General features: G+C 45.9%; 1 protein-coding gene and 1 long non-coding RNA gene across 4 annotated transcripts; one reads left to right on the top strand and one right to left on the bottom strand.

Annotated features, from left to right (window-relative positions):
- Positions 1-23241: 23241 nt before the first annotated feature.
- IFT43 (intraflagellar transport 43) lies at positions 23242-66693 on the bottom strand. Of its 3 annotated transcripts, XM_027672062.1 has the most exons (10): positions 66606-66693; positions 66142-66231; positions 60281-60310; positions 50893-50960; positions 38585-38617; positions 38038-38084; positions 26101-26173; positions 24679-24754; positions 24266-24328; positions 23242-23486 (listed from the first exon to the last, which is right to left on the bottom strand). In XM_027672062.1, the coding sequence occupies exons 1-10, from the start codon at positions 66663-66665 to the stop codon at positions 23376-23378; spliced, it is 651 nt and encodes a 216-aa protein (XP_027527863.1). In that variant the 5' UTR covers positions 66666-66693; the 3' UTR covers positions 23242-23375. The 3 variants fall into 3 exon arrangements, with proteins under 3 accessions (XP_027527863.1, XP_027527871.1, XP_027527878.1); XM_027672070.1 differs by lacking the exon at positions 60281-60310; XM_027672077.1 differs by lacking the exons at positions 60281-60310; positions 66142-66231 and having other exon boundaries at positions 66606-66684.
- Positions 66694-66714: 21 nt separating this feature from the next.
- LOC113961630 lies at positions 66715-67307 on the top strand. The gene is made up of 2 exons (XR_003532355.1): positions 66715-66857; positions 67083-67307. It is a non-coding gene; the product is annotated as an uncharacterized LOC113961630 (long non-coding RNA).
- Positions 67308-71729: the final 4422 nt, after the last annotated feature.

Here is a 71729-nt window from a genome sequence, read left to right as displayed (position 1 = left end):
AACACCTGCTATGATGGGTATGGTAGTGGACAAAGGGCACCAGAAAGATCCATCTGGATCATCAAGTCCATTCTATGACAGTCACTACACAGGGTGTCTGCAGGTCATCTTGTTCCCCTCATCCATATATTTCTCAGGAGGGAGAGTGGCAAAGAAGAGCTGATGTCCCCAGTAGTGCTGTAACTCCCCTAGTACTTCATCTTCAGAGAAGAGAAGTCAGGAACTTTAACCCAGAAGGAGTAGAAAGGAGAAGGAAGCTCAGAGAGAAGAACTGTGGGCTTTTGAATATACTGGAGGAGAAATTAGGGAGAGGGCAACACCTGGGAGGAAGACAGGGAAATTTTAAGAATATTTTCTTTCATTTGTTTGAAAACTGAAAGTAGTATCTGAAACTGTAGCTCTTCAGCTGAAAGCCAACAACTTTGATGGCTTTCCCTTGTGCATCAGGGAATAAAGTAATGAAGTCCCTTTCCAGGTGTGAGGGTAGTTGTTCCTGACTGAACACAAGAAAGGTGAATCCTAGTAACCAGGAGGGATTTGGCTCCATAAACATCTATATCTGGGAACCACCATGTCTCAGGTGCTCAGAAATGTGAAAGTACTGGGGGTAGAGCGGGAAGGCACTGTGCAGACCTTTTACACTGGTGCTGTGTTCCCATCCTGTCCTGCACCGACAGTGGCTCCTCTAGACTTCAGGTCTCATTTGCACAGTGAAACATCAACAAAGCCAGCTCCTAATGTTGGCTGTTCACGCTGTGCGTAAGCATCACCTCTTGACTATGTCCTGCTACACTTTCCTGAGACCTACAAACTCACAGCACTGTGGCAGGGTATCTTCTCATTTATAAGACATGCCATTTGCTAAAATGAGAGGTGTGCCTAGACAGTGATGGGTGAAGGTCGGCTTATGCCTTTCCCTGAGCAAGGCCTGCTCTTGTACACCAAGATGTCCCTGCACATGTCCAAGAAGGACAGGGTTGTACAAGCCATACTGCTCAGTGCTGCTGCCACCACTAAATGAGAGGGAGAAGTGCTGAGACCTGCTCTTGGACCAAGCAGCCACACCAGCATCCTATGCATATCCTGTACCCTCCTCCTCCAGCAAGTGCCCACTGTTGCTACCCTCCTCAGGTTGCCCACCTCTGCCTGAAGCCCCCAGCCCCTGCACAACAGGAGGCAGAGATGGTTGCCTCTCACACAGAACAGACTTCATCTAGGCTGGGACCTGGAGATGAGAGTGACCAGGGCCAGACACTTCATCCTTCCTGAAGGCTTTTTCTCCACTGGCAACTTACCTCTGGGCCAAGGGGGAAGCCCTGAAGCCCCCAGCCTCCTCACCAGCAGGGTCTTACACTCTGAGACAGGAGCACACCACTCCCTACCCTCCTCCCCCACATCTGCCTTTTAACGATGATGGAAGCTGCTGTCAGCGTGCAGCGACAGTAATAAACACTCTTCTTAATAACCCAGGGTGTCCCTCTTATTAAAATGAATAGACTTCAGTGGTGAAGCCAGGCTGTCTGCCTTGCAGTCTGGTGTGGACAGCAACCCTCAAGCAGAGCAGTTCATCTGCTGTAATTACTACAGCAGCTTTGACTCCAGGACATTCCTGGCTATGGCACTGTACTGTACCCACAGGCAGAGACACGGGTGCATGGACAGACTGAGGTACCTACCAACACACAAGCACACAGAGAAATGAAGGCAGATAATTGCCTGTGTGCCTGCAAACATGTACAGTAATCTCTAAGATGCAAGGACACAGCAGAGTAGGGTTAAATGTATCCACAGCCAGGCTTTTAGACACACTAAATCCCACTGAAACCAGCAGCAGCAGCTGGTGTCACTCTTTCTGCTTCTTTCATGCATAGCAGGTATATTAACACATCTGTGCATAAACCACACTGCACTGAAAGCAGGTAAAGGAAGGCAAATGCTTGGTCTGTGGGTGAGAATCCTCTCCTCCACCAGCTCCCAATGTATCTGCTCAATTTTTCCAGTTCCCTGATGGATGAGAGGTCACAGCATAAATCTATTTCAAGTTTTACATACCAGTGCAACATCTTGAAAAGAACTGAGATGGCACATCGCTCATGTCCACCCCTTCTGGGTTTTGGATCTCAGTTAATGTACTGGTTTCTCCCCCTCGGGGAAGCTGTCCATTTCCCAAGCACCAAATTCAGAGGATCTCTGTATCCCAAACACTGACTCTCTTTCACCATGCATACTTATAGCCAAACACTGAGTTCAGGATTCACAGGACAGTGAAGGATACCATCTGACATGACTGACGTGCCAGTGGTTCTTTCATGTTTGAACTGGCTATTACACAGTGGCCTCTGTGCACACTTCCTGGCCTGGTAAAACAAAGCATCCCCCTTCTCTGCTGATGTAGTTTATGTTCTTAGCCTTTACTAAGCTGACTGGTTCTGCAAATGTGCCCAACGCTGACCTGACTGAGGCTATATGTATGTGGAAGAAAAGTTGCCCGGGAAGCATTTTCCTCCTTTTGAGCTCCCTCAAACTGAGATTATCCAAGGGAAAAATCTATCAGAAGGACAAATGAGAGTAGCACTGCTGAATCACTGCCACCAAGGTGCTACAGGTCAGTTTGGGGGTTGCCAGCAAGGCTGCTAGTCTGGGCTTTCAGAGCTGCAAGCCTGTGTCAGTGAAGAGGGCTAAGCCAGTGGACAACAGGTCAGAGGAGACTGTGGGAGCACTGATAGAGCTCTGAGGGACAGCCTGGCTTTGCAGTCTACCTCATCCTGCCAGGGCCTTATTTAAGCACAAACATTTCATCTATTTCTCACCTTAAAAAAAAGTCAGAAGAGAAGAAAATAAAGAAGAACCTTCACAAGAAGCTGAGCAAAAGAGCTGGGCAGAGCTAGGAAAAGTTGCAGCACACCCTTCACCCCTGCTACTAGTGATTTTACTCAAGGGACATGCAAGCTCAACACACAGCAGGGTTGAGATGGAAGCCACATGAAGTCCATTTGTCCACTCCCATGGCGCTTCTGGTGTGTCCCTGGTATCAGCCTGGTTACTCCTGGCCTGTACAAAACCACCCTTCAGAATGGCTGGAGGGGTCCTAATGCTGATGTATTGGCTGCACCGTGGTGATGGCTGCTGCACACCGCTACATATGGAAGAGAAAACACAGTATAGAAGCAAACTTTCCTTCCTGTGTTGAGAAAACAACTGAAGCTTCATTCACCACAGTGCTGGGCCCAGGCCGTCACATCAAAGGGAAGTGCTGGTGTCTGGAGTCACCAGGTTGTGGCTCATTGCCTGTCACCAAACAGCACATGGAAAACAAGCCACAGTGTTCAGAACAAAGTGTTTGCCATAAATGTGGATACTCCGGCCCCTTGAGGAGGTCTTGTGCTCCAGGTAGCCTGCAAATGCTACCTTGAGGATGCGGTTCACCAGTGCTGCAATGAAGTGAGATGTGGGAGAGTGGACAACCAATCATCCAAAAATCTTAGCACCAGTCGCACAATTTCCCTCCTTCCACTGCTCGCAGCATCAATATTTTGCTGCTGATGCTTTTTGCTGGAGGATTTTGCAGCATCCATCAAGCACACAGGAATTGGAGAGGCATGGGCATACAGGGGCAAGCTGAGACCCATTGCATGAGACCCATCTGTACAGCCTGTCCAGAGCATGAGGAGTCAGGAGAGGACCAGCTCTTCACCAGATCCTAGAAAGCTCAGACTATGGTCCTGGCAAATCACTTCTTGAGCCTGCCGAGGCTTGCCGAGGCTTACGGAGGGCAAAGGGCTTTTGATGCCGCCCAGCTGCAGAGCCTTGAAGTGCTGACAAGGGTGCTGGGAAGAGATGGGAGCTTGGAAGAGCTGAACAGCAGAAAGCTGATCCCAGACAGAGACGTTCTCAATCAGTTGACATCCAGAGAAACTGAGCCAGAGAGAATTCAGCCCTATGACTTTCCTGGGCTTGCATGCTCTACAGGGCTGTGACATGTCAAGAAGTAGATGAAGAAATTATTCTGAGCAAGTGTATTTTTCTCCTATTACCCTGCAGACAAGCACATACAGATAAAGAGAGACCTCTAGTGATGCTGGAGGGACTCTGCCTGGCCTCCCCCTCCGAGCATCCCTCACAGCCAGAAACAATTGCTCTGACTCGTGCAGTAATGGCCTTTCTCCTGAGTGGGAGAAAAACACGTGTTGATCACAAGAATATCTGCTCATCCATGGAGGAGGTGAAGGGATGGTATTCAGAACAGGGGAACGATTATGCCAGACTGGAGGGGTTCAGAAAAACTGACAAACGAAAGTGAAATGGGCTCAGGTCTTGCCCACAACCTGCCTCTCTAGTTGCAGCTGTCTGAGCTCCAGGGTGGTCCTGGGATCAGGTATATGATTCAGCATGTGGAAAGTGGGTAATTGGCAGTGCTAGGAAATGATGTGCAGTTTGGCTGCAATTTGGAACATGTACCTGAAATTTACATTCAGGCAGAGAGTTCAGCAGCTGCCAGCTCAGTGTGGCGAGAGGAAGGCACAAGGAACAGCAGCGTCCTAGCTGAGCCCAGCCATACCAGGAGATGCCTCTGGTATCCCCCTTGCACAACCCTGACAGTTGCAGTATCTTGCACTCAGCTGCAGGAAGGAGTAGTTTTGGCTCTTGCTGAATTCAGCCTCAAAACCCCCCAGTGTCCAGGTGTGAACAGAAAGGATGATGGACCGGGCATAAGGGCATGCTCATGACAAGCATCCAACACCCTGCACAGAGAGAAGGCAGGCTGTTCACCTTCCCAACTCTTTGTACCAGGGGCTGGACACAGAGCCAAGAAAAGTTTTTCTACTCAGACACAATAGTAGTACATTAAATTTTCCATGTATGAAAAGAGTTTGAAGAGAAACATGAGGAGAAGAGGCAAACACAGGGGCAGACTTGGCTATGGCAGAGGCACAGCGATTGTGCTGTGCGATGTCAAAAACCAGACACATATACCTGTCCTGTTGTTCTCAAACCCATGGTGAGAAAAGAACTCCTGCCAGCCAGAAGAGAAGGCCTCCCTTCCCTGCTCCTGCCACCTTCTCTGCAGCTCTGAGCTGCGATTACTCAATTAGCAGCTCCTGTAGTACCTTCCTTCCACTCAGCAGTCTCTCCATTTGCCCAGCCAGCATGTAAATCAAAAAGCAGCAGCTCTTTCCCTGGGCTTTCTTTTTCTTGTGCTATCCCAAACCTTGCTGACCTCCTAGTGGGTGAGGGGCAGTCATATTTTGCTGGAATGTTTTATTTTCTGTGCTGCATGAAGAGTAATCGTGGAGGGGAGGGAGAGCACGAGAAAGCATGTACACTGCCAGCCAGGCCAATGTCCTTGTCCCACAAGGTTATGGATCCATTTTAGCTCAAATAATAATAATAGAGCCTCACAGAAGCAAGGGATTCATAAAACAAAACACGAGCCAGGCATTTGGCAGCAGCTGCCCACAGAGTGGGAAACACACATTCAAGTTTGGAGGTACACAAACACAGGGATTTCAAGGAGGTGTCAGGGTTAGTGTGTGCATGCATGTGTACACACATGTATTATGCAGAGATACCTGCCACAAGCCCGCTTTCTCTTCCCCTGCATAATTCATTGATAGTATTTCAGATACTCAGTGCATCAGAATGCAGAGGTGCATTCAGACTGAAGAGCACATCTGACCCAAACGAGAGCAAGTGGCAGGTGAGAACAGCCTATATGGTGACCTCCCCCTCCACCCTGCTGCATCCCACTATGCTTCCCAGCACAGCACAAATGCAGCTTTCTGATAGCTGCATGGGATGTTTGCACTGAACATTTCTCTTCCCTGCTTAGAGGACAAACATGAGCACAGAACAACAAACCAGCTTACACCTGAAACAGAAGAGCCTCCTCTGCGAGAATTCAGGAAACTTTGGGGATTTGCAAGCGTTCTGATGAAATCCCAATAGGCATGTGAATATTTCCAAGTGATAAATAAGGCCCTGAGGACCAAATTCAAAACTTTTCAAGAAAAACAACACTGGTACACTTCCTTTTGCTTCACATATAGTGAGCTCTAATAACAATTACTACTTCTTTCTTGTAACAGGCATGCATGACACTTTCCTGACTGCAGAGGACATCTCACTTGCTCATTTCTAATATATCTGAACAGACACATTTAGATCAAATGCAAAGAGAGCTGGGCTGAGTTAAGACTACCTGGTTCTTTCAAGGAGTCAATTACTTAACATACTATGGGTTAGTCAAAAAAAGTACTGAATAGGTTAGAAATCCAGCCACTGTTGTTGAAAGATAAGATCTGTTTCTTCCTGATAGGTGTTCTTGCATTAAAAAGCCCTAGAGTTAACTGAGGAAGCTGAAGGCAAGATCTGAGCAGTCAGGGGGGATTTCTGTGTTTACTGGTCAGAGTGAAAAGCACTACTGACCAATGTCCACAGCAGCCTAGACTGTAAGTGACTTCTGCCAATCAGCACCTCCAGGCTAGAGGTAACAAACTGGAAGAGCAAAAAGGAATGGAAACCAAGGACAAGTCCAAAATTCTTTTTAAAAAGAAAGCCAGCCATCCTTAGCTGACTAGAAGCCTCTGAATAAAATTGTGAGTCCATTACTTGGCCTTCCAAAAAAAAAAAAATTCATCATCTTGTAGAGGTTGCTGCTGAAGCTAAGCCGTGACAAGTTCTGGCACCGGATCACAGCCAAGGGTGATCCCAGCTGAGGCAGTGTCTTCACTGGCCAAGGCACAGTCCTAAGCAAGCACCTAAGCAAAGGTGCAGACATGGCAAAGTAGTGAACCAGGCCCAGGGTACATACAGGGAGTCCCATCAGGAGTGACAAGAGACAGGCCTGGACACTGCTGCGGTATAGGCCTGAGGTCAGGAGATGAGGCCAGAGACAGGATTAGAGAGAAACAGACCCACAGCACAGCTCAGGAAGGCAAGGAGTAGCCCAGGCTGAGCTTAAATGGAGCCCCTGGGCAGAGGGTGTGGGTGGGGTTCCTAGATGAGATCCGGGCAATTAAGGCCTGTCAGGACCCTGACAGTTTTGATTAATGTACAGATCCCCTCCACATGGGGCAGGATCATCCACACAAGGAGTTTATGTGCAATTGCCCTGCTGCTCTAGCTGGCCCTGAGTGCCAGCCTTCCTTACACGCTCCTGTAACATCTGTCTGCCTGCACACATGATGGGGAACATGTGTTCAACATTCCTCAGGAGAGGATTTAGCACCATCTAGGCAACAGCATTAGGAGAAAAAAAAAAAGCAACCGCCCCCCCCAAAAAGTAAACCCCACCAATTCCCTCAAACTGAATTAAAAATAATGCAAATACATTTCTATTTCTCCTGAAGAATAAAAACAAAAGGGGTTTGTAATGGGAATACCTCTTACTGTAGTGCATAACTAGCCTGTAGGAGTTGCCAATTGTATGTGGAGGATGTAAGCCCAGAAGAGGCTCCGACACTCATGAGGCTTAGGGAAACACTCACAGTTACAGCAGGCAGGATTTTAAAGACAATATGTAATTTGTGAACCTTCCTGTTCAAGGACATATGGCAACTGCTATACACCTTGGAAGGAGGAAAACAGTAACCTCTGGGTGGCTTAGACCCTAATTGTCCATTATAGCATTTCTTGGCCTTTTTTTTCCTAAGTCTCTTCAATTTTGGCCATCCTGAGCACTTAGGACAAAAGTTCGTTCTCTCTGTCTGGGCAATTCCGATGCTAAGGGAGTGCTTTTTTCCCCAGCACTCCAAAAGGTGCTGCAGGATCAAGAAATAAAGTGTATTTTCTGTCCTGAGGAATGAGCTGTGCAAACAGAAGAGAGCATGAAAGCAGGCAGGCAGCTGGGTACAGTGATCAGCAGAGAGGGCAAGGGCAGCACAGGGGCTTGTAAATATGTTTTGCTGTTACTTTGGAATGGCAAAGACACATCCTTGTAGGAGCAAAACCCTACAGATTGCTTTATTACTTTCAGTCCAATGAAATTAGCTGGGGTGGAGGGAAAAGTGGGGCAAACAGCAGGCAGGAACAGCAGGGATGGAGGGTCCATACCATGAGGTTGTCCTGTGCTTAAGACTGCACAGACCTCTATCCCAAACCTACCAAGCTGGGTGATGCCTTGGAAGCTCAGTGTGGCCAGACAAACAGGCGGTCTGTCCTCCCAGCTGCAGCAGTCCTGCTGGTGCCTGGATGGAGACCCAGCAGCAGGGCCTCTTTGGCTCAATGCAGGAAGCTGCATGGAGCCTCCAGCTCCTGCTGCTGCTTCACAGCATTGAGACCCCACAGAGCCCCATGCCTCTCCCTGCTCTTCCCTGGTCCATCCTGCTCCCTTCCCTGGCGTCGAGAGCAATGAGAGCCTGTGCTTGCCCCATCCATATGCCCCATGGGATTGGAAGGAAGCAGCAAGGTGACTGCCATGCCCATAGGCACATTGGTCACTTATTCTCATACTGCATTTAGTGATTTATATATTTGATGTAGGAGCCTTTGCATGCTCCCCCCACCCCTTGTCTCCTTTCACCATCTGTCTGTTCGTTGAGAAATCTGTTCCAGCTGACCTCAAGCTGACCAGCGCTTCCCTCTTCCCTGTATCCTGCCATGGGCTCCTCCAGACGTTCCCAGCTCAGCTTATGGGCTTTTAGCTGACTATGCAAATGTCACCCAGCCAGCTGGTGTCTGCCTCCCAGAAACACATGTTCAAAGGCCCCCTGGACAGCCAGGGGGGAGATGGGGCAGGTCCCTGTGCCCCGGCCCGAGGGCTGTGCAGAGAAAGTTACTTAGGCAGGAATTATTCAACAAACAGATGGGAGAAGGGAAGGAAGGTTGGGGAACACAGAAAAAAAGAGCATGGTGCATCTGTGTCAGCGTGTGTAGGTGTGAGTGCATGGGAGTCCCAGGCAAGTGTGTGGGAAGTGCAAATGAAATCCCTGTGTGAGGATGGGTGGTGATGGAAGGGGTGTGTAGGAGAGATGTACAGATCAGGGGAGGATGTTGCTGATAGTTTTACGGCCTTCTCCTCCTAATGATATTTACTGCAGCATGCAAAAGGAGCTCTAACAGAACAGCATAAAGGAGACGCAGCTGTCAGAGGGCCAAACAGCAGGTCCATGAAAACAGCCCCCCAAGAGCATTACTAAAGCAAGGCAAGGCCTGGAGGGCTCATTTCTTCTTCAAGATCTCTGACTTCCCTCTTTGCCTAACACATGACTATTCACCTAAGCTCTATAGGTCTCCACTGAGGAAGAGTGTGAAGATGCCAAAACTGGAGCTGAGGATTTGGGGAGGGATTTGGGACTGAACCAAGGAGAGAAGAGAGTAGCAGAGTATTGCCACAGCACCCTACTATGGCTGATAACACTTTAGGACATACATTTCCAGCCAAAAGGCCATGCATATGCAACAGTGCAGCTCACCTGGGTGTCTTTGCAGGGCACAGGCTGTGGCACAGTCATTTTCTGAAGTGCTGGCAAGGAACAGGATTAACATGGTGATGCCTGCTAGGTTTTTGCCATGCATGAGGTGAGAGGAAGGCTTGGAGAGAAAAGGCAAAAGCATCCACAGTTCCCTTTATGAACCACCTCAGCCAATTATTGACATCTTCAGCAGCTCTGCTGCTGCACCCAAAGGCTAGCACAGCCTTAGTTTTCAGGCAGAAAGGAAAGGTTGGGTGGCTCCACATAGTTACACGAGGCTTGGACACTCTTTCCACCAAGCTGAGAATTTCCTTTCCTTTACCTCTTTCAGATGCTCTCCCTCATCTGACCTCAGGTGTCTAGGTAGTTATTTCTGGGTACTTACTGATAACATTTGAACAGGGGGACACCAAGTCACATTTAGCTTTCTGTAGGCTAAATAAAAATAAGGATATTTGCACTTAAAATTTAACAAGATTCTTCCCTGTAATAGCAATTAAAACTAGAAGAAGCAAGGTACTTCTCCCTAACCTAAATTTCTCCTGTCACAACTACTGCTCTAGCCCTCTGATAAGGACCCCTTGGGCTCCCTGGGAGAAGGCAGGATGGCAGATCCAGATGTAGCTGACAGATGATGCTCTTCCTGGCCATAGGCAAGAACTGTGAAATGGTGAGCTGCCAGGAGCAGCTGAAGGAAGAAAGGCAGAGTGCATGTACAAGGAAAACCATGAGGTTACAGCATCAATACAGAGCATAGTGGGGCTGCTGGACATTGGAGACATCTCCTTTGTATCCTGACCACAGGTGACAATGAAGCCTGTCCCTGAGTCAAGCAGTAACATGTGCTCCTTTGCACTGAGATTAACAGGACACCAATAAAGGTAAACACAGCTGATTTTGTTCCCCAAAATGGACTTGAAATCTAGGGTAAAGAGACCAGCTATTCAAGGATGGAATTGACTGTTTCTACTTGTGTTCATCTCATCTCATCTGGATTTAGAGTAGCTCCCAGGTTGTCATTGGATTTTCAAAAGACCAAAGTGGAATATGTAAATGGAAATTGACATGCCTTAGGTGTGTGTTTGATGTGGTTGGGTTCGGCACAAGAAATAAAAGTGGTGCTGGGTTTTTTTCCTGAAGAAGAAATCTGGGTTATATTTGCCCTATGGCAAGGCTCAACAGAAGCAAAGCTAGGGGAAATCACAGGGCAGATCAGCAGCCTATATGATCAAAGAACCAGATCTTCTTGTTTCACATATGCTAGATGCTGTGTCATAGGTCACATAGGTCACTATAATCCTAGAGATTATAGTGGAGATACCTGACAGGCTTAGTTCCTTCAGGATCAGGGGTTTGGGCTAAAGGGAACAAGGCAGTCCTTTATTATTATTGCCTGATGCAGTTTTCAGAGCAGAGACTTGTGAGTGCACGCTTTGGGCACTGTAAGCTAATGTCCCTGGAGAGTTTGAAGCTGAGAGAGAAGATCATCACCAACCTGCTGTGGCCTCTCTGAGGCCTTCAACCCAACCTCCATGGCAAGCACAGCAGAAGCACACCATGACAAGATGCTAGGAACATGAGATAAACAGGCATACCAGCTTGGTCCGAAGGGCCATGCAACCCACTAGCCTGCTCTAACAGGGCGACTGGGAGCAGCACTGACTGCAGGGCAAGCAATGTTGTATTTAACGTGAATAAAGGAGAGACTGCATCCCACTTCTTCCAGGGTCAAACAAGCAACAGCTAAGCGCAGCACGAAGCCAAAAAGAGCAGAAGTTACCTGCATTCAGTGTGCACCTACATTTTGCTCACAGTCTTTGATAGGATCTTTGTGCCTTGTACTGCAGCCCCCTCCTGAGCATCTCTGCAACACTGTTGTTGCTACATGGCTTTTCCCCAGTAACTCCAATATCCTGAGTTCAGAAGTCACCCATCAAACAGGTCAAGAAGGAGACCACAAGGCTGTATCTACACCAGTGAATTTACTAGGGCACAGGCTTTAGCACTGGGCACACTGAATATGGGCACACTCCTGGCAGAGTGCTGGTCCCCACCAGCTTGTGCTCTCTCAGGCACAGCCTGGCTGCAGTTTTTGTGGGGGCAGCACAGGCAACACTCCATTCCCCAGAGGAGAACACAGAAGGCCTTGTTGTGCTGTGGTAGGACATTTGGGATGTTTCAGCATGAGCCATGCCCTACAGCTTGCATTTGCTTGAATATACCTATATCAGCCTAACTGCAGAAGCCCACTGAAGGATACCAAAGGGAGCCCATTTCAATGGGAAACTCAGAAATTGTAAACCAGTGGAATGCCCTCTGATGCCCAGGGCTGAACCAGACCCACTAGGCAAGAGCCAGCACCTGGTGCCATAAATCCTCAGCCTAACCTTAAGACCAGAACTTGAGCATCCAGTTTATCACGAACCCAGGGAGCCGTTCTCTCTTTCTGGCTGCCAGCAAGCAGTACCGGATTGGCCTCACGAGCAGCTCTGAGCTGTAGTGTGAGGGAGCCAGCAGCCCTCCCACCACCCAGCCCAGGTGAACGGGGTGCGGGGTTCCCACCAGGCTCCCCCATCTCTGTGGGAAGGCTGCGAGGCAGAGCAGACGAGGAGGGGGAGTGGGCTGCGTCTCATCTCTCCTCTTCCTTTGTATGTACCTCCTGGTACGATTATTAAACGCAAATTACAAAAGATGTGACCCAAACGATCTTTATTTCTTCTTTCACCGAGTGGTGCCTGCAGGGTCCTGATTCTGAATTCCGTTTCAATTACTGATGCCATTTTAACACAAAGCGGCTTCTGTCTGCAATTACCGGCACTGACGGCGGCGCAGAGGCAGCTCCAGTGGCAGAACACAAAGAGTGGCATCTTTCGCTGCTTAGAAACTTTCATTTGCCGTGATTAAAGGCAGCAGACGCGGGAGTTGTCTGTCTGCAGACGCACGCGGTGCGGCACGCTCCTTCCCGGCACAGTCCCCAAGAAACCAGCCCTCAGCACTCACCTCCACGAATCACTCAGGAGCACTTTAACTGATGTTCCAGCCGATATTAAGTAGGCAAACTGACTGAGTTAACCCATCATGCTTTAGCTTAGCAAGCAAACTCTGTGCTTTTACCGCTGGTAAAACCGAGCAGCCTGAGCTGCAGAGCAGAGACGCCAGTACAGGCTGGGGCACAGGGCGATGCTAAGATGAGTGTCTTCCTGTTACACTGGCAAGCTAAAGCACTGGTAAAAAATTTACAAAATACACTCTCTTCACTCATAGCTGAAATGTAGACTCCTGTAAATATGAAGCTAGGAAGTCCTACGTATATTACTACCACAAATTAACAGAGGGATAGATGAATCCCAGAGCCAAATGAAACTGGTAACAGGATACACGCACATCTGCTGGAGTTGGTAATTACCTAAGACAAGAAGGGTTGACATCTGAAATCCATGGGGCTTGGACAATACCTTGCACCTTGTTGCAAAACCGTCAGCTCCATCCACACAGTTCTCAAGCAAAATTCACAGCAACTGCAGTTTGACAGCTGAAGTCGGGCACGACGGAATCCAAAGAGTACATTTCTGTGCAGCAGCTGCACGTCGCTCCCTGTGGCTGTATCTGAAAGCCCCTGCTCTGCCTCAGGCTGGGCAGCGCCTGCATACTGACCCACCGACAGCCACACGTATGCCCCCAGATCACCCAGGCCCACGGTCAGGCAGGCAGACCCCATCTCTCCTTTGCCTCATCATCCAGGTTATTTTTTGCTGCTGCTTCTTCAGTATATGCAGCTGTGCCTCTTTGTCCTTCAGCCTTCTCCACAAGCTCATCTTGCTTGTGCATGAGCCTCAAGCTTATTCTCATCTTTTAGACCCTTTCCTTCCTTTCTGTCCAGCCTCCACCAATGACACCTGCTTTGTGTCCCTTTGCTCCCATTCCCCACACCATCCATAACGTACCAAGCATTTTCCATGTTTCCATGTGCTCTTTAATGCCACTGCTCTTGATGGAGCTTCCACAGACCCAGGAAGAAACTGATGGCAGGTACTGCTGGCTGGTGAGACCTGTTGTTCACAGTTATTTTGTTACACAGTTTGCCCTTTCCTATTCCTTGACAAGTGGTTTATTTTTTTCAGGTGTACATTGTTTGCACATCAGTGTACAGCACCAAGCCCACGTGAGCATGGCAGCAACATGTGCAGTGTGAGTGGACAGCAGGGGCAATGCTGCTTCCCAGGGAAGGCCATGCTGTGGCTCAGCAGTAAGGGGTCTGAGGCGTCTGAGGTGCCTCAGCTGGGTTGGTGCAGACATGGGGGAACACCAGCCAAGGGGGCCCCAGCTTTCAGAGGTGACACAGCGCTCGGCCAGAGCTGCCAGCTCAGGAACAAGGGGACCCTCAGGAAGACACTGTCATCCTTCCCCTTTAAAGCCCTCCTTGAGCTTGCATGAATGCAATAGCTTTTGAGACTCTTGGCCACAAAATATGACTTAAATAGGTGGTGTGTCAGTCAGGCAGGTGGTCCATACCCCTTTGTTGCACAACCCCCATTTTCCAACAAGTCCCTGGGGCCCCTTGGGCTGCATAGCCCCATGGGGAGTGAAACAAGGACATTAAATCCCACAACCCCAACTGACAGCACTGGAAAGGTCTTTACCCCAGCAGTGGCTGGTGTCCAACTCTGGCTGGATTTCCCAATCCCACCCTCTGGCAGGGCAGCCCATTTTGTGTGTGCTTGGACAAGCCACTGTCCCCAGAAGGCAGCAGAGAGTGAGGAGAGCTCAATTTACAGCCATGGTTATTGAGTGGTGTGTGAGTCGTTTGTCACGCTGAGCCCTGGCACCTTGTTCTACCTGTGTTGTGCGTGTTTTATTGGTGTTGAGCAGAGGGAGGCCGGAGCAGAGGGGAGTCTGGGAGGAAAGGCACTCAAGTGAAAAATGAACTGAGCCAAACAGGATTGAGAGAGAGAGAGAGAGACATGTAGGGGAAGGGGGTGAAGGGGCCAGATTATAAAACACAAGACAAATGTCCCCACTGGTAGCAGCGTTAGGGAGAGAGGGAGAGGAAAGAAATGAGGGGGAGCAGGGGAGGAGAAAGAAAGAGAGAATAAAGAAACTGTCTTGTGGCCACTACTGTCCTAGTGGGATCAGGGATGCACATGTAGTCAGAAAAATTATTCTCAGTTTAACAAAGCAAGAAGAGGGGGCGGGAATGGAGGAAAGCTACAGATCCAAATAGAAAGTGCCCCGGGGTCTCCAATCTGCTGGGTTTAAAGAAAAAAATCATTTTCCTTCATCCCCCTCCTTCCTCCACTGGGGAGCTGGCTCCTTCCCCGTCCCCCCAGCCACCACCACCAAAAGGAATGGGACCAGGGAGAGAGCAGAAGGTCTGTTTAGAATTTCACGTCCCTTCCATCCTGCTCCCTCAGTGCTAAACTTTCAAGACAAAAATCATAAAACGAGGTGCTTTGTTGGAGCGGCAGATTCAGAGATCTTCCTGTTAGGAACAAGAAAGAGAAGAGAGAGACAGAGACTGAGACAGAGAGATAGTTAGATGGAGGGCTGGCTTTGTGCTTGCAACAAGCCACTAAAGGTGCATTTTTAATTAAATTTATACAAAATGTGTCAGTTTTATCTCTATGTTTCAAACCTGACTCTTTTCTATCAAAGTAAAGTATTGATCTTCACTGCCCTGAAGCTACCTGACTGAATTAAACAGAATAAATAGAAGAAGGACTGAAAGGGCTTAGAAACAACTGCAGAGAGGCGAATGTTTAATGGCTCCACAGTCATTTGCTGCAATTAAAAAACAAAACCGTTTAGAGGGGCTGTTAACACCTTGAAGTCTGAAAATCCTCACTTCAAAAAAGCCCCAAAACAGCTTCCAGGCAAAACATTTTAATTGCCATAAATACTTCCAACCTCAGCCATCACTGGTGTGTTTGCACGTTGTACAGATAGACAAACAGATCCCTGGGCCCAACAAGACAGAACCTGCTCAGCTGGTGAGGTACAGGTATGCTCTATATGGCACAGAGACACCTCCAGCCAAGGAAAGGTGTGTATCCACCATGACCCAGATATACATCCACTTTATGTAAGCAAAAAACCCATTTATCTGAGAAGTTAAGGATAAATGTTTCAGAACTACACAAGTATTCCAGGGCCATTTGCCTAATGTGACGTTGCCTATACTGAACAATATTCTCCAAACTGGTCATACTCAATTGCATGCCACACAAGTAGGCACCTTACAGAGCTCTCTCTCTGCCTGTCTCATGTCACAAGAAGCTGTGTGACACAGTGCCATAACCAGTTCCACTTGATTAAGAACTGTGTTGGGGCTGGGGTACCCTGTGACAAGAGCCTACAGCCCCTGGAACAGGCGGGACCCACAATTTAGTTAAAGGCTCTGGACCATCATATGACTTCAAAAAACAACAAACCAACCAACCAACCTCCCCACTCCATATTTGCTTGATTAATCTTAAGGCAGCATGGTACTGTATGACTTACCAAAGCCTTTCTGAATGGCCCGTGCATCTCTCAGCATGGAGATTTCCCATGCCTATTTTGTGGTCATCTTTTGCTGAACTCAGCAGAACTTGATTCTGGGGACTCCATAGAGAGAGACATCAGTAGGTTGAAGAGCCCTATTGGCTTCAGACTTCCAGAGTTTGCACTGGAAAATAGTCAGGCACATTCACAACTCATACTGTTCACTGGCTATTTCTGGGACAAGGGGAGCAGCCTTATGGTGGGAAGCTGTTTTTGCAGGAGATGATTACAGCTTCCTATCTCAGCAGGGGTACTACCAGGTGGGCGGTGCCCTGTGCTGTTCCTGTGGAAGATGTTTTGTACAGAGGCTGTGAAGTTTTACTTTGTGTTTATGAAAATCTGGAAGGAGATCTATAGCCTGAAACCAGCTTTTGGTTGAAAAACAAAACAAACAAATATATTGATCTTGTGCATCATTTCAGTTAGTGAAGTAATGTGGCTGCGACACTGGATGGATGCTTGGAGGAGCTGGATTCAGTTCCTAACTATGTTACAGTCCCATCGTGGGACCCTGGAGAACTTGCATTATCAGCCTACAGTTGTGGTCCCTATGTATGAAATGAAGAGCATCCAATCCCCTTCACACATGGACAGACAGAGTCTTAAGTCTTGGGCACCGTGTGTTTGAAAGCCGTGAAAGTGAATAACAGTGTCTCCATGGGGCATAGAGCAATACAAAGGGGCAATACTAGAGATGGCTTTTAAAGAGCCAGCTCAGACCCCTAAAGAGGATTTACAGCACTCAGTGGGGCAAGTCCAGGCTGCTCCTTGCCTCTCTGGGTTAGATGGGGTTTGCTATCTGGACTAGCTTTGAGTAAGCTCAGGTATAGCTACAACAGCCTGAACTATTATCACCCATTTATCAGACTGATTCACCAAGCCATACAGCCATCTGTACATGCAACCCCTCTGGCCACAGGGAGCCACAAGCTTACCTCCAGTTTGGCTTTGGAGCTCAAAGAACTGAGAAGGTTGTTTCACTTGGATCAAATTCTTTGGCAATTTCCCAAGGCACTTTTCTGGCTTTGTGAGTAGTTCTGCTGATCGGGGTAACGAGCAGAGCAAGACTTCAGCCTGTCACATGGACTGCAAGTCTATCTCTTTTGAATGATTCAAAATGTCCCACAACACCAAAAACGGTGCCCCTCATCATTTCAGGGCCAAAAAACATCCTGAGAATTTTCCTTACTTGGGTCTAAAGGAGGAATGATTTCTGTTGAAGGAGCAGGGTCAGATAATAAAAGCTCTGATCAGTTATTAGTGTGTCAGTTTAGGCAAGTGAACTCTGCATTTTCTCATCTTTCAAACATTTTGTTCAACATTAAATAATGATGAAGAGATTTCCTGTAAGCAACAGGACATTTCACACAGAAGCAATAGCACAAATGTCACCATACACAATTCTTGCCTATGATTGTTACAGAGTCACATTTTTAAAGGATCTGTGAAGCCATGTGCATACGTTTGTATTGTGGCAGCTCCCTCACCAACATCTGAACTGCAGGTTAACGCTCATACCAGTTAGCTGCAATATTCACAAGCAACAGAAGCAGAGGGACAGAAGCCAGCACGGCTCTGCCTGACAGGATTTCAGAGCTACACTCTCACTTGAGCATCAGGAAGTTCTGCCCTATACCCTTCCTGGGCCTGCAGCTTCTCAGGGGTGAAACAGCCCTATAAATCTGAGCCAGTTGCCATATTCTGTAGCAGAGGGTACATACGCATTCAGTCAACCTGCAACTTGTGCATCTGAAATGAACCATTTGGGAATCAAAGAATATGCCATTTTAGCGCTAAGGTTGAATACTCCTGCTGCTTATGGCCAAGCTCCTGCTGCTGCACTTCAGAGCATTTTGTTATGTTACGGACCCCTGATTAACACTTTCTAAGCATTTCAGCCCACACTCCAGTCACTTCGCAGATTGCTATGAATGCAGATTTGAGTTTATGGGTTCATAAAAGTGTGAATTAGCACAACAATTTTCTCCCAGCCTATTTGCACAGCCCCTCCTTGAGCGACCTGTCCCTTCAGACAACACAAATATTTCAGCTCAAGCAAACTGCCCGGTGAGGCATTTTTAATAGACTAGAGGGAGATCTGTATCCCCAGGAAGCAATGCCTGTGGGAGCACAGAGCAGGTGCATCACTGTGAAGATCAGCACTTCCATTTTTTGACAGCACAATAAAGCACTGAGAAACAAACTCCTCCAGCCCCTGTAGGAACTGCAGTGATCCCAGCAGCCCTGGCAGTGCCACTTGTACAGGCTCTGAGCCCGGCATTGCTATTGCCACCCCTGCTAAGCAGAGAGAGGTGAGGAGACCTCCCTCGACTGTCTTGCACTGGGGCAGTGTAGTCACACAACCCTACATCAATACACTGGGCCAGATACAGAAACCCCAAAATGAGCACCTCACAATGCCCCAGGGCTGTGTTTCTCCTCACAACACATGTGCCTTAATCTCTTCCAGCCTCTACTCCAACATCTCATATCTTTGGGCTGTGGAAAACACTGTCACCCAGTAATCTGCTTCTTTTCCTGCTCTCTCCATATCACTGGTGTGATCAGTCCTATCTCTGCGTGGAGGAGGGGCTGGCTGACCAAATTTCTTTAATTAAAAGAAAAAGGATCAGGTTTATTTCAGATAAGCAGGCAGGATTAAAATAGACAGAAAGAATAGACAAGGGGCAGCTGTCAGCACTCCAGCTGATCCAGTGTGATTATTAATAACGATAAGCAGGAGAAGAAGGCTAATAAAAGGATAATGAAGTGGTCCTGAAAGTGACAGGAGATTGAGCCTGATAACAGAGCCCATGGCCTGGAGCTGTTCAGGCCCTAGTGAGGTCTGCACAGAACAATCTGCTGGGGCATACTCAGGTAGTAGGGCACTAGGTGGAAAGGTTTCATCTCCCCAGGGACCGTGGCAGAGAGATTAATGGGCTCAGGAGCTCTGGATGTCCATGTCACGCAGCATTCATGACTGAATCAGTCAATCAGGATGCTTCCCAGGCTGTGACTGCAAGGAGTGCAGGTCATCTCCCAGATAAAATATGGTTCTGGGAGGACTGGTCTCACCAGGGCAGCCAACTGTGTATCCCCCATGTGCCCTACCTTGGCCCTCAGTCAGCACCGCACCATCCCAGCACAGCCTGGGACTGGGGTGCCACATTTCAAAAGGAAGGGCAAGTGGGAGAAGCTGCAGATGTGTGGGGGCAGTTGCTGGGAGAGCACAGAAGCAGCGTGAGGCATCTCTGCCCTGTCTAGAAATCAGCCACCACTCCGGTTTCTCCTGGCTCTGTCAGGTCTCCAGGTCAGGAAAGTGCCTCGTATCTCAGGCAGTCATCCAAAAAGGTGGAAGAATGCGGCTGCAGAAAGAGCAGCCTGTGGAGGGTTGGCTCTGGGTGCCCTTTCCCAAGGGAAAGCTCACATGCAGATCATGAAGCACAGACAAAAGACTGCCACAACCTGGAAACAATACAGTGCACCCACCTGTACTAGCTGGATATAGCTCCTGGCAGTGGTCTGGGTCAGTCAAGGGGAAATAAGGTGTGGAAAATTATTTCCCAGGAGCCATTAAACAGAGAATGACATCCCACCTAACAGCAAATACAACCTCTGTCCTCTCTGTCGAAGAGAATCAAATCATCTGTAGAGATGCAGTGGGAAGGAAAGAAGAGGGAAACCAAGGACTCAGAACCTCACAGCAAGCCACAGAACAAGTCAGATGGCTGGTGAAGGGAGGACTCAGTCAGGGAATGCTGTGGGAGGAATAAAGGATGTTTGGGACAAACTGGATTAGTTTCCATTCAAATTGGTCTCTTTTTTATCGAAACACCCCCTGCTCCCTCCCAAGTCTAGAGCATGTCTCCTTCTTCAGAGCAAGAAATACTGTGACCTGGGCTGTGCCATCCCACTCAGGCCAGCAGGCAGGCAGGGGCTGAGCGTGTGTTCTGCCAGAGCAGCCCTGCCACCCCCCTGTTCAGCCACAGGCAGCACCGCACAAGGCCCGAGAGAGGAGCTGGGAATACAGGCTCTGGCTCACACTGCCTGGCACTGCACTTCCACCACTCCAGGTCACCACGGCAGATGTTGGGAGCATATGCCATGAATTAATTCCACTTTCCATGAGATGCTTTGAAAAGAGGAATGGCAGTGCCTTTCCAACTTATTAACATAGGAGCTCCCCCCCCACCTCCCATCACTTTGTCACACTTAATAAAACAACAAGACAGAGCCCCTTTAAGAAGTTCTTTAATGGAAAGTTGCTGGCTTTGGCTTTCTTTCAGCTTTTATTTCCTACATTTTTTCCAGTGCTGCCTAGCTGTCTCAGCCTAATATTCCCCAGTCACTGACAAACTGCACTCTAGTAAGACATTTTCACCAAGAAAGTCTATAAATATCACATATATTATTACAACCAAAACCAGAGATTCCTAAAACTGATAGATTTAGTTTTTCCTTTATGCCTTTCTTTTACTTTATCTGTGATGAGGCTTGCCATATGCCCAGTATTGCTCTATTGAGCGCTGAGTCTGCCAGAGACTATCTGCAGGTAGATATTTACACCCATCCGGAATCCCAGCAAGTCCCTGGGCAGACACCCCAGATCAGCTCACTGAGCTAAATATGCTGTTGACACACACACACTTGACAGGTTTATAGCTCTTCCTCAGCAATGTATGAACAGAGCAGAACAAAGAATAAGCAGGACACAAGACTATCTGCACTGAATTGTCATCTTTGAAATGAAGATAGAAAACACTCCCCAGGTATATGAAAGCTTTGTTTGAATTGTGAACCTGAGGTTCTTCGTTTCTAATCCTGATTTTGCCAAAGATTCATTGTGCAGCCCTGGGCACACCACTGCACCTTGCTTTACCCCTCTGTGACACAGCGTCTGTGGAGACCAACAAGGAATTACTGTCTATGCCTCAGCTAGGCACAGCCCAGAAGGCTGATCAGAGTTCCTAGGAACTGGACGCGCTGTTTTGAAAACTGCTCTTGCTTCTCACCTCACCTGAGGCTCAACCAGAGCTACACCTTTGCAGGCTACACCTGCCATTTCCTCCTTCGCATGCTCTTTCCATGCGACTTGTCAGAAATGAAGATTCCTGAGGCAGCTTTGTCACAGCGAATACGCACTGGTGCACCAGTGAGCCAAGAGCTGGCCTGGGCATGCAAAAGCAGCTCATCATTTCTTTTTAACAAGGACAGTAAAAGGCATGTCCTCTGACAGCACCAGGACTTGAGAAAGTCTCAAGTCTCGGTCATCCTCCCAGCACTGCAACCAAAACACAGCTGTGGAAGGAAGGTGGGTGGGAACAGCTTGCTGAAGAAAGGCCAGAAGCCAGACACCCACCTCCCCTTCTCCAGCTGGGGAAGGAATTGAAGAGACATGGAAAGAAGTCTCAGTCTATTAAGTATATTGAAGGAAATTAAAGAGACAACTTGATCACTGTGCACATAAATACTGAAGCAAGGAGAAAATACCTGACAGCATGGCTTGATTGGAAAGGTGAAAGCAAGCAGTCTCAGGGAACAGAAGATGAAACTCAAAAACTGAGTCTAGAAATAAAGCAGATTTTAAGCCATAAGGGCAATCATCTATTAAAAACTAACCAGGAGTTTCAAATATACTGTCTGCCTTTCTAAAAGACAGGCAAGGCTCAGCCACTGGACTCTGCCATGGCCTATATTATAGCAGGTCAGAATGATCAAAGCTACCTCTTCCTGCCTTAAAATAGATGAGGCTGTCACTTTTCTCAAGCCCTTCTCTCAAACTCTTGCTAGGGTATTTGCTGGGCTCCCAAGGTCCCAGACTGGGCACAGACCTGGCCCACACACACCTGCCTCCCACCACAGAGTATCCCCACCCAGGGCCCCCAGCCAGAGGGGTGTAGCCAACGGCACCCATTTTTTTTCTCTCTCAGAGTGGCTTGTTGGGTTTCTCTGATTTACTGAAGTATTTTAGTTTCCTGAATTTAATTTTTTTTTCCTGGAATGTAGGAAGCATTCTAAATTCTCTTTGGCCAAGAACCATAGGTGTCACAGAAAAATAGATGCTAGCAGAGCTGGGAAGTTTCTGCTTGTACCAAAACAGGTTTCTCTGCTCAGAGAAAGACATTTGGATTGACCTCCATACACTGGCCTCCCTTCCATCTCACCTAGTTTTCTCGTTACAGGAGAGATTTCTTGGCTGTAAAAAGCTTAGTGTGTCCTTAAGACAGATAAGCCTCCATCATTTTTGTGGCCCCAGACTGGGACCCCCCTGCTTCTCCCTTGTTGGTAGAGTTGTCTGGTTTATCAACTCTGATCTGAAATTCTGCAGAGTACTGAATTCACAGTGAGTTATTTGACCTGTCCTGCTGTCACAAAAATGGAAATGCCATACTCTATTAGACTGACCAAACAAGCCAAGAAGAACAGCACAGCAAGCTTCCTCCCAAGCACCTGCACTGGCCCCCCAAAGTATACAGCAAGATTCTCCAATGGGACAAGGCTTTGAAGGACATTGGCTTAGGAAGTAATGTTACTGTTTCCTGGAAATAATGACCACAGTTCTATGGGGACAAGGTATTAACAGCTAAATGGGTTTTTCTTTAGATGAAAATAAGAGTGAGTCACTTGGTTCCAAGGAGACATCCACCAGGGAGTTACCTTGTTTGAGAGCATCAGGCTCCATTCTTTCACACACATGGAATAAACAGGTTTTTCTTTGCAAACTACCTATTGCCTGAAGCGATCTCCATTCAGGCTGTGGTTTCATGTGATTGCAAAAGCTAAATGGGGTTATGCCTGGTCAGAATTTAGCAGGGAAACTTCAGGGTAAAAAGAGGTGCTGTAAGAAGTGGTGTCGGCAGTTTAACAGGTGATGCTTCCTGAGTCAACACAGAGGTAATGTTCCAGCAAAGGGGTTAAATTAGCAGGGAAAGGCTGGAGGCTGCTGGATGAAATGTAAACCAGATATCCTGACAATTTGTGGTGTCTGTTGTAAGGAAGATGGTAACCTTGATGTCCTAGTGTATTGGGTCTGGCTGAGATAGAGTTAATTTCCCCCATAAGCTTCTCTGATAGCCATCACTGCAAACCACACTCCATTGGTAGATGGTCCACTCCAGAGAGGCTGGGTTTCCATAGAGGAAAGATCAACCACTGCAGTTATCTGTAAAGCTGCTATTGAGGTGGAGCGACTGTTCATAAGTTAATATTTTATTGTGTTTAGAATTCTTCAACTCTTTTGAGAACAAAGATTCTTATTACAAAATACCCGATGCTTCTCGTGAGACAGTTTTTCTGTAAAGCAAGGTCCTATTTATTTTCATGTCTGAAGTAAGGTCTCAAATACAAACAAGTGAATAGAAAATTGAAGTGCTAAACTATTTACAGGGGATGCATGTATGAGATGTCTGTTCTGCCAGTACTCTATGGCAGACTGAGGTGGTCCTCTCTCTCAGACTGTCCCAGGTCCCACTCAGTCACTAGTTCTGAGGACACCTCTGTGAAGAGATGGTCCCAATCCCAGCTGACATCATCCTACCAAGAGGAAAAAGACAAACATGCTGAAATGTTACTGGTGACACCCAAAGTTGTCTGAACAATGCCAGACATTCAGTGAAGAGAGAAAGTAACTGCCCTGACCAGGGAAGTCACAGATTCAGTTGGCTCGAACAGGAATACTAGCCAAAATGAAATGTGAATTCCTGCTACAATTTAAAAATGTTGACAGAATTATTTGTGTCCCAAAATTCCATAAAGGACAGATTTTTTGATACTTGTTAACATTAGATACACCCTGGCAGGTCATAAAGAGGAGCCATAAAAATCTTCCACCCTTCTGCTGAAGCATATGCAGTTCAAAGCTGCAGAAATCCATTGTTGCAAGTCCTGAGCTCCTGCCCACCCAGTTGTATTGAGGTTGTTTTGTCCTGCTTTAAAACCCCTCTGCCCAACCCCCAAATGCTTTCTGCCTTTGTCCCTCTGTACTGTTCTGTAGAACCACCTGTAGCTCATGGTGGCTACCAAAGGACAATACACAACACAGCACTGTTTCTGCAGGGATCTGTGACAGTACTAGGCCCTTCACATTTTCCTTACTAGCTCCTTCATGTTGCAGGTGGCCAATCATAGTGATGCCATAAACTCACACTGAGAAAGCACTATATATCTTTAAAATCATCTGCTGGGGAAACGAAACCTTTTACAGCTTGGACAAGCTCTCTCTTCTCCACCCCACCAACAAAGGCTTACTATTACAGTCTGAGACACACAAGAAGCTTTTACTTTGTTGGCGTTTCCACAAAAGAAAGACTCACCTCTTGTAGTTCATGCTCTGGAGCCAAAACTTTGGTGAGGAGCTTCAGGTCTACCTCCCCATCCTATGAACACACACAGAGTCAGTCTTACAGACATTGAGAAAGCAGACACCTTCATTTAACCAGATAGGTCTTGCTAGAGATCAGCACATTTGCCTCATAAGGATCACATACTCTGTCCAGAACAACAGCAGGAGCCTCATCTGAGCAGCAGATACCATAACACATTATTTACAGACACAAACAAGCACAAAAGTCACAATGCAGAGAGGAACAAACTTACAGGCAGACTGCAAGCAGTTTGGATTGTAAAATGCTGTGTATTTTGTGCAGCTGAGTATCATAGTGGAGGATGACGGGCTCCTGGAAGGAGAGGGAGTCACACTGGTCAACCCATAGCAACATTCACTTACCAGAGTCTGAAAGGCAGCATAGTTCATTAAATCTTTGTCCAGGTCTTGGTAGGTCAGCACTCGGTTCACCTGCACACTGCAACCAGAAAGGGTCAAAGAACAAGCTTCAGTCAGTGTGGAAGCACATGTGAGGAAAAGGGTGGCACAAACAATAGCCTGGTGACACCCACCTTGAGTGTCCACATCACCCCTGTAGACTTCTGAGATGGATGTACCCAGACAATACAACATCTCAGTCAGCAAATGGACAGTCATTGACAAATCTGTGTATCAGGTTGTACACATGCATAAAAATAGAATGTGGAACAACCATGAACTCCCTCAGAGAAACCAGATGCCAAAAAGAAGATCCATAGACTAGCTGCAATGGTTAGAAGGAGGACTGTAGTGAGCCTTCAAACAGCCCCAGCACCATAGCAAAGGAGGCTCTGAGAGCAACACCATATAAGCTACAGAATAGAAGGGACTTAGTGATTTTCATGTCTGAGCTGAGTCAGAGCTATCAAATACGACATCTTAAAACATGGTGTAAGGGGGTGATATACTGTCGTACCACACTTGCCTTCACTATAGAAAAGACCTATATTAATTGAATTTATTTGTGTTTGTCCATGAAAATCACTTCTCTTTTCTATAGTAGGAAAACCATGAATACAAGAGGATCAGACAGCATTATCAAAAAAAAAAGAGAAAAAGAAATGAGCTCTAGTGAGAGACACAGTAATTTTAAACTTATTACTATAAAGTGTCAATTACTTTTGTTAATAGCTATATAATTACAATGATTACTCCACACTTGTGAGAGAGGCATCTGTGGCCAGGAGTAAGATATCCCATCCTTCCCAATCAGGGTCAACAGAAATCCCAGTCTGTGATCTTGGCAATAGACCCAACAGAGAAGATTTTTCTCATATGTTTAAGACAAAACCCCAAAAACTTTCATTCTTAAAAACTTTCTGGTCTCCCTTCAGCTAACCCCAAGGCTACTCTGATAGCACCTTCAAACAACAGGACTGTACTTTGCAAATTAACTATGCACTTGATTAAGAAGGATATCCTGTGGAGGGCAAAGCAACCTACGACCAGGCGTAATCAAAATGTGTGTGGAGGCATTCGAGGTTATACAGGCAACCTTAAATCAAGTAATTCCTCACTTTTGAGAGTTTAATTTTGCAATATCAAATATGTTATTCTAATGTAGGTTTTTTATAAAGGGAGAGAATATGCAGTACTTGCTTTTCTGCATAATAGGAAACAAGAAGTTTGCGCTGTTCAGCTTGGAGCCTTGCTGCCACAAAACACAGCACCAAATCCTGCTGAATGGCACTGCTGCCAACATCCAGAGGCATAAAATGGGTTTAATTTCACTAGCCAGTTTGCACAGCTGATGAGAGCCTCAAGAGCACCTGGCAGTGCTCTTACCTGGGGGGAGCTGCCACTTGCATGGCCAGGTCTTCCTCCTGGACTTCCTCCAAATCAGGGATCACAGGAATGTCTGCAACAAGAGAAAGCAGCACCAGTAAGCGGGGAGTGTTGTGCTCTGCTCTCCTCTCACTGAAGACAAAGGTTCCCTTGCTTCACAGATATGAAGCAGCCTGTTCCTTATTAAAGGAAAATGCAAAGGAGTTATTTAGCAATAATTAAAAATATATTGCTTAATATTAAAACAAGGTAATAAAAGTTTGAAGCCTGGGGTCACAAGAAGTCTTCCAAGAGGAGCAGTACGGGTAGGACTCTACAGGCCATGGACTATGCATTTGAACACAACCGTGAAACCGAAAGAAGCTGCTTGCACTAAACCCTGCTGCCTACTTGCCATCATCAGCTGGCAGGAATTTGCTTGTTATGTGTTATCATTTGCTCAGCCATCAGTCACCAAGACTCTGTTAGAAATGAAATGTGGGGCAGAAACTGAGAGAAGCTATGTAAAACTGCATGTTGAAGAAACTGCTAGTGGGGTCTCAGGTTGTGTAGACCTGTGACTTTCCTGATAGCTGAGGAAGGAAGTGCTAGTGGTCTAGCAGATATAAACACCAAGGAAAATGCATCTAGTTGCATTGTCACAAACCTCTTCATGATTTCCAGTGTGACACTGGAATGGGTGAAGGTCACTGGGTATTCCCAGCACAAGGACTGTGGCTACTCCAGCTAAAAAGGATGCTACAAACAAAAGAATTGAGGAAGAAGAACTGAGTTTACACTGAGTCCTGCTAAAGGAGTAAGGCTCTGAGAGCGTTGTATGGTTTGTGATTTTACAAAGTATTATAAAAAGTTAGACAGTAAAAAAGGAGAGGAAGAGAAGGGAAACTAACTGGAGGCACAAAACAAGAACAGAGTACCCCAACACAGAGCATCTTTAGAGACTCAAGGCCACAAAGGCTCTCCAGAGACCCTGAGCCCTCAGACCATGCAGAAGCTGGTGGTTTGGCTCAGGGAAGAGGTTTCACTTGCCTAGTGTAGAGGCAGAGCTGGCTCCTTCAGTGCCGGAGTGAGCAGGCTGCTCCCGGCTCTGCCAACAGTGTGGCCATGCTACTGCTGGATGGCAGCAGGCAGCTGGGCCTGGCTTTGCCACTTTTTTCAGCCCAGGCTGAGATGAATATTCAGGAGCTGGAGAGACATTCCCACCTATGGTGCTGAGGGCTCTGGGCAGAGTCTTCCTGAGAAGTCCCTGGTCCAGCCGCCTGTCAGAGCTGCACAGGCTCTCAGCTGCCCTCCCTTGCTGAACGTCCATCATGTTCCCCCACTCGCTGGCCAGGAGGCAGCCCTGACCCAGCTGCAGCAGGGTATGGGTCAGCCTGGGCCTTGGCGCGGTGGCCATCCAGAGCTGGCCACCCAGTGGGATTTCTCACTAATTGGCTGCCTGGTGGAAGGCTGAGCGGGACAGGGGCTGTCGCAAGAGCCTGGCCACGGCAAAAGGAGTGACAGCTTGGCTGGCCTCAGCAGAGCTGTGCCTTCTAGCTCCCCAGCCGCCCAAGGAGCAGGTGCCTGCGAAGCAGCTCTCCAACTGCAGCAAACTTCCCAAAGACATTTAAAGGGAAACTGCAGCAACAGCCCCCCAGGCTGTGTCTGAGATGGAGGAGGCATGTGCAAGAAAGGCATCGCTGGGCATTTCGGGCAGATCTCTCCTCTGGTTGGAGGGACAATACCTGGTAGAAGCTGCTATCCTGCTGGCTCTTCCCTGCAGGGGCTCTCAGCTCTTAGTAAAACTTGTAGCAAAATGCATTTATGGGACAAAAATATCACCATGATTGACCAGTTGAGGCAGCCGGTAAAACCTGCTCAGCGATAATGTGGAAGAAAGCCCCTGTATATAAGCAAGAAATACCAAGGAGGGAACAGACTGGTGAGACTGGTCCAAGGCAGGGAATGAAGCTCTGTGCAGATGTGCCCTGTTAAGTCCAGGCAAACGAGCAAGGGAATGAGAAACCACATAACCTCTCCTGAGCTAATTTATCCTTTTCATCAGGAGACTATGAATCTTTCTCAGCAAACACAACTAAATTAAGAACTACCTGGGAACAGAGCTGTCTTCACCCATCAAGCACATTCCCTGTAGCAGGAGAAAGTCAGATCCTTATCCTCTTTTGACAGCAGAAATCTGAATTTCTTCACTCAGTTCTCATTTTGGCAGCTATTTCTGGAGTCTCCTCTTCCCAGTTCTGTTTTTGGTTTTGTTGATCTCTTTTTGCACTAGACAAAGCTGTAAACTTAGGGCCTGGTCAGTGGTGTCCCCTCTGTTTTGCAGGTTCCCAAATACTCCTGGGTTCTCCAGTGCTGATTTTGTCTCATTGCCACTGAATTCCATGGAGAGATTTCTAAACCCCTTGCAGAGCGTGACCTCCACTCTATATTAGCAAAATCTAAGTGATCACGTAGAAATTCTTTCCAAAAGAAATTCAAGGTTCTGATATTTTATAGACACTTTAAAAATATTTCACACATAACACCTGCAAATGCTCTGGGGGCTCCTGCCAGCCCCTCCAACAAAGGCCACCGCATGCTTGTTCTTACTGCAAAGTGTGGATGCCTTGCCCATTTCTAGGCAGAAGCAGTGCCCTTTAGGATTGTCAAGCTGACAGGAAACAGAATGGAAATGTGACAAATTTTAAGAAAATATCAGCTCCCTGTGATAACTGCTATCAGTGGCAAATCAGCCCTGAATATTTGGGTCTTTATTTCACTTTTTACTCATAATTTCCTCTTCCCTCTGCCAATTTCCATAGTGCCACTTCTCCACAATCCCTCTTCCTTCTCTCTCTGTACAGTTTGCAAAGTGTCTCAGTTCTCAGTTTATCACCAAGGACTCAACCTTTCCCCTCACTCAGTCTCCAGCTGCCTAATTGTTTTTGTTGCTCTTCTTGGGATCAGATCTTTTTTCCCTGCAAGCTGTGGTAACACAGCCAAGTCATGGCCTATGTCAGCTGCAAGGCAAGGAAGCACACGGGCTATTGTGCTGCAAGAGAGTAGGCATAGGCTGTACTTTTAGTATTGCCATTCGCTGCAGTGAGGCTTTACATATAACATTAGTAAATGCAGAAATGTTCGTGGGACCATGTCCTCCCAGTCTTGTGCTGCATTTTTCCAAAAACAAGGTTATATTACAAACCCCCACTCTGTGTGCTTTGCTCTGTGATCCACATTTTAACTCTCGTGTTCAGTGTGGGGGCTTCAGATAATTTTCCATAAACCTGTGTTTTTGGTGCTGAACCTTGACACATACTTTACTAGCCAGGCTCTCATGCTCATGTAGGCAAACCTTAGAAATAACTGCACAAAAGGACACATCAGGTCACTACAATGAAGTGAACAAATGGCCTGCGCAATGATGAGTGAGCACCACGATGACACAATGGTGAGTGCTAGATGACAAATGCAAACTCCCTTCCACCTCCCAGATGATGGTGAATAAGGGTGAACAAAGAATGAAACCAAAGTGACTGTATTCATAGAGAAGTTATGGTGGGGCAGGAGACATCAGTACCAAATGTTGGCTAACTGGGGAGTTAAGTCACTGCACCAAATTGATTGTCTCAGAACATTTAAGTTCCAGCATGTAAGTAAGAACAATGTTTTTACTGCAATAGTTAAACTGAGCTAGGTCTTACACAAAAAGAGCTTCATGACTAAATTATGGCAAAGCACCAATTACATAAGGCAGAAGTGTGTGAATGGTAGGAGGAAAAGATGGAGGGGAAAGACTGAGGGTAACCCATGCTACATGCAGATAGTCAAACAATAGGCAAGGAACAGCAGCTTTTCAAGTCATAAAGAAAGGAGGGCTTTATATGTTCATATTAAAGTATATGCAGTAATCATCATCTTTTTTGCCTCTTAGCAAATAACACTGACAGGCAAAGGTAACAACCACAGAATGCAACAAGCAGGAGGTGGGAGAACCTGCACCAACCTAATACCCAGCTGCTCCTGCAAGTTGGTGAATTGCACTTTCCCTCCCAAGCAGGGCTGATTTTTGATTTAGTAGCAACACCTGCCGGCCGGGTCTCTTAAAATCCTGCAAACTCATAGCAAGATCTGGTCCTTGTCCCAAAGAACTAAGTTCTCTGTTAGATACAAGACAGCATAAATGGGGACAGACAGAATCTGTTCCAGGTCAGGCAATAAATCAGTAGCTAAGATGGATCTAGAAACGATATCCCAGGTCAGGCCTGCAGTTAGTCAGCAGCATGGTTGCTGCTTCCTTCCTAACTGCTTTAAGTCTCCTGAGCCAACATCCTGACACCAAAAAAACCCCCCAAAAAAACCCCAAAAACCAAAACACCAAAAAAACCCCACTTCATCTCACATTGTCTGATTCACTTCCCCCAACCAGATGAGTGTTTCAAAGACCAATTCAGAATGGACACTCTTGTGGTGGGACTGTGTTGCCCTCCCTGTCCACACACCACCATATCCAGAAAACAGAAGGAGTGGCTTCTGGATCTGGCAGTCCCCTGTAACCAAGCAGGTATAAGAATGAAACTAACTTTAGTTTAAGTTGCTTGCTCATAAAATGTAAAACTGAAATTATTACAGTATCTCTGCTGCTGTAAAACTTTGTTTTACTGAATGCTGTTACCTTCTGCATCACGTTTGGGGAATTTTAAACAGGCAAATGGAAGGTCTGATTGAAGATGAAGTTAAGTGAAAGAAATTGGTCTCATTTAGCACATGACAGGATTCATCTGTGTTCCAAGTCCACTGAGGTAGCATCATGGGCGTTTCATATTCATGAGCTGCTGCGACACTGTGTCCCTTCATTTACAAAGCACCGTGTTCAGCAAATTCTGTCCCTGTGGACACTGTGTGCATTTCATGGTCTTGTCAGAGAGACATCAAACACTTCAGTAACCAAACACCAGAAAATGGCTTTAATTAGTGCATCTCAATGCAATAAATATTTTTTCTCTCTAAGTGGAAAAATGGAAAATTAAAAAAAAAAATAAAGAAAAAATTGAAAGCAACAGGCAAAAAAATCTTCAAAAAACCATAAAGAACAAGGGACACAGACAGCTTCTGCTGAACACACAAACAAGCTTGAAGCCTCTTGGAAGGTTTCTCAGGAGAGCAGCAGGCAATTGGAGAGGATAAAGAACACTTCTTTGGATGCTTGGACATTAATTTCATAGGGATGCCTTTCCCTGACTGAAGTTGCCCTACTAGTAGGCCAACACAGAACAGCGTACCTGCCTGATCAGCCAACAGGGAGATGAAAACTGTAGATTGAAAAGCAGGCAGTACCACAGCTACCAGGGCACTGCCTAAAAAGCTGAGACATGCAGAAGATAACCTGAGTGTCCCATGTCCCAAAGCATCCTTCTCAGAAGAGAATGGTAACAGCACAATCTGGCCAAGCTGATGGGAAAAGTCACCCTGTGAGCACATGCCAGAGGATTCACAGAATCTAGGGAAGGTCATGCAGCAGACTCAGTACTGACCCCACAGCCTTGCCTTAAAAGATCATGTGTTTGCCTTGCATAATATTGCATCTCAGCTAGATGGATGACTGGCTGGGGGGTCAGGTGGGCCATGAGACACTCTACTTGCTTCGATATTGTAGTGCTTTCATGGACTACCTGGTGTGGCATCGCTTCTTCCACACCTGACAGCTTGCTGGGAACAGGCATCAGGCATATCTGCTAGTTCCCAAGCCTGCTACTGACACAAAGGCTCTGCCCAGTTTAAATCTCTATGAAGTGTGAGGAGAGATGGGGCATGGAACAGCCCTGTCAGATGAGTCGCTGGGCTCAGTGCAGGGCTTCACAAGCAGTAATACATGGCTTGTATAGTGCAAGAAGTAGGAGCAGACACTGATGGCCTTAAAGGTGAGGAACCTCTTAATGCATGGGTTTGTTCACCAGCAGCAGAAGACAGGAGAAACTGGAGGCCAGGCCCAAGACCTAGAGTCCACCACATTCCCGAGGTTATCAGCATTTAGAGTGACAACACAGCTCTTAGCCTTACCAAAAGCCACTTGACAGAGCACTATGCCTGCCTTCCTTCCCAGTAACATATGTTCTCCTCTTTTCCTCTGTTCTTTTGCAGTATTCCCCTGCTGAAATATACTCAGCAGGTAGTGGGGCAGCAGATGAGAAGGCATGAGGTGCCCTGAGAGGGTCTGGTGAACTCAGAAACACAAAACCCTCTTCAGCAATGCTGGAGATGAGAGATTTTGCATTAGAACATTACTGGGGCAGGGAAAGCAGCTTCTCAGGATGCTCCTGTGGAAGCATGTTCAGGAGCAGGCATCTGATTCTATTTCATCCTCTTCATGTTACGCTGCAAAAACAAGACAAACTACATTTCTTTTGTGCTAAATCCTTAGGTTTTTTATTTTTTCTTATATATATTTATTAAAAAATGCCTCTTTGATCGGCAGCACCCATGACACTTTCACATCCAGAGACTCCTCAGAAGCCTCCTTCCCTCCACACAAGGCCACCACTGCTGACAGCCAGACAGGTTTGATCAGAGCCACTAAGAATCGGATTTTCATAAGACAGATGAGGAATCTTACTGCTGCTCTCTCTCATATCAGATGAGAAACTGAGGAGGAGGGGGGACTAGTCCTGAGGGAATGACACTACAATCAAGGGTATGCGGTTCTCTCTCTGTCCCTCCACTGCTGCAATTTTCAAAGGAGTTTGCCTCAGGCAATTTTAAATGATGGTGTCTCAATTCTGTAATCATCTTTCAAGAGCTTTTTCTTAAAGGGTATTTTAGGTAAACCTAGTCCGTCAATTACACTTACGGACTCAGCAATCACAGACCCAATATGACTGTGTATCAGCCATATCGCAGAATTTAGCAATGGAAGATGCTCCCAGACTGTGATTTTCAGCCCCCAACAAGCTGTGCGCTCCCATGTAACTAAGGTGTCCACTGCCCCTAGGCCAGTGGTCTGCTGCTTCAAATAGAACTTCAGACAATCTCTTGGGACATATTCTCTGCTCTCCCCTGACCACTGTGGCTGTCAGGAGGGAGCTTTCTTTGAACACCAGAGGCTCTCTATCACAACACCAGCAGTTACTGGAGGAGTTCAAACTGGCCTGGACCAACAGTTCAGTGGAAACCATCAGGTTGGGTGGAGTCTGCCCTTCAGTGACCTTGCACAGAGACTCGGGGTAGTACATAGGAAGAGCAGCCAAAGGGAGGACTGTGGTGTGCTGACAGAGCCACACACAAAGTCACAATGCAAAATCCCAGAAACTCAACAATCACTGACCCTCTCTGCCCCAGAACTCTCTATTCAGCCCATTCACACCACTTCCAAAACACTATATTTTTCATTCTGTCTCCATTTCACTGATGCTCAGAACTTTTCCACCATTTAGCTCTCCCCAAATCACTCCATCACTGCCTTCTGAGCCTATGAAGTACCCATTGGCCATAACCTTGACTGTTCCTGCAAATTCTGCCTTCTCTTACCCTCATGCTTAGCCAATGCAGCTGTCCTTGCAGCTCATGGTCCCTGGGATCCAGTAGCACTTGGTGTGCTCTGTAAAAACAGCAGCTTACCGGGTAACTGGCAAAATTTATCAGGAATGATAGAGCCAATCATAACCCTCACTGTGCTCTATTCTCAGCTCTGTTTGGAGCAATATTATGATTGGTGCATATTCTCATGCAGCTCAAGAGGTGTTGGATATTATACGGTTGTGAATATCTCCCACCTGATGGACAGACCTCATTCCCCAGAAGGATGTGGGGACCACAGCATATGCCCACTTCCCCCTCTGTTGTTCACAGAGTCTGGACTCCCATCCTGTTCAAATGGAAAGGAGCTGCTGGCACATGCCAGAAGGGTAAGAAGTCCTTCCAGAGGTTTAACATTGCATAGAGAGGTCTAATAGTCAGCTCTGCTTCCCTGAGGAGGCTTCCCAGCAGGCAGGAAGGGGGTTTGCCTTGAGGGCAAAGAACTAGTGACTGTCTCCCAGCAGCCTTCCTCACCTGCAGGTCAGGTTTGGCTTGTCTGTGTAACATAGTCAGGCTTTCATTTCAATCAGCTGTCTCATTCACACACTTTAAAATATCGGCTTTAAAATATCAAGTTGTTGTTCCTATAGACAGAGAATCACACATCTCATACCAGTCTCTCAAGAAAAACCCTGTTCTAGGAGCTATGCATCCAAGCGTAACAGAGAGAAGGTGGAAAGGGACTTCTGAAGATGGGGCAATAGTCTATGTGAGAAGAATAGCCGGGAGAGAAATTACAACCTCAGCTAACAAGCCCCTGTAGAGTGCTGAGGAGGAAAATCCAAGGGCAAAGTAGTGAGGAGAAAGAAGTCTGGGGGAGTGCAACTCAGCAGTGCAGAACTGGTGGACAAGAAAGGAACAACAAAGAAAGTTCTCCACAGAAGGATAAAGCTGATTGCTGTGTGGGGGGTGGAATGCCAGCATTTCTTGCCCCAACAGGAAACAGCCCTTTGTAGCTGCATGCCAGAAAGAGACACGCAAGCAGAGTAAAGCCCTCTATACCCTGATGGAGAAAGGAGCAAAGGGAAGGCCTTCAATGTGAGCTTGGTTGTCCTGTCTTCCCTCCCACCTCATGAGAAAGAATAGTCTGCACTTGGCAGAAGCTCCTGGCTACTACAGAAAACGAAGCAGTGCTCTGCAGATAGCACATACCGAATTCCACCAATAGTCTCACATTTCCCATCTCATGCAGCTTCCCTGCCGTACAGAACTCAAGTCACTGCTGCTCATTTCCCCAGTTGACATGGACAGAAAATTGAGCAATTACCCTTAAACTCCTCTCTCTCAGTTTGCCCAGATTGCTACATACAAAGCATTAAGCCTCCAACTGCCCCTGGCCAAAAGTGACTCAACTAGGCCTGTCCTTTAGGAATTAAACACTTCTACGTTGCTTGTGGAGGTTTATTATTCCTCAAGTTGTGATGCATTAAATCCTGCTAAAGCAGGTTTCCCACCACGCAGAGGACCTGGCCCCCCATGACAAAGTCTAGTGGGACACATATCCACCTAACAAAGGTGCGTTATCCATTTGCTGTGCCTGTGTAGTAGCATGTACCAGCATGTGTTCAGGAGGATGGGCACTAAGTTCACAGGGGTGCTGTAGGAAATCAACCTAGCTAGCAACTAGACGTTCCAGAGCTACTTTTGGAGAGATGCTGAACTTTTTCAAAACAGTCTTTTCAACTTGGGGGTTTTACAGGAGCAAATGGTGCTTTTAGTCAAACAGGAGTCTTTGCTTTCCTAAAACTCAATACTGGCGCTTCTTTAAAGGGGCTCTCTTGTCCTGGACAAGCCTTTATGAAAGAAAAATATAAAATAGAGAAAATGAATTCTGAGCATGACCTGAGCCAAGGTACTTCACTGCTAGTATCTCAGTATTTTGTATTGTGCAGTATGGATGACTTGCGTCTTCTGGGTTTCCCTCTGCAACTGTAATGAATGGCTGAAACTCCAGATTGTTCCATGCATGTCCCTGTCTGGCCCACCCACTTACAGTCTCCCATATTATTTCAGTCTTTCCACACAGCCCGAGAAGTGTTTGTCCTCTCCCAAACTCCCACAGAGATGAGGAATCAGATGCTATTTCATATACAGGCCAGGAGCAGTGAAAGAATTCTACTTTTGTTTCTGAAACTACAAGGCATATCAAACCCAAAAGCCTCCACTTGGCTCTACAACCTTCCCTCTATTCTCCACATGCCAAACTGCGCTCTCCCTAGGCCCTAGGCTTTTTTAACACTTTCTCAAATGGACTCCAAATTCTGAGCCTCTGGGGGTTAGTGATGCATAAGCAATCACAACTGAGCACATTTCAAATTCACAAGAACACCTTTTTAAGGGCATATAGTTTTGTCCTTCATTCTTCTAATGAAAAGGTTGGATGGGGGACGAACAATGTTAATGGAATGGTACAGCTCAGCTTTCTAATAGGTTAAAGGAAGGCAATCCAAATGTATTGGTTGACAGCAGCAATCATTACACAACTGCGCCTGTTCATATTAAGGTGTACAAGCTAACACATTATGCAGCACAAAATAACCGTGACCCATCCTTGGGGATCCATACACCAATGTCTTGATTTTTGTATGTTTAGAATCTAAGCTTTACTGTTACAGTTAAGGACACAAACTCAAGTGCAGTTCTATGCAAAGTGGAGGCTGATACAGCTCAATTTACTGCACAGACACAGCCAGTGCATGCTACTCCCTGCCTTCTTCACTAGACAGTTAGTTGTATCTCTCTGCTTATTAAAAAAAAAGTAATTTTATTCAGGTTCTGCAGTTTGTTTATTTGTCACTTCTCTACACTGCAATTGCTGAGCCCACATGGAAAACTCCTCTCCCAGAACAGCTTGCTTAATCTCCCTGTAGGAATAGGACCACAAGCCTGCAATGCACTGATCCATTTAGAGATTTTCCATATGCAAATAAGACCCACAACCCAGTGTATTTCACTGTACCAGAAACTGCCTGGGTAGGAACCATATCAGGTTAGTAGGCTCTTTCTTCTAACGCAGATTTAATCCAAAGCTGAACTCTAGTTTGCAAACAATCCAAATCCAACTGTTAACCATAGGTTAGGCACAGATAAATATCTGAAGCATATTAGGATTCAACACATCTTCAGACCACACTGTGCATCAATTCTATTCTATCTTTATTATCCAAGGTCTTGGAGTGCTGAAAGTCACATGCTGCAAACAAACATTTGGCAAGCATTTTTATGCCTGCTTAGCAAAGACAGTTTCTATACTCTGAGTACATGACCACAGTTCAACAAAAAGGACAGCACATATGCAAACAGTCAAAGAGCTGTTCAGAACAGACTATCAGTCTCAGTGACATACGCTGAAATTTAAGAAGCCCGAGAAACCTCCCAGGGGGAAAATTTAGTCTGTTCTGAAGATGCCAATGCTATAAAGGTGCCACTTATGGCAATCATGTGTTGCAATGCTTAATCTGTCTGGAAGACCCAAATAAGTCTTCATTTAATCTCATTAAGCATCCTGATGTCTGATCCTTTGTGACTCCAGGTAATTCTTCTGATGCTTAATGATATTTTACAGATGCAACTTTTTATACACTGTATAAGATTCCTAGTCCTTGAAAACTGAGGTAGCTCCAGAGACTTAAAGAATTTCTATGCTCTCCACAGTTCTCTAGTGCTCACCTTGAAATTCATACTGTGGATTTTTCCTGAGATTTTTCTTGACTCATCCAGTCCTAGAAGAGCAGGTGATATACACTATAAAGAAAACTAGTGCTAAGTCAGTAGATTTCACAGCAGCCTGTATAGTGATGGGTTGGGATTACCCACCAGTTCTTATGTTTAGTTTATGATCCTGGGTTAGGGTAAACAGATTTTTTAAATTAAGAATTCCATTAAGACAGAGACCCTGGGAGAGTGGTGCAGGCACTTGTCTTGTTGGGAACAAGACAAGGATGTTGTCATAAAACAGGTGAGACGCTTTATGCAGAGCATACTATCACCTAACTTGGGACAGCACTGAATCCCTTCCCCACTCTTAACCTTTTAACTTTTAATGCTTTTAGCTCTCTTTTTGCCCCAGTCCACTATTTTCCATGTGGAGGCAATCATAGAGAGAAATGTCCTCGACACTTTCCATCTTTCCAAGGGTCTTTTATAATTCTGTGTCCATGAAGAGCCAGAGTTAGACTACAGGTTCACTTCCTCATCTTCCTTCTCCATCTCCTCTAATTTCTCCCTAATTCAGCAGGTGGGGAGACCCAGGCAACTCCCACATTTGTTTACCCTCAGAGTGGTTCATTTCTTCGCAATTTCTTACAGGATGCCTCTGCTACTTTAGTGGAGAGCCCCCACACATGCATGAAGGCACTTCTTGTAGTCAGGTAAGTGATACCTTACCTCCTCCATCATCTGATGCCTCCAGGCTCTGCTGTCTGAGACGATGGCTGCAGCAAAACACATGAAAGAATTTCAATTGCAAACCCAGAAAAGCATCTTGTTGTGCCCCCTTCCTTCCCACCAAGCCTCATGGCCTGTCAAGGGGAGAGTTCCCAGATATGCTTAAACAGCAGACTGACCTTCCATACCCCTCATTGCTGGGCTCAGCAGAAATCTCAGCTTAAGCAACATGCCTTGTACCTAAGACAAACCTCTAGGCTGCAGACAGTAGGGCCTGGGGTGGGTTTGGGAGGAAAGCAGTTGCTTTTTAATTTTCTTTCTTTCTGTTATATGGGAGTGACAGAGCCATCACCTACTCCACATCCCGGGAACTACAGAATGACCAGCCCTGCCCCCTCCCAGGACACATGGCATGAATTCATGACAGGCTCTGCACACTTCCAAAGTTTCAGATCTTGGAGTTCTGGTGCTTAGTGGCATGTGCCCCTTCTCTGTGAGATCAAATAAGAAAGTTGTGGAAGAAGTCTCAGCAACAATGGAAACTTACTCTTCTACTTCTTCTGCATGCTTTCTTCCTGACCTGTAAGATGAGAAAGGCCTATGCTTAGAAAAGGCTAGAGAAAATTAAAAAACTGCACCTTTCCCTACATAACTGTTATTGTGCAAAACAGTTTTCTGCACCAGGTCTGATATAACACACTGAGTGACCACTAAACCAGCGTATCAAAAAGTCCCTGAGTGAAACAGATTGACGAAGAACCATGTGGATCCCAAAAGACAGCCATGGCCAAATACAGCAAGAACCACACTCCTTGTTTTTTTAGCTTCTCAGACACTCTTTCACCCCCTCTGCCATCAGTTGCAGGTAAAGCTTGCCTTACCTGAGTAGAGAGGTTGATGCTTTAAGGAGTGAAGAAGGTGCTATACTTTGTCTACCCACAAGGTAGGTTCTTCCTTCCCCTGGTTATACATAAAGATTTTCTGGTTGCCTTTTAGGTTAGGAGTCCCACCCGAGTTGGCCAAGTTCAGGTCAGACATGCAGTTGCTGCAGAAAATTAGGGCTGATCTGGCTGAGTTAACAGGAGTTCATAATAATAACATGGGGGGGAGGCACTAGCAAATGGCAGCTCCCTTGCTCTCCACCCCAGCAAGCCCAGAAGTAATTCAGTCCCGATTAGGAACGCTTGTTCAATATTCAAAATGTAAAACATGGAGGTTGCTGAACCAGCACTTTGAAAAGTTAATTAAATGCCAGGTTTCTTTTTAGCAGATACTCCATCACTCACTGATTGCTTTGGCCATTTTGGAGAGTGAAGTTTCATCTCTATGTGTTGGGAATAAATATTCTCCTCTCTGCTGAAGTCAGGGTGCTATGACAAAGAATAAATGGGGCTCTCCCCTACCACATGCACTGTCCCAGGACACACCAAAATGTAAGAGAAGTTGCTTCACTGCCTTGCACTGTTCCTTTCAAAGCAATTCTGTGACATGGAACAGGCCTCTCCTCATCTGCTCTCTGCTCTAGCAAGTTACAGTCTTCATCAGCTCTCCTATGAATAATCTATTCTTCTAAGAGCAAGGAGCAGGGCACAGAGGATGTCTAGCTATAAGAAGAAGAGGTATAAGGAGAAGAAAGTCCTTTGTCTCCACTGCTCTCCCTGGAGCTTGCAGTCTGTAAGAAGTTAAAAATTACACTGAACTGGTGATCTAAGCCCAGTAATATCCACTGCTATAATCAGAACTGCAGGACTGTGGGTGACATCTGCATCTGGGCTTTCAGCTGTATCTGAACCCTCTGTTCAGAGGCAGAAATGCAATAGAGCTGGGGAGTTTAGGAAAGAGCTCTTCCAGCAAGGACGAACTGTTCAGCTCCATCCTTCTCCTCAGTGGTAGTACAAAGCACTTTTTGTGAACCCCCGATACCATGGAGAAAGAAGGAGATGGCTTCAGAGAGGCCACCATCAGCTCTCACTGGAGTTTGTACTCTGAAAAGACAGAGGTGGAAAGATGATGCAAGATTTCTCCAATTTTATCCCTTCCTTATGCCTTCACAGAACTGATTCCCACACACTGCCTTCATAGCCTTGCCTTCAGTGAGCTGAAACATCCCGAATTATGGCATTGCACAGCCTTGCACAGTGAGATGATTTCCTGGGGGTTAAATCTAACCTTTTCTTAGCATGATCCCATTATTCTTGATTATTGTCCAACCCCAAATAACACTCTCTTCCTCAGTACTCACACTTCTTACATCTTTACTCATGTCCTGTCTCCAGGCAGGAGTGAAACACACCACATGTTTATACTTCCCATGAGAAGGTCACTCCTGCTATCCCTGTAAGCAATTTCTGTTTCTTTTTCCTAAGCTCCCTGTCATACCAGATATCCAGGTGGTCCACAGGGAAGGCAGTCATATGTTAGTCCCAGAGGCAGAGACTACTTCGCTCATGTTTTAAGACTTAAGCTTTCTCAACTTTTCTTTGTGTTAGGAAAGGACTTACTCAGGACAATAAACAAATACCTAATTATGAAACAGCTGCACTATATTGGAAAAAAATAGTAATTTGGGGAACAAATTAATCAGCTGGGAGGGGGGAATAGTAGTGACCCCTTTAATCCCAGAGCCCAGATGTTAGAACACTCTCTTGTCAAACAAGACCATTCCTTTCCTCTCTCTAGGGCAAGTAAAAGCCCCGTGGTCAGCCCCCCCCAGGAGAACACCTTAGTCCCTTTGCCACAGGGCCTGACAGTGGCAGTGGGTGATGCAAGTCTCTCATGCTGACAGTGCTGTGGTTTATACAGAGCATTTAAATACCAATTACACTAGAGCAGGAACAAAAAATTACTTATTTTGTTTAGGGGAGATTTCTGCTTCCAGTCACCTGTACTAGATACGTTTGTTAATATATGAATTGGAATAGCATTATTTGATGAAACTGGCATTTCAAACCAGCTGATAAGCTCACGGGTAGAAAACTATCCCAGAAATATAGTATGAAGCTTCTGGAGCACAGGAAGGAATTGCATGTTTTATACTCCCTGTGGCCTTAATGATTGAGCTATTGAGCAAAAAAGATACCAGGCAGCCTACTATTTCCTTAATTTTTTATAAGGTTTCTTTTCATTTTGTTTGATGCCAAATTACTTTTTAATTCCTTGTTTCAGATTGCAGAAAAAAAATCACACAACATTTTTGGTTTGTTCCTGACTAGTCTTTTGCTTTTTTGGCCAAATTGCAATACCTAAATTTACCTAACAGAGTGACCATAAAAGAAAAGAAAAGATTTGTCTTGTGTCCTAAGGTTAAAAATCTTGAAGGCAGTAAGAGAAATCGGTCTTCAAAAGGTGCCCCAAATCCAACTCTGTCCATTCCATAAACTTAGCGGAGGGCTAAGCTATACATGGAGATAGTATTCCTGCAAAACCAGTCACCTGCTTGTCTCTTTGCTCTCCAGGTACTACGTGAAGCCTCACAGGATTTCTTCATGAAGCCATCGTATTGCTTTAAGCATTGTGAGCACCTCTTCTTGAGAACACTTTCAGCTTACCAATGCCAATTGCAACACACTGAGACCAACATTTCATCCTTCAGGAATATAAGGCCTGGGTACACAGCACCCTCTTCATTCACCTCATGGTCACAGCTTTCTAGTGATGAGTGAAAGCAGACATGGAATAAATCCAACTGTAAACTCAAGCCAGCATACACAGATTTCCTACTCTTTTCTCATATTCTCAGCAACTCGAAGTGCACTGCCCTGCTTTGTCTGCTGCAGCAGCAGGTACAGCCCAGGGAGGGCAGCAACAAGTACCTACAAAATGAGCAATTGAATACAAACTACAGGTACACTCACTCAAGCAAGGACAAACAAAACAGTATAATCCTGGGAGCAGTGCTCAGAAATGCATTCTCAGTACCATACACCAGCCATCCCCAGCTTTTGTGAGGCAGTGATACCACTCATTTCTTCTCATAAATGCATTTTTCTGGAGTGCCAAAGAACGTGGACCAACTTCATCACCTGTACAGATCCGTTTAAACTCCCTTTCCCCGTGAGACTGTCAGTGCTTCCAAACATAACCATAATCCAAGAATATTCCCTACAGCTTCGGCCAGCTGCTTACCCCCTCTCTATTTCAGGGTGTTGAATAGTTTGGAAATCGGGCAGAAGACCCTGACAGACTTTGTGTAACCCCATGGTATGTAACTCCTAGTACAGAATACCTATTTCTCTCTTAACTCTGTCTGGGGGCAGATCATCTGCTCTCATTCTTGACTGTGGTCTTTGTTCAGTTCTGGCCAGGAGGAATCCTTCCTCCACATTAATGAGAAGGGGTTAAACCTCAAAATCAAGGCTTTACCCCCCCACACACCCTTAATGTACAGCTGCACCCTAATGTACAGCTGAGCTGCTTCCAAGCTGCCTGCAACTTCAATGCTGAAGGGTGAAAGGCAGTTCTAACGTAGACATAATCTCTGTTAAACTGTTTCTTTCTCATTTAATGGACTACCACGGAGATCTAAATGGAGATAAAGTAGCAGGGCTCAGAGAACAGCCAGGATGCTATCTTTATGCAGCATGACAATGTGCAGTGGTTAATTAGACGTCATTAACCTATTTTAGCAGAGGACATAACTGGGATGAATGGGGGAAAATGTCCTTGAAATCTTTTAATGTCCACAGCTCATGAGAGCTTCAGACACACTTGCGTCCTGCACCGAGCCACCGCCAGCCTCCAAGGAGGTCACTGCGCTGGAACCGAGGTTCTCTGCCGCGGCCCGGGATGGTGCAGCAGCGCAGCTAAGGAAAAGGGAACCAATTATGACAGCTTGTTTAAACGAACACGGGGGCGGCTGGACAGGAACGCCCGGTACGGCACGGAGGAGCAGAGAGAGCGGGAGCTCGGGCAGCCCCCCGGCCGGCCCGACGTTGCCCTCCCGGCCCGGCGCACCCCGCCCGCCCGAGGCCGAGCAGCGGCCGCCGCCGCCGTGCCCGCGCTCCTCGGGCCCGCTGCCGGCCCGCGACCGCCCTCTGCCGGGCACCGAGCAGGGGCTGCGGCCCGGCCGCCGCCAGCGCGGAGGGAGCCGAGCGCCGTGGTCGGCTGTCACCGACTGCGAGCCGTCACAGCCGCCACCTGCCACCTGCGGGCTGTCCCGGGGCGGGACGGACCCTCGCAGGGGCCGCGAGTCCAGGCCTAGGGGTATTTTCGTCATTTTACAGGGCAGCAGGGGGAGAAATTCATCTGCCCGTGTGTGTTACTGTATTTCCTGGCATGTCTCAACCATTCTCTTTTGAATCACGTGGAATCAGAAAGCCTTCTTGCTAAAAGAATGAAATGGGGGGGGGGAGAGGAAGAGAACGTCGTGATGTTCAGACGTTTTGTTTGGAGAGAGCAGGGCGATCAAAGTGTGGGCAGAGATGGGCTGGGTGCGCGGGAAGCAAGTCACCAGCCAGCATCCTGCCTCATGCTTCCATCCAACACTATACCCAGTTCAACGACGAAATGCTTGACTCAGCCTGCCTTTTGCCTCTAGCGCAAAGACTGTAATTCAGGTCTAGGCCTCAGGGAGGAGGGGGAAAAAAGATTACAAAGGACACTGTAGTCTCTTGCTCAAGTATTTCTTTAGTGCCCATCACTACAGTGAGTGGGTGGTGAGCTAGGAGTTGCAGCTTGTTCAATAGCTTAAGGCACAACTAAGTTACACATCCAATATGACGCACAAGTGCTAACTGATCAGTTCTGCAGGCTCTCCAAGAGTGGATCACTGCTTGTTTGCTGAGGCACAGGAAAAGAAACACTCAGCAAGACTGTATGTAAACTAGAACTGCTGCCTGTGCTGGAAAATAGGACCACAAGGTGTCTTCTCAGCTATTCCACTGCACCTTTCTTGCGGGTCTGATCAGTTGTTTAAGTTTCCACCTCCTCTCACTGGACTCTGGCATCCTGGAAAAGCCAGATCTTCCTTGATTAAATTAGGGAGTTTAATCTTCATATCTACAATCAAGGCAAGTTTTGCCATTTATTTCAGCAGAGTGAAGATGACTATGAGCCTTTATTTTTATCATAGGATGTCACCTCACAGTTCTCCACTTCCAAGCCCTGGGGTGCATGGCTATCTCTATCTCCATAACAAGGTTTTGAGCAGACACATTTTTTAAACTGTAATGGTCCCACTTGCTGCCCCTCACAGGGTCCCTGGGCTGCCCAGACCACATGCTGAACACACTGCCCCTGAACATGGCCCTGAGTAGGAAGGATGAAGCAATGAACAGGCGTACTCTGTGGGACAGGATCTGACAGAGACAGCAGCTAGCAGGCTCCATCTGAAACGGGCTTGTGAGGCACTTAATCAGTCTCTAGCTGAAGTGTTTTTGTTTCTCCTCAGGTCCTAATACGTGGGCTTACTTAACAGAAACAACAAAAGACAAAAGCTCTGGCAAACAGGACTTTTAGGAACAAAGTACAAGCTGACAGAGTGCTCACGGGGGTCACTGAACCTCAGCCTACTCACTGCATCATTCTCAAAACAGATGTTCCCAGGGTTCCCCCACTTGCTCACTGGTAGGCTTGCTGACCGGCAGAGCTGTTCAGAGCTCCCACTGAGCAACAGAAAAAAACAACACGACTCAATACAAATTCCTGCTGTGTGGGAAAACAGCGCTGCAGTTTCTAGAGGTATCCACCATACATCTTTGGTCCCTGAGAACAGGGGCTCCTATCCAAGTGATCATGTCCTCAGTCTCCAGTAAGCACAAGGGCCAACTCTCACACCAAAAGACTCTTGAGGTTACAGTTTCCATTTAAATGGAAAAGCACACTTCTAATTGTCATGGTTACAAGAAAGGACTGCTAGGAGACAGAACTAGAATGCAAGAAAAAGTATCTAAGGTTGTTTGGGTTTTTTTTTCAAATCTCACAATAAAGAACAAACTCATGATTCTGAAGTCCAAAGACCTTTCACTCATCACTGAAAACATTTACATGGAAAACGCTAGAAAGAACTAGGTGTTTATTACTGAATGGCACCTTGTGCTGTCATCTGAGAGCAACAGCTTCTGAAAGGAGATATTTTAAAAACCTGGAACAAGAACTTGAGAATAGTGGAGGGGTTATATGGGGAGGGGAGCTGAGGGAGGGGGAAATAGGGCCAAGCAAGTAGATCAGGTCATCTTAGGTCTCTTTCCGCAGGTAAACTGCATTAAGCTAGACTTCACAACCGCTTTAGAGGTGACCTACAATGGCCAGAAAACGTTTTAGCCTTGGCTTTGACAGATACAAAAGGGTTGCAAGCTGCATGTGTTCTTCAAGAAGATTTTGCTTTTTTCAAACTAGAAATATTTGGGACAGCAATGATAGTATCCTCTGAATTTGCTGGTAAATTTCTTGGAGATGCAGAGAACTAAGGAATGAAGATGCTTTGTCCTCAATCAGAAAAAAAATCAAAGAGACTTCACCCTGAGCATATTCTGCCACCTCAGCAGCTTACATGGACTGTTACCAAAAATGTCACACTCCTGTTCTGTTCTGTTTTTGTCAGGCTGGCTTCATTTTCTAGGGGAGCCAGAAGCTGCAATCCTACTAGTCCATCCATTGCCCAGTATCTTTCTAGAAAAAGAAGTCAAAGAAAACTTCACTAACTGGGAACAAAATAAAAACAAATCCAAGTTAAAAATAAGAAGAAAAGGAAAAAGAAAAAAAAAGAAAAAAGTAAAAGAAAAGGCTTCTTCCAGGCTCCTCTGGCACTGCAAAGACAGAAATGGGCACAAGTCTAACATTTTCCCTTTGCAGGAAACCCTTGCAAGTCACACTAAGCTGGTTTAAAAAGAAAAAAAATCCCCCATAACAGCCAGGGCACTGAGGAATTCTCAGGTGACTCTTCTGTCTTTTAGGGACTTTTCTTTTTCTGCCAGTTATCTTTACTGAGCCTAAACAGAAACACCAAGGAGAGCTCACCCCAGCAATAACATGAAGGGACAAGAGGACAGGAGCTTGTTAGCATTCCTGGAACATCCAGCCTATTAAAAAAAAGGAAAAAGAAAAAAGAAAAAGGGGGGAGGGCAGGGACAGAGAGGAAAAAACCGACTCTGGGCCTGCACATTGCAGTTTACCACCATCTTGATGTCCTTGATGCGTGCCGATGGCATGGAGGTGGCTGGCACTGGATCAGCCCAAGAGAAGGAATGAGAGGCCAATGGAGATTTATGTGAAGAGAGTGAGATGGACAAGGTAAAATTGTCAGGAGGAGTTGTTAGAAAGTAAAATATATTGTGACAATTCCACTCCTGCCGTTCATCAATAAACTGACAGATCATTTAGTGTCAATTAGGAGTGATAGATGGACAAGTCCCCATGATCCTGGGCCAAAATTAATGGCTGGGAGGGAGAGGGTGATTGAAAATGACGGCTGACATTGAGAGGAAAGTCCTGAAGGTCCCCAAGGGGCCATTACTTGCCTCATTCCCTTGCAGATCAATGCAGGGACAAACCCAAAAACAGACACTTCAAGACAAAACTTAAATCAGACTTCCTTTTCTTTCTTCTCCTTCTAAGTTGTGCCCCCTCACTTGGCAGCCTAGATCCTCTGTGCCCATACTCTTCACATCACTGAGAACATCCACAGATGGCTGCAAGATGCAGAGTGAGGCTAACATCTCCTGTGCAGCCAGATGTCTGGCTCCCCGCCTTACATGGCAGTGTCACAGGGAAGCCCAGTCTGAGATTCACCTCAACACTGCTGGACTTGGAGTAGAGGGCAGAAGCAATGACAACCTTGTGCCAGATGGAGAAACTCATGAGCACTTTACTACTCCCAGCTGCAACACAGGAATGACTGGAGTTTCTAAAACCAGGCACTCTCAGGGGTCATTTCTTATAGATAGAACACAAGACAGTTTAAACCCATATTTTTGAAACAGGAGGTTTTTAACTTTACTTACCTCTAGAGACCTTGAATCATAAAACCCCTTAATCTCTTAAATAACTTTCCTCCAGCCCCAGGGTGCAATCTCACCATTACCCACCCTCCAGAGCCCTAAATGGTATCTACACAGGGGCTCAGTTACCCTGCTCTAAAGGTCACCCCAACTGCATCCTCTTCCTTCCTTCAGGCCCTTAACATTCACCTTCTTTGTAAATGCGTTCCTGGACACTGTACCACTACTTCTGTCCAAAAATATTCAGCATGGTTGTTTTCCTAAACAAGCCTTGAATATTTCAACTCTGTGTGACCTACCAGTCAGAAAAGGGGAAATTTCAGTTGTAGCTGAAGCACCTGTTGCTAAACTGCCACCATCAATGTAGAAGAAAGGAGTACATTTGCAGGCACTGGAAGGGACTTCCTACTGAAAACAGCACTTGTGTTTGCTTGCAGGGCCACCTGAAATGAGCTGTGTTTATTCCAGAACAACCCTAGCAGCTGTCTGCAAAGCTGCAGAAATTTTAGGGGGCTCATTGCAAGACCAAAGGGATCAAGCACCCAGGTACACAGAAAGAGTCCCAAGAAGCAAAGAAATAAAGATACTACTAGAGAGGAAACTGAAGAATTCTATCAGTCAAGTCAGAGATATGAGATCAGAAGAAGTTGGAACTAAATGGATCCTGGAAGCACTCCTCCTTTATCAAATCCTCACCAGTATGCAAAACCCTTTTCCTTTTCCCACTGGCAGGGACTTTGTGTTTCTTTCTTTTGATGTGTGAGATAACCTGATAATAAACCTCTGCTTTGCTTGTCACAAGTGTCAACACTGACGTCATTAGGGACATCAGCACAGTGTTCAGAATGGCACTTGGGCTCCATCCAGTGGTTAGAGAGCTGCTTCTGTAGCAAAACCCAGCTGTAATTACTGATATCTCAGCAGGATACAAGGCCCCAAGTGGCTGCCTAAGTTCTTGGTTGGTCCCCTTTCCACTAATATTGGCGCTAGAATGACCCTGTCAGTATGGAAAATGAATTTTCTGTCACTACTTTGCACCATTTATTTGCTGATTGCAAAGGACCAGTCTGGGAGTTTGCTCAGGCACTTACCTGCAGTCTTCATCATTATCCAGATTTATCAAATGGGACTCCTACAATATCAGCAGTTCTACAGATGTACTAAGAGTCCAAAGTAATCTTTCCATGCACAGCTTTTAAAAACTTGAGTAAAAGAGCATTTTGATAGTTCTCGGCAATTTAAATATCTAACACTTGTAAATGCTATGGGTACTCATAATAAAACACTTTATCTCACTTGCACACCATCTGTGATAATTAATTTAAAAAATAATTATAGGTTGGAAAACTTTAAGGGCCCTCCTCATCTTCCTATCTTGCAAAAGTCTGAGAGAGCAGCATCGGCAAGATGGTGAGAAGATTTGCAGGTTTACCTAAGCATGACAAGACCTGGGCAGGTAAGGGACAAAGAGGGAGAAGGAAAGGTAGAAAAACAGAAAAACAGGTTGCAAGCTACATTCTCTAACATGTGCCGAATGGAAACAAAAAAAAAAACATTTTTAAGTGATCATTTCACATTGATAAGACTCTGAACTAAATGGCTATAAAATCATTGCACAAGTGGTTGCAGTATCGCATCTGACTCACAATGTATTTTACACAACACAGAAAATCTAACTGTACCCACTCTGCTCATCCTTCCTTTCTAAGTAAACAAAAAAAAAATCAGATTTTAACATTGTCAGTTCTGAAAATCTAATTACTTCTAACAGAAAAATTCCCAAGTGTAGGCTCAGTTACACTGGCATAAAAGTGCTTAAATCTACATCAGATGTATCAACAGAAGCATGTTATTCTAACTACATCTACACTAGTGAAATTGGAGCAAGTTAACTTGATGGGCTTCCAAACTGAGTCAAATTGGTTGAAAAGCTGTGGGGAGATAGAGCCTGAGAAAACAGAAACAACACAGCTACAGCAACATTGGTATGACATCAGCCAATGACTCAGACTTTTCACATGAAGGCTTTACCCTGGGATATGTCACAAAGACAGCCCTACAGGGCAGCATCTCAGACTTTTTTAAGGGAGAGAAGAGAGATCAGCTTTGGGAGAATACACAACTGAAGGAAAGACAGGGGAACTAGTTGTACAAAATCCTCATACCTCATATGACTGAAGAAGTCAGAACAAACTTCCCCTCCATAAAATTTGTTCAATAAAAACTCTTAATACAAATGAAAAGAACACTGTCAGATATGACACGGTATCATATGCATGACAGAGCAAGGGACACATCTTGATCTCATGTCCCATTGTGCAGAGTCTCACAAGCAGAAAGGTCTGCAACCCTACAGAATCTCCTGTTCTGCTTCTTCAGCTGAATTGCATCCAACATCATAGAAGCATTTACTCCAGACACCTACAATGTCTGTAAAACATGCAGTTGAGATCTGGGGAAGCACCACTGATAGCTATTGCTGCAAATCTACTGGATAAGGCTAATAAGGCTAATGTCAAACAATGGAAAACATGGTAAAGTAGCACATGGCACAGTGCTGTTACATTAGGAACCTGTACACTGTCCTTCAGGGCACATTAGACACAGCCCTGAATAGGTATTACCTCCAGTCCAGTCCTTTGCCTACCCAACAGTTACAGAACTTATTTTTCCTGAACAATGAAATTCACCTTCGTTCTCTGCTGTCACATTTCCATAAAGCTTCTGCTTGGTCCTACAAAGATCCAGGATCATTGGTGGCACCTTTTTTAATACCCTGAGGTGGATTCAACTTTGCAATGGCAACTTCTAGCTGAAGGCAGCCTATGAAAAATAACCATTATCAGGGTTAAACTGGAGAGGAACAGGAGTTCAGGCTGAAATCTTTATTCCTTTGCTTTATTTCAGTCTCCAGATTATTTATTTTTCAGAGACAAACACAGTGACAATTTTCCCAGAAAAGTACTGTTTTCCAGAAAGGCTACCCCAGAATACAGACCACCTTTCTCACCTCCCAAGAAATAGTGACTGTGTAACAGATTTCTGGATGTCCTCATCCATTCTCAGAGTTCCAAAAAAGAAAATACATAACTTTTCATAAATCAGAGTGCCTCCGAAGTATATATTAAGGCATATACACTCTTATTAAAGGCCTTTAAATACACAAGCAATCTCACACCACTCCATGGCTGAGCCCTTCAGCTCTGTGAATATGAAATACAACATCAGTATAATTTCATAGCTCGGAAAACAACAAATGGTTTGAAAGCAAGTAATCTCCTCCCAGTCTGAACTGTCCTTTAGTTTTCATACCTGTTCTATTACCATGTGCAGATATTTCCTTTGCCTTAGGTGTCCTTCATAAGCATTAGGCTTCTCAACATATACTCTACAATTTGTATATTTTTTTCCTCCTATCTCTTCTTGATGACCATTTCTATCCACCTCCATTATACCATAACCCCATACACACATAAACATTGACAAATTTCACCTTTACTGTCAAGGTTGATCACTAAATCCTGATGTGTTCATTGCACTCTTGTCAGTGGGGCGCTGTCATGTGTCACTCTCTTGGAAAGAATGGAACCAGTCAAACCCCCCCACCTCAGCTCCTGTATTTAACATGCTTATTATGTTCTTGACTCCTTCCAGGTACTGTATCAGGTAAGGAACACACTGCCTATGGCAAACAGTGACACATACACAGTTCTGAGCCTCGCCAAGTCAATTAACCAATGGAACCAAGCAAGAGCAATAATTCAAACAGCTCGAAGGAGCTACATTGGTATTGGAGACAGAGGCCACATAAAAGACCCACAAAAACTGTTCCAATATCTCTGACAGCAAAGTCCAGCTAGTGATGTTCACTTAATCCACACCTAATCCCCTCTTAATAATGAAAGAGGTGAGGACTCACTTGATAGGTGCCAGTACAGGATCATCTGCCCAGCCTCCTTGCCGGCGTGGAGGTTTAGGTGGTGGACCCTTTAATAAAGAGAAGAGACACATTACAGACAGCTCCAGTCAAGGCAAAGTCAAGCCAATTGAGACACCAGGTCCACATATACTAATGTAATACTTTACCAGATAATAGATAGATGGAGAGATAGTGTTTAAAATGCTGTTTATTCATAAAATAAAAGGAGGACATATATTACAGGACAGGTTTTTAAGCATCACTGTAAGCAAAAGTTGCATCATCCTAATCAGGATCTTGACAAATTTCAGGTCTATGTGCCTTTGACTTGTCCAGGACACACAGTACAGTACCAGACTGATCCACAGAGGATGTGCTCTCCTGGCAAAATAGGGTTCACTGGGAACTTGTTCGTTAGTGTTGCCCACATATCAGTGGGAGGTATTATGTTACATCTTTCCTAGGGTACCAGACAGCATTTTTTAGACATCTTGTTTTAGATGAGGAATTGTTCCTAAAAAGTATGCTTTTGTCCACTGCCTAGAATAGGAGAATAGATGCCAAGTTCAGATACACTGAGCCATATCAAACACTTCCAAAGTTAGTTGGGATGAATCCCACCACTGAAATCTAAAGGGGAAGTTCATCTGGAGCTTAAAGACACTCCCTGTTATTTTCTTGCATTGTCTTGTGTGGTACTCTGCCACATGGCAAGAGAAAATGGAAATTCAGCTTGGGGCTTATGATGGGAATTTTGCAAATGAGGCCATGAATTCCCACCATGTGGGAGCTGCCCATTGCCTTTACAGTTTTGGATTCAGTTCCCTCAGCCTGAGGCACCTTGTACAGTAGTGACTTCAGTGTTTGGCACGACAGGCAGTGGTGAAAGCAGAGAGGCAAGGTGAGCCCAGTTTATATAGCTCCCAATTGATGGTGCCCAGTGAGGGAAGGCAGATTACAGGGACCGGTGAAGGGACCATCATGAGAAAGGATGATTTGGTAAAAGATGTCCCAAAACAGAAAAAAAATGGTAATTGCAAAGGAATGGCGAGGGGACAGGTGGCTCCCACAGCTTTTATTAAGAAAGTGAATGAGTGGGATGACTCCTGAGGATTTTAGACTTCAGAGAGAACTCTGCATGTGTGGTGGGGTCAACCCTGAGTCACAGCCAGATCACCTCTTGCCACACACAAGGAAGGAGTTGAGCTAGCCCCTGATGGTAGGGGTCTCCCATGTTTATTTCTTGAAGTAGAAGCATTGTTTGTGAGTGTGGGAAATTAAGAGACCCTGCCAGGGGCAGCCACTGCCTGCTGCAGGGAGGGAGCATGACCCTGCATAGCTCCCTGATAGGAGCAAAAATAGTCATCCTCCAAAAATAAACAGGGAGCAGGAATGAGGCAGGAGCTGCAGTCCCAAAATACCAACTTTCTTCAGCAAAGGGAGCACAGGAGGGCAGAGGGACAGGCAGGGAGCGTGAAATGCAGGAAACAGCCTCCTTATATGGGCTCATCCGTAGGGGACAGAGCTCAGTCGACTGGAATGACCGTGTCACAGAATGTGAAGCCTTCAGGGGCCCAAGTGAATGGAGTTTTCTGATCTTTAAATGATTCCCCCAGATTCTTAAGATGCCAAACCAGAGAAGAGGCTACAGTGCCAAAAAAGGAGCATTTTGAATTCAGTTGATCTGGACACACCCAGAGCCCAGGAAAAAGGGGGAAAACACACCACATATGGGTGTGCATGCCCACATAAACATCCCTATTCCCATTACACACACCCCTACCTCAAAAACACACTCCTTCCCACGCAGACCCTTCCCATTCAAACAACCCCTCTCCCCTCACACTATCCCTCCAATAGCCAGCAAGCCATGTTTCCAACACACAGCCTCAACTCCTCGCAAAGGTGCACAGAGATACACAAATTGCTCCAAAGATCCTGGGCCATAAGGCTGAGGGAAAATGTAGCATTTCCTGGGCATTCAAATGCACTTGCAATTTAATTTCCTCCTCATCAAAACTAGCCTTAAGATCAAAGATATCTCAAGTGGGGCACACCAGATCAGAGGGTGATGAGAATGACTGCTCCAGCCTTTGCACAGGGCATGACTCCATGGCATCTAGGGGTTTGATTCCAATGTCTTGCCAACGTTTTAACGTGTTCCCATTGATCATACACACCAGGGAACCCTGAATGTCTCTCAGGCCCTGACAAACACCTCGCACATACCTACAGGTCTTTTATTCCTCCTGCAATAAATCAGGTAATTCTTTCTGAATTGCCTACAGGAGCACTAGCAACAGGAAAGGCAATGTTAACTGTCAGCTGAGGATAAATAGCTTTTCTTTGTTAGTTGCCTGGAAAGTGCTGTAATAAGGTCACATGCCACATGTACTTTTGTCAAGTAAATAAACTTACCTTCATATACTTTCACATTTCCAAAACCTCAGCATAATTTACAACTGAGAATGCAATGCTGTGCATTGCCATAATACGGTACCAGGTAGGGACTTTGCAGCTGCAACCAAGAGCCTGAGGCAGAAAGTGGGACAAATGTCAATCCCTGAGGGATGAGAGCAGAAACAGAGGACCCTGTTCTTCTGTAATGCAGCAAATGTGCTACTGAACACACCTTTTTGATGAAAAAGACTGGGAAATTTAAATGATGAGAACTTGTTGGTACCTACTGTAATACCTTAGGCAAGATTTTTATTTATGTTCCCAAATGCAAAGCTGAGCTATACACCCAAACAGTTTGGTGTTCGAAATATTGAGATTCCACTGGCTCCTGACAACAGTGTTCTCTCTCAGCTCTTGCTGCTCAGTCTGTTTAACAGCATTAATTAATCACTTACTTGCTGTGGTTTGCCTTTCTACTTCAATTTTATCAGTTATTTATCTCCAGGAGATTTCCTCTACTTTAGTTTCTGCAAAATGCCCCCTTTTTCAAGGAAAATTGCCATGGTCTGAGTTTTTATTTTTTTCTCAGAAACTCGGTTCACCGTTTTTGTGATGGCGCTTTTCCAGTATTTCTCAGGCCACCCTCCTTACCAACACTTTCATGCTACCTCCATAATCAGTGTTTTATCTCTCCCTTTGAAAAATGACTGGCCTGAATTCCATCTCTCCTGTATTAAAGTAGAAATTCTACCTTCTTTTTTATCTGTAGTCAGGACCTTTCTTATCAGACAGATGCGGAATTCTAATTTGGCTTCCTCATTAAGGTAGAAATTTCCAGGCTACTTGTCAGATCACGTCTGAAGTTTTGAAGGTGCCAGTTGGATGTTGCTTCCCTCATGGAAGCAGCTATCCTGTGTGTCTCTGGATCCCAAAGGTCCAACAAAGTTTCTTTTAGGACTTACCACAATAGAGACAGATTATGGACATGTGGGGTCCCTCAGATTCCCAGGTGGGTCTGGAAATATGGATTAATTTACCTTCATCAACATGGCAACTCCTTTGAAACACTGAGCATTCTGTGCAGGGACGCAGGGACTCAAATGACATTGACAGCGTGTAACAGAGGACACACAATTTTTCTATCATGTAATACATCTCTTAAAATCTATAGGATCTATGTTTTCCCAATATACAAACACTGAGAGATTATATACAGTTGTCTTGTTTTTATCCAGTACTGACCATGGTGTGGATAAAAAGTATGGCCAGTCTCAAGGTTCCTCTTCTCCAGCAAGTTGCCTGAGGTTCCTCTGACTGAGGAAAAGCAAACCTCAACAAACAGGTCTGATTAATTAGTTTTGACTGCTGCCAATTAAGGAACTGTAAGTCAAATAGCCCCACTGCTTCCAAGCAGCCACGTAACACAATCTGTACTGATCTCAGAGCATATATGATATCAAAAAGGGATCAATTCCCAGATCTATGCAAGCCTGGGCTTTCTGCAAAGAACAACCCATCTCTGCTAGCTCTCTTTATCATGTCCACAGATGGTTCAAATAGTGCATCTGATTTTAATGAATACCCTCCAAGGACTTCTGCATGTCTTACTTACCTAGTAGAAAATACTGGATTTCCATTTCATCCACAAACTGTCCTTCTTCATTGTCACTGACTTTCCTTTACTAGAGAAAGTGCTATTGAGCCAGGAAAAGTGCTTGGGGGGGCTTCAAATATTCTCTGTCATCTATCAGAGCAGGTAAAGGAGCAGCTCATTGTTAAACAGCTATCAAGAATTTCTCCCCTAGAACAGTGGTCAGCTATCTAGTCAGCTCATATGTGCACCTGTGAGGAAATCTGTCACCTCTGCGGCATTTGGTTCCTTAACCTGTCTCAGGAGTTACTGCTCTCCCCTGCATGAAAACAGTGCATCAGCACACAACAATTTGATTCTCTGAGCAAGGGGTCACCAGATAGAATCCTCTCCCAACCCATAGCTACAGGGAAGTACCCCTCCAGCTTTTCCAGGCATGAACATCAAACAGTTTGCTACTACCTTGTGCTACATCCTGTCAGACATATTTCCATCCGCCTCCACCCTTCCTACTATTCTTCTGTTGCCTTCAGGTGGGTCCAGGAGCACTCAAAGCATGAAATATATGTATGGAAAAGGAAAAGCTTTAAATAAAATTATTTTTTATGAGATTGTCCCTAATCCACATCAAGGTTGCCAAGCAGGGAGGATACTACTAGAAAGGCTGGGAAATATGGCTGACTAGAAAATCTATTTCAGAAGATGTCATCAAAAAGCTACAAGATAAGCTCAGAAAGCTGAAAATAACTGCCCTGCTGGCCAGCCACTCGGGGTGCATGGGGCAGAGGCAGTGCAAGGCCTTGGGGAGCTCCAGGCCATGCACTGCTGGGGCTCACACTGGGGAAGTTGGCCTAATTAGGGAACAAAAGTTCAGCTGCATTTTTGAGATTCCTCCTGGAGAATCTGGCCAACTTCCAGATGAGAGGTCCCCAGGAACAGGCTGGGAGTCCAGCATTTCTACAAGTAACCAGAAGACCTCTGGAAAAAACCCCTGTGTAATCCCCATATAATGGAAACAGGTAAAAAACCCAGTGCTCCCTTGGATGCTGGTTCCCTTTAGCGGAGGGTGTTTATTAGCACAATGCAAGAATCCAAACAGATGACAGAAACTCTGGGACCTGGAGGGACAAATGTAGCTCAGGACTAACAAGCAAATGGGAGGGCATTCACAATGCACAAGAGCTACAGGAAATTTTGCCTCAGAGAACACTCCCAGGTTCTCAGAAATGCCAGTTGCTTCAAGAGCTATCTACTGCCAGTCCACTCTACTCCCAGTTGCATGCCTAAGGCAGCAAACTCCTGGCAACGTTCTGTACACAAAATGCAGCTAGCCCCTGGTGAAGGCTCCTCTACAAGCTGAAGATCACAGGGGAAAACAGGATGCTAGAGAAAAACAATGCAGTTGGACTGTAAGGTCTTTGGGAAAGGGAAACTTTTGTTCCAGCCACACACCAACACTCTAGATCTTACTGCAATGCAAACTGTAGATACAGAAGTGTCTATAAGAGACTGCATTACAATTATAACTTCTCAGGTCATGAACTCTCTGAACTAGTGAGGCAGGACAGTGCCTAAACCACTGTGATTATTTTTATATAAATAAGGTCCCCCAGTAGGCACCTAGCTGAGTGCAGCCAGCACTGGGCTCCTTGGTCGCACCTTTCTGAGTTTCAGGGAACATGGGGAAGAGCACTTGGAGGGTGGCTGCTGTGCAGATCCAGACGAGACAGTGGAATGAGTTTGGAGCTGTGCGAGGCTAAGAACTGGGTCAGGAAAATACCGCCTCTGATTAAAGGCCCTGATCATATCAAGCCCCAGGCCATGTCTACACCACAAGTGCAGACATACCTGCAAGCAGAATTCATGTGAGTCAGCTCAAGTCTGGAAATGGTCTTGTTTGGGGTCCTTCTGGTAACCAAGTTGGTACCTCCCCAGACAGAGTGCAGGTTGCTTCTCATCAAGGGATCTCCGCATCATTCTGCACTATACGATTGGATACAAATACACTCACTTGATCAACCCCATGGAACTGGGTAACCTAGCACAATAAGAACACTAATAGCTTTATATTTCAGATACTTAATTTTTTTTATAGTTATTCTTGCAAAAACATTCACTGAAATTAATTGTTCCTGTCTTAAGCTAAAAAGCAACAGCCCATTTTTCTACCCAAATGTTTTAAAAGCACTGGCAACTAAAACTACAGGACTTCGTTGCCCCCACTGGAAATGTCACATCTTCAAATCCTCTTTCCAATTGTTGCCTAAAAGCATGTCATCACTCATGATGAAGTAGAGCCACAGAGGTCAGCATCCACCTATATAAGAGTCAGAAATCCAAGTGCTGTCCCTCTTTTAGTCAATGAAGGACCTTGAGACTACCTATGGCATGTCTGTCAAAGCACAAACAGAGAATGAGGTCCCAGCTGGACCCATTGGGACTGGAACATATGTCTTCCCACTCAAATGTTGTTGCTTTCAGTTAGAAAGTCCTTCCCTGTGGCACCAAAATCCTTTTGGTTCCATCTGCAAAGCAGAGCAGCTTCAGGAAAAAGGACTGAGAGCCTTCTCTGACCCAGAACAGCTCATAGCTTTGTCATTATATATAATATTTTCTATGGAGGTGGGAAACATTACTTGATACATCTTTCTCAGAGGAGGAAGAGGACAATAAAATCAGTGTTTTCCAGCTTAGAAAGGAAATGGCAGGTTTAATCTTTACGTCTAAAGCATGCTGTTTCAACACCTAAATGAACACCTCAATCCCTGGAGGTCCCCGAAGGCAAGGAAAAGCCCTACTCCACTTCTGAAGGCTACAAAACACAGGATGGGGATCAGGATCACCCACTGGTAGTGCAGGAATGTGCTCCCAGAGCTCTCAGAACAGGGCCAGAACTCCACAGAGGAACAGTTTCAGACACACTGCAGTTTCCAGCTACTCTTTACCACCCTAATAGATCCACTAGCCCATCCTGAGATTACCTACATATTATGCAGGCACCCAGTAAAAGCTATGGATTTTGCTATGAAGATAAGGCATCTAAACCTGTGGATTCTGTGTTTAGGGAATACCAACACAGTTCTTCTGCATAAAGCTCTAGCCCTCCTTTCAGACAGGGACTAAAGGAAACTAGTGGAGAGACTTCTACAAGGCCCCAGAGCAAATCCATGGCAAAGCCAGGAAAAGAACCCAGCAAAATCTTGCCTCACAGCCATGTTCATACTCCTCATGCCTATTCTGCCTCTGCAAATTAACTGAAATATTAGGATACACCCTGTATTATACCATTGATCAGCCTTACAGCCTTTGGCTAAATGTCCCAGGCAGCCTTGGAAGGTGCAGCCAAATGAGTGATTCAACTGCAAAAATTCAGATCCAAGATGAGTGGTTTGCCAGGGGATGCAAAACAAGTTTCAGAGCAGTCAGATGGCTGGAGGGCAGAACTTCAGCAGGTACATTCACATCAACAGCCCAGATGCAGCTGTTTGTTGGTATTCATGCAGCCACAAAGTTATCTTCAGCACAGCAAGAGGAAAGGGACCAAATCCAGGAAGAGTTCAGATTGTAACACTCCGCATAGCCCAAAGGGAGTTCAGAGAAGGGTTATATGAGCCATCAGGGGGACGAAGGAGCCAACTTCGGACAAATGATTCAAGAAGCCAAGTATTTCAGCTTGGCCAGGCAATGACTAAGGGAGGGATATACTGCAACAAGATTTGGATCATACTTTATAATATAAAGTTCCACTAACAATCAGTTTGGAACAGACTTATGATACAATTACCAGAAGTTTGTAAGCATGTAGTATTGTAAATTGCAAGCAGCTTACTGATCAGTCAGATTTCTCAACACTCAGTTAACTATTTTATACCTTTTACAGGCTTTTACAAATGGAAAAATACTATAACGTATGACTGTGATGCTTAAGAGCATAAGCCTGAATAAAGGACAGGGGAATTATCCAAACAAGAGGGGTTTCAAAGCAGGGATCCCTTCATACTAAGGAAAATCTCCTTGCCAGGCACCATTGCATAACACCCCTGAAACAACAACAATTGCTCATGTGGAAGAGTCACATCAGTTTAGTTATTTTAATGAAGTTTAGCAGCCAGGAGCAAGAAGGCGCCCTGAGGCATGTGACCAGTCAGCATTCAACAGCAGACTTTGGGAATCCATGACTTAGGGCACTGTATGGAGGTGGAATTAGTTCCAGTAAAATGACTGTAAGGACTGGTTCCAGCGAGGGGGGGAGGAGATTATATCAATTATCAGGAAAAATTTCTATTAGGCAACCAGTCCCCAAAACTATACCCATCAGTGGGAGGTCTCTTTGCCTGATAAATGGAAAAGTGCTCTGGGCATAGTCCTGAGCCATCCATTACTGCCAAATAAACCCAGTGGATCTTTCCTACAATATCATCTCTTACACTACCAAGAGAAAACTGAGCTAATTTGAATAGTCTTGACTCCTTGTGATGACTATACCCTTCTGAGGCCAGAATTAATGAGATGGGTGATAAGGGTTTCTTTTCTGGGCTTTAAATTTCACAAATGAATCTACTATGCTATCCATACTGGGGTGGTGCCTCAGCAGGAGGAATTAAAGAGTACAGAAGAGGGTGCTTTAATTGTCTAACATATACAGAGAGCAACTCAAGGCAGGAAAAATTAGGCAACACCCATTCCACCATTATGAAGAGTGCAAGGCCCAAAGACTTTAACAGAAACAGGTAGAAGTTCTCAGGTTGTTCTGAACAGCATCACCCTGGCTTCTAATGCTAAATGAATGCTGAGATGTATTTTAGCTTTGCTGCAGGATGAGAAAGGATATGTGTATTCCTTCTCCCTGTATAACAGGAGCCTGGTAAGAAGCATTATGACATCCTAGTAACTACACATACTGGCATTCCAGACCTGGTGCAATAAAAAGAAGACTTGTAGAAAATACAAAGGCACACATCCTTGTTACTACTGGCTGGCCTTCTCCTCTGGGACACCAGCAAGACTTCATCATCCCTGAAGACGAGTTTTCATGTTATGGGAACAACCTAACCATACTGGACAGCAACCTAGGCTCAGTCAGGTTTTGTATTCTATTAACTAATTGCTGCCCTGACTATTAAATGAAAATAGAGCATCTTTCCAGTGGCCACATATACATCTGTGACCTCAAAACAAGATGCAGCAGCTGATAAAAGTAGCTGTTACAAAGATAATTAAAAACCTCTCAGCAACAGGAAAAGAGGATGCAGCAAAGGCACTGCATCTGAGGCAAACTTTGTCTTATTCTCCAATACTAGAGTACCTTTTTAAGGTAGTCTCCAGACACATAATAGGTTAGTCCTACTAGTCCCCTTCAGAGGAGCCAGCATCTACCTAGAAAGCCTCTAGTCTTACATGGTCAACCTTCTCCTCAGAGTCTTCATCCTAGAAGGATCAGGAGGGAAAAAGAGAGAAAGAAGTTAAAAGGAAGCACTATGGAAGCCTGCACAAAAAGCTTGAAGAACGACATTTCTAGCTGTCTTGCAGTACATCCTTTGCAACCTTATTCACTTGAACAAAGCACAAAATTGATCCCACCATTGTACCATTTTATATCCAGTCATTTATGCATAAACCAACTGTGATACTTAAAGCAGGAATGTTTGACTGCAATGGCAGGAAAGCCTGACAGTAGCAGACCTTGAAAAGAAACATGAGCAAGAACAGAACAGACTTAGTTCATTCTCCCTATAGAATGAAAAAACCCAAATTATTCAAGTGTGTAGGATGCCTGAAAGATTTGTATGGATAGTCACTGCAGCCATGCCAGAGACCAGAAATTATGCTGGACCAGTCATACTAGGGGTTATATACTGTAGTAGGCTGCAGCCTTTTTCAGGAGCTACTATTTCTCAAGACAACCTCAGATCCTCCCCTGAGAGCAGGAGCTGTAGCAGTTAGCATAAGACAGGCATAGCTGAGAACAGTGTTCGCTTTAGCAGATGATGTTTAGCTAACACTGTAGTATAGGGGAGTAGCTTGGTTGTGGGGTAGATGAGTAACTCAAGGAAACCAGCCTGTTAATCACTGTGAAAGCTGCAAACTGGTTGAGGACCTTTCAGATGAGCAGACTTGTCAGCACCACCAGTGGCAAAAACTGCTGTTGTCAGACACCAAATGCAAGGAGGCAATTAAGAACCCCATAAGCTCTATGCTATTCTAGAAATCACAGTGTTCAGAATCACCAAGGGAGAGTATCTAGGTATCCTAGATTGACCCGTGACCCTGCACCAGGCATACGCATAGGACAGCTGGAAAAACTCCACTAACCCACATGACTTTTCTTCTGGATGGCATCATCTCTCCTGTGGAACACAGAAGCCATGTGATTCATAAATTGCATATCTCTGATTAAAGTGGTTTGGTATCTGAGTTCACTTACTGTCTCTCTTGTCTATCTGTTCTTACAGTCTTACTAGGACAAGAGCAGAGGGAGGCTACATGCAGGTTAGGACAGCTGGAGCACAAAAGTATCCATATCAATGACCAGCACAAATGAGATCAGATTTGCCCAAATGGTAAAAACCTGTTGGAAGCATGTATCTATCAGCCAGGGACTCACTTGATCCCACATCCAAAAGCAGAAAGGCCTCTGTGGGGCCCAACACGATCTAAGCTTCTCTGGATGTACAGAGCCCGAGAGATCTAAGACTTGCTCTAGCACAGAAGAAAATCCAGCTGGACAACACATGTTGGAAAAGCATTTAAATAACTACTTCTTTGAGCAATCTTCCACGTGGATTTCACCCTCAGCAATTCATTTTTTGTACTGTTTATTCATTTGGGTTAGATAATGGAATCCTATTTAAAAGATGCCTGGATATCAGCCTAAAGAATCACTGCCAGGAGTGTTTGTAAACTGGGTGGTAGAAGTCCAGACAGCTGCTTTGCAAAATTCACCTGTGGGAACATCCTTCCAATGTACAGTGGAGATGGCCCAAGCTTTTGTCTGTCTACATTAATGTACCCTGATTAAGGTATTTTTTTACAGCACAGAAATGCTCACTTTTTAACTATCACCCAAGGACCACAGCTACATAGGCAAGCTCACAAATGCCAGGTCAGATAACAAGAGAAAAACATACTTTCAGAATTGAAAGTTCAGAGCCTCTTCCCAGGCTGTGGTGAAACATGGGGAAGAGAACCAGCAGGGAACTTGATCTGTGGGAAAACCCTGATATAAAGTGACCTTGTCCTATCTGTGTGGAGATACTCTCGACATAGTCTGGAAAACCCTCATCCTGGAGGCTGACATATTGCATATTAAAGTAGTCTCCACTCAAAGGATCTACAAAGTGCCACCAGAGACACGCTGGCAAAATCATATTGAGGTTGTAAGAGGCAGAAACCAGGGGACTCTTGAACAAGGTCCCAAGGGAATCCTGTCACCATAGGATGAAGAGAAAACAGACTGTGGAAGCCGGATAACATTACGATATTTCTGCATACAGATTTCTTATGGAACAACAAATACTTCATTCTTGTTGAGATAAGACACAGAAAAGGAAAAGTTTGCTGATATATTTTTAAAAAAGGCTTTTCCACTCAGCTTTCCAAATCAATCTCATTGAGAACTCCAAACCTGGCCAAACATCTTCTTCTGGTGGATGTCATCAAGCATTCAGGCTTTTGGGTGCAGTGATGTTAGAGCCAGGAAACAGGTTTGACTTTCATTCTACAGAAGAATGCAGAAGTCCTGTTAGGATGGGCTAGCAAAGATCTTCAACAGATCTCATTATATGATCTGTCTCTCCCATTATACAAATAACATGACCAGCTTGAGTTTCTCCCATTTTGTCAGAAACTTGATAGCATCAGAATGAGTAAACGTAACACATCAAGTCAGGGGATGGGTAAGGCCTCTGTCCCTCTGAAAACGAATGTTTGAAATCTGGAGTTCTGGCATGCAGCTAGCAGATTTATCTCTAGGAATTCCCACTTGAAGCATATTCCCCTGGGTACGCAAGAAGTGCCTGCCAATTTGCCAAGGAGTTCTGAAGGCAAGGTACATGCACAGCCTTTGCTGCACGAGGATGCATCAATTACAGCAAATAATCATGTTCCTTCTTGCCTCGCGAAATAATACATAGCGGCAGTGTTGTTAGTACTTGTACTTCTAAAAAGGCAGGAATGCTCTGCATGTCAGATGGCAGACTGTGAGCTTTGTGACCTTTTGTGAGCCCCTTGAGGAGACAGAGGTCTACATTTGAAGATAATGCAGGTACTTCCACACAGGAATGGGAATTACCAGAGGAATTACAGATTTGCTGCTGTAGTTACGAATATTATTGTGGGAGACACATACACATAACAGGCGCTGAAAAGATACTGAGATATCAGACTGTCTTCATAGAGCTTGAGGGAAGTATATTAGGCTACAAGGCACAAGACATTAGAGTTATGCCCTAGGGAAGGGAGTTTTAACAACACATTTGTGAGCAAAGACACACAGTTTGGAGTCTCTTTTGGAAGGGGGAGCCCAGGTCAAGGAGAGATCAGCAGTAACCTGATAAGATCTATGCTCCAAGTCAGATGATTTGCCTATTGACTTCAAAACAAAGATCTTTTTAACTACATTGTTCCCTCTCAAAGTGAATTTCCTTATAATAAGCCCAAATGTTGAAACATGGATAGACAGGTACTTTTTGCTTCCTTCAAGCAAGCTGGTCTGCCTGGAAAAGACTTCCTGGATGTTTCTCAGTGTCATGAGAAGACTAGAACAATAGCACAAATGGTATGTTCATACTAGAAATTTGAGCTGGGTGGAAACTGAATGGATTGGCATGGAACTAAAAAAGAAAGAGTCAAAGTGAATTAAACCATTTTTAAAACCCTGAGGAACCTCTATAGGTAGAATCACCATCCTGAATGTGAAACTGCATATGAAGTTGTGAATATGGCAAAGTTTAAAGACAAACCCCTTTGTCTTCAAAAATCAGTAATAAGAATAAAACCTCTTATGCTGAAATTAATTACATGAGGCCTACTCCACTAGTGCCAGTTCCAGAAAAAAAAAAAAGGGACTGCTTTTTAATTTGTGTTTCTTTTGGGAAGATTCCTTGAAAAGGTTTCAAGATGACCAGATGGCTGAGTGAGACATCCATTGTAACAGCTGACCCCACCACTTAAAAGCAAGCCAAGGCCAAGCTTCCAGAAAAGTAAAAGGTGATTTCCAATCTACGGTGAAGGAAAAAACAATATTAGTTCTATTAAATGCTCACTTTGGTATCAAATATGGTCATCCATGAAAAGCCTCCAATTCCTGAGCAAAGGAAAAGCTGAGGATTATTTATAGAGGATTTTGTCTCTCCTCCAGTAGCTCCAAGGTTTTCAATTAACAGAAACATTTAGCAACAAAGACCTGTCTGAAGAGAAACTATTGACACAAACGATTCTTCCTGGTGGTTCAGATCCAGTAATAACTTATTTGAATGTTGTAAGGCGTGGAAGGCCTCACCCTTCTGCTGCTGAAAAGCTCACTGCCAAATTGAACACTGTAACTATTTCTTAGTCCTCTCCAGGGGTGCCCAAGGACTGGAGTCCCTATGATCTCTCCCCAGCTGTTATAATGGCTGTGATGAGACACACCAAGCGCAACTGCAGTAACTTACAGTCAATCAGCTGTACCCTTGCATAACACCCCAGTCTCTTTCAAACCAGGGAATCAGCCCATGAACTAGGACGGCCAGGGCCAGTAAGAGAACAATCTGACAGTGAGCCACCCTAATCTGGAGGCCAACCAATGATTACACCCCCTTAAACGACCATCTGGTTTCTTTAAGACTGTTTTTACCTATGAGGCCCATGGTTATTTCTATTTCTTAAATTACGTCTTCTCCATATTCCCTCACAGAATCCATCCTAAATGCCTACAGCACATCTGAGGAGGGGAGAATGCATAGGTGGGAGATGATTCTCCATTATGCCTACTAAAAGAAAAGAGCATACTTTCTCCAGAAAAAAAAGCCTGCTCTATGAGGCATTATTGTAAGCTAAGCCATAAAAGTGTATTTTCAACAGCATCCCAGGATTTCCAAGGAATTATTCCCCCCCAGCAAACCATTTCATCACAGATGGCTGGGACACAACTACTCAGTGTAAATGGAAAGTTTTGTCACAACACAGAGGATCAGGGAGTAGCCAATCCCAAGACAGAAGGCCCCAGGGCTCTGAGCAGAGCAGCTTGGGGCACACTTGGAGCCAAGGTGGCCGGCAGGACAAATTGGGTTTGAAATTTAAAGAAGCCAAGAATATGGTATGCTGGACACTATGACTGGCACTGCAAAATGTTAAGCATCACCTCATTTAAACAAATATCACTGTTGTCAATAAGGTGGAACTCTGATGACACTTTTGTCCATCTGAAAGTATCAAGGAGCAAAATCTCTATGTAATTTCTTGAGAAGCGCTCCTTCCAGCTGGAGAGGCCTGTGGAGAAGCCATGCTAACATCCGAAAGCAAACTTCCAGGTGGAATTTGAGCATTCTGCAGCACTAAGCAAGAAAGTGAATAGAAACAGTTCTCATATTTCTGGATACAAGAGGATGTTGCCTCACTCTCCTGAGAAAGAGGGGTTCCAGACCCCCTTCTACCATTTGAAGATGTACTGATAGAACAGATTCTGAACAAAAGTTTTCCTCCAAAGAGAAGTGGAAACTGAGTTTGCACATTATTACCTACAAGACAAAGTCTCAGATGCTGCAAAGCTGGCTCCTAGCATGACCTTTGTAGCCTGTGCATGGAGGAAAAGAAAAAGAGCATCACTACACGAACTTTATAGTGACCACATCAGATACTGTACTCTGGCTCTAGCAAAAGCAAAACACATAAGTAAGGCATCTGTTTACCTGTACTCTGTCTTCCTTCCACAGATGGTGGCAAAACTGGTCACAAAATGATGTGCCTGCTCATATTTTAATTCTGGGAATCAAAATATTGGGAAGGTATGCATGCACAGGAGGGAGAGGGCCCAAGTCCTGTATGATACTATTCTCCATACTTCACACATGAGAGACCGTAGCCCTAAATATGGTCCTGGGTGAAAACTACACATCATGCAAAGAGCAACACCAGGAAAGGGACAGGGCAGTCACATGGGTCTCAACTCTAAGGACAAACTTCAAAGGACAGAGCACACTATGCAGGAAAGAAATGAAGATTCCTCCTCTGGAGACACCAGCAAGATAAATGACAGGTTCTCCTGACAGTACACCCACCTCTCCAAGAGAAGCACACGGGGAATTCTTCCTGACGAGATTTTCATCTGCCAAGAGGTCCTGGCGGGCTCGACGGCCCATCTTTAGTATCTGGAGCACAGGGAGAGATACGAAGGACCGGAGGGCACAGGGTTACTGATAAAAGCTGTTTCAGAGCAGGGGATAGAAGGCAAGGCACGGCTGTGCCGTCGCGGCATGCCCCGCAGCGAGGCGCGGTGCCCTCACATGTGGTGCAAAGGCATCACAGTCGCAGGTGTTCACTCCGCGGCCGCCTCCCGGCCCAGCGCCAGTCGCTGCTCGGACCCACCGGCCGGCGCACGGCAGCCACACCGGGCGGGCGGACTCCGGGGGCGGCCCACGTCGCCTCCCCGCCGGGTGCCCTCCCGGCCCCGCGCCCGTCCCGGACCGCGCCTAAAGGCCCCGAGCCGCGCCCGGAGAGACCGGGCCTCCCCAGGCCCGCTCACCCCGGCGACGCCCCCCCGTCGCGGCGCCTCCGCTCGCTCCGGCTCAGCCTCGGCCTCCATCCGCCGCCGCCGCCGGTGCTTCCGGCGCACAGCCCGCCCCTCCGCCCCGGCAACCGCGGGCCGGCAACCGACAGCCGGCACTGAACTGCCCCGCCGGGAGCTCCGGACAGCCACAGCAACATCCAGCGCCCTGGCAATCCTTAAACCTTGGCCTGACCACCGGTGACAGCAGTGCTGCAATACGTCTTGCGGGTACTCTGTTACCCGGTTTTAATCCCACGTGCAGTGGGGCAGGTCAGGAACAGCCTGCCACTTTGTTTTCTACAGCTTTTTGCCCGTAGACACTTTTTAAGTTCCCCGTAAGGCAAATAATCCCAGCCTTGCAGATTTGTCTCCTCACAGAGGCTTCTGCCAAGTCTCCTGATCGCTTGTGATGCTCTTCCCAGTTCTCTCTGGCTCTCTAACACTGCTTTCCAGATGGGGCAGCCAGTCTCCAGAGTGCAAGTGCAAGCAGTCCCAAGGAGCAAATATAAGCACAATGATCATTACACACGTGCCTCGCAAGCATGAGTTGTGCAGAGATTTCCATTGAGCTGCATAAAACGTCCCCAGTCTGTTTCTTGACTGGACAGATGTATAGATAAATTGTAAATAGATCTGTTTTTAGCTCCACATGTTAAATAAACATTCAGTTTTCCAGTGCTTTGTCCATTTGCTTATATTTTTTCTGGTATCTGACATTCCTCAGAATCTTCAACCATCCTCATTAACCTAAGTGATTGTCATTCATTTATTCTGCTGCTACAATAAACAACTGTACCACACCACAAACTACACTGTTAACACTTTGCCATGATGAAAATTGACTGTGTAACCCTAAACTTTTAAGCCTTCCAAGAATACCTATTACTAAAGGCACGAGATTTCACTCCATAACTGCTTAGCTTTAGTAGCAGCTCATGGTTTGGCTGAGGAACTTTCAGAAGCCTAAATAAATTGTATCAAATAATTCTCCTTTTTTCCATTCCATACTGACATGTTCAAGTTGTGCTGTGATGATCTAAGGACTAAGTGAAACAAGATTTGTGGGCAGAGGTAATAACTTTTTATTAGACCAACTGATATGGCTGGAAAAAACATACAAGAAGTGTTTCTGTGCCTGAAAGCTTGTGTGTTTTTTCCAGCTATATCAATTGGCCTAATAAAAGATATTATCTCTCTTTACAAACCTTGACATGTTTAAGGAATTCGGTAAGTGAGACATGATTTTCCTTTTTTGAAGCCAGGCTCATTGGGCTTTGTGAAAATATGATCTTCCAGATACTTTGTGCTTCTGTTTTAATTACAGATTCAAATATTCATGAAGTATAGAGGGCAGTTTTCACCTGGCCTATGCTTCACCCGTGCATATGCTTCACCCATGAAGCACGGGAATATGCACGGGAATACGGCCCTGCATTTCCCAGTTCCCACCGACTCCTACAAAGAGCTGCTGCAACAATGCAGCTACTCAGATACCAGGAGACAGAGGGTACTGTGGCTCTTGGGTTACGGTAGCCACTGCAGGATGTCCAAGTACAGGCATAAACTTACAGCTGACCGTGATCAGAAAAACAGCATCCCAAGAGGAGCATGATAGCACCCAGAGCAACGTCTGCTAAAGCTGGGGGGCATCCCTGGGGTGGGAATCCTTGGGTAGGAGTGCATTGCCAGCATTGTGGCCCCAAACAGGTAGCTGGGAGTGTGTTCCTACTGGAGGCAGGGTAGAGACAGTACCCAGTGCCATCCTGGACAGACAGATCATGAACCAGCAGGAACAGCAGGTTCACCTGTTTGGAAATGCCCCCCCTCTCCAAGCTCCACCTCACAATTTCTCCAGGTCCCCATCCCAGACACCATCCCACATCCACTTCCCAGCTCCCCTCAAGACACTCTGTGTGCTGCTTGCTGCCCACCCTAGGGACAGAAGTCTCAGGCCAATAGAGGAAGGGCACAGTCCATGTGCAGGAAAGAAAACATTTAAGCACTTGGGGAATTGAGCCTTGCCTCAGAACTTTGACTTCTGACTTAAGAGATTCTCAATGGAAGAAAAGAGCAGATGTGTAGAAAGAATGAAACCCAAAATCTGTCCTGCCTTGAGTCCCTCCGGACTCAATTTATTGAAATGGGGTTTGTTACCCACCCTGACACAGTTCTGCCTGCTTAGGGAGGGCAATGGGGATAAAGGAGTTTTCATCCATTGTTTCATGTTGTGGCTAAAATAGATCTTGCTTGCTTTAAGCATTGGGGTCACCTTTTCTGAATAGTTTAATTCTCCTCTGTCCTACTGGTGAAACCACAGGCATCATTTGACCTTGGGCCTAGAGCAGCTCCACTCAACCAACTGAGAAGGAGCCAGGTAGCAGGACAAATGTCTGGTGCTGCTGTGATTGTCCAAAGCCATTTTTTGTCCTTGCTTCCTGTCCAGTTCAGGTCTGTGGTGCCAGGGTTTCTCTTTCCCAGTGTACAGTTCCAGGTGTATTCTCAGGTCTCAGTCTGCCTTACTTGTTCAGTTTTGCTCTCACTATAAATCACACTGCTGCCACCCCCTCTCATCTGAACAGCAAGTAAGAACTACGCAAGCATTCCTTTCACGGACAAGTTCTCACATCTAAGCATGGACTCTCTCCATCTGGTTTCAACCCAAACCTGATCACACAGAATAGGACTAACAGAGTCCCCCACTAGCACTGTTTACTGTTGATTACCCCTTGACTGGACAGATGTATGAATAGAGCTTGTGTCTGGTCCTCCTACCCATGAGAAAGCCATGAGAGTCTGGGAAAGCAATCACACTTGAGCACTCCCATATGCTTCTGGTCCTAGACCACCTTTAGAGAGAGGGCACACATGTGTAGTTAAAGCTGCAGCTATGGTGGAAAGCTGACATGGTAGCACAATGACCACCTTATTCAGAGTGGCCAAAGGTTTTTGTTAAATAGCTCCCTGGCAGCAGTAAGATTTATGGGATGCAGGGCAATTCCAGTAGCAACAAGTGACACAGTGCTGCACCTTTCTTCCTCACCCAATCCTCATCTCGGGCGGCCAGCCAGATTCCTGATTTTGACATGGGCCAATTCACTAAAAACAGTAAGCTTCCACTGGGAAGCAAAGTGCTCAGCAAAAACTGTTGCTGTAGCCTGCTCCACACTAGCAGCACACTGGCAGCATGCACCTCAAAGGATTTACCTCATCTCTATGGGGTTTTGCAGGAGGGAAACAACTGCAAATATTCTATTATTTCTGTGGGCTCCAGAACAAAATCTCCTAACAATTGCAAAGCTTCAAACAAAAAGTTACTCCCTCTGGAAGGTAGAAGGGGCTTTGACAGGCAGCAAAGGCCCACACATTTGCCTGTCTTAATCTCCACGAGAACAGATGCTGTTCGGGTTACATCTGCTCCAGCTCAGACTGTCAAACCCCAGCCTAAGTTGCCAGGTGTGAAATATTTCCTATGACACTCACACGTTCAGCAGCCGTGTCAGGCTCTCCCTCAGCCTAGCTGGATTCCAGCATGTCCAAAATGTGCAATCTGTTAGTGACTGCTACTTGCAGCCACCAGTGTTGGTTCCAGTGAATGTCAGACTATGGAGATTCCACACCTCTCTCATCCCACAGAGCAACACCTGGAGCAGAAAGTGAGTGGTCCACCATACCTACACCTACCAGCACCACACCTACATCCGCTATTATTTCCAAGCAGTAAGTCCCCACTGTCAACTTGTAATAGAAAAATCTGATCGCAGCCATTAACAACATAACCTTACATTTTGTACTACTGCATTTCATCCAATTTCTACTGTGTCAGCCTTCAAATTTGCTTACACTCAGTCCTCCCCTGTATTGACAATGCCTCCCAGTTTTGGATAAGCAGCCAATTTCATTAGCACATCCATTTCAGCATGCCAAGATCATTAATACAACCTGGGCCTGGGACCAGCCTCTGGGGAACTCTCTTAATTTCTTATAATTTCTGTACTTATCTCCATCTTAACTAATAATTCACCATGTGGCACCATAGTAAATGGATTACTGAAGTCCAAAGCAATCAGTTCTACTGCATTTAGTATGACCTCCAACCTAACTGAGGGTAGAGGAGGTCCCAGTGAAGAAAAGCATCCAAAATTCATTTCAGAAGTGCCTGGGGAGCTCTAGAAACATCCATCCCAATCTACGTTAAAATGCTCCGTAGATTGTTAACGTCAGCACTCAGAATTTGCACCTTATTCCAAGTTGTGATTTGCCTGACATCATCTTAGAGCCACTAGATCTTGTTACATCTTTGTCTGCTCCATCAAGGAGCTCAAATTCCTCTTCCCCAAGCAAAGCACAAGCAAACAGTGAGCAGCCCACTCTTTTGTCTCCTCAGAGCTGCAGGGAAGGGGCTCAGCAAGCATCCAGCACTCCCAGCTGCCCCATGGATTTCCTGTCAACCTTTTCCACACTGTGAGTGAGCCACTGGCCTCTGAGCTGGCAGTGCTCTCCCTGCCCCAGGCCCCTGAACATGTAGGCGAGGAAAAGCTCCCTGCAGCTGTGCCTGGTGTTTCCAGCTGTGCTGTTGCTGGACACCACTGCTCCAGGCACAGGGGTCACATGCCCCTGGAGCCCACCCATCCCAGAGCATGAAGATCCAGGAGTTGCTTCCGCAGAGAGTTCTGCCCAGCTCCCACTTCGCCCACAGCCCCGCAGCAGCTGTCACTGCACCACTTTCCCAACACATCACCAGACCACTGGCAGTGCTTCGAGCGGCTGCCATGGTTGGGAAGGCACAAAGCTGCCACCTGGCCCCAGGAGCCTCACCGGCTCATGGGCTGCCCCTCTGCTGGCTCCAGGAGAAGCGCTGGGTAGTGGGGCCGGGAGTCCCTGCTCACCTGGGGCAGGGTCCGGGTGAGGGCAAAAGGGCTCTCGCTCGCTCCAGGGGTCGGGAAGTACTCCCTGGTGTTCAGCACAGTGGGCGCAGGCAGGGCATGAAGGAGGGAGGCGGGTGTGGCGGGTGGCCGTGGTGAGAACATGCCCTGGGAGAGGGGCCCGGGTTATGGATCGTGACCCCGGCTGGGGCCGGTGCTGTGTCTCCTGCGTGTGGTC

This window comes from Neopelma chrysocephalum, unplaced genomic scaffold, assembly GCF_003984885.1.
Source record: "Neopelma chrysocephalum unplaced genomic scaffold, ASM398488v2 Primary Assembly neopelma1_24, whole genome shotgun sequence".
NCBI classification, from domain to species: Eukaryota; Metazoa; Chordata; class Aves; order Passeriformes; family Pipridae; genus Neopelma; species Neopelma chrysocephalum.
Note: the sequence above shows the minus strand (reverse complement) of the source record. Positions and strands in the feature narration are given on the sequence as shown.

What these genes read in the sequence shown, in the direction of transcription:
- IFT43 (XM_027672062.1), bottom strand. Translation starts at nt 66,665, where the DNA reads ATGGAGGCCGAGGCTGAGCCGGAGCGAGCGGAGGCGCCGCGACGGGGG. An exon ending in CGTGTGCTTCTCTTGGAGAG is followed by an intron (nt 60,311 to 66,141) that starts GTGGGTGTACTG and finishes TGATCCTTCTAG; the next exon opens with GATGAAGACTCTGAGGAGAA. An exon ending in CATGCAGAAGAAGTAGAAGA is followed by an intron (nt 38,085 to 38,584) that starts GTAAGTTTCCAT and finishes GTTTTGCTGCAG; the next exon opens with CCATCGTCTCAGACAGCAGA.